Source organism: Saimiri boliviensis, chromosome X (genome assembly GCF_048565385.1).
Source record: "Saimiri boliviensis isolate mSaiBol1 chromosome X, mSaiBol1.pri, whole genome shotgun sequence".
In the NCBI taxonomy this organism is placed as follows: domain Eukaryota; kingdom Metazoa; phylum Chordata; class Mammalia; order Primates; family Cebidae; genus Saimiri; species Saimiri boliviensis.
Genome location: NC_133470.1, coordinates 106,975,299 through 107,033,724, shown reverse-complemented (window position 1 = coordinate 107,033,724; position 58,426 = coordinate 106,975,299). Strand labels below are relative to the sequence as shown.

The following is a 58,426-nucleotide window of genomic DNA, read 5'->3' as shown; positions in this document are numbered from 1 at the left end:
TCTAGTATATATCTCCACCACAATGCCTCACATACAACTAAAACTGAATTTGGACGGGTGCTGTGGCTCACGCATAATCCCAGCACTTTGGAAGGCTTAGTAGGGCAAATCACCTGAGGTCAGGAGTTCAAGGACCAGACTGGCCAACATGGTGAAACCCAGTGCCTACTAAAAATACAAAAATTGAGCCGGGCGTGGTGACAGGTGCCTGTAATCCCAGTTACTCAGGAGGCTGGGGCAGGAGAATTGCTTGAACCTGGGAGGGAGAGGTTGCAGTGAGCCAAGATCGCATCATTACCCTCCAGCCTGAGGGACAAGAGTGAGACTTCATCTCAAAAGAAAAAAAAAAGTTGAATTTATCTTGTGTATTAGTCAAGTTTCTTGAGAGTTCTTCAAGATACATACAATGAGAGAAACAGAGACTTAGTATAAGGAATTGGCTCATCCAGCGATGGAGACTGAGACATCCCATGCTGTGCCATCTACAAGCTGGAGATCCAAGAGAGCTGGTGGTGTCGTTCCAGTCCAAGTCTCCTGAGAACCAGGAGAACCAGGTATATGTTCCAGCTCAACCGCAAGAGAAGACCAATGTCCCAGCTCAGAAACAGTCAGGCAGAGAAAATAAATTCTCCTTTACCCTGTCTTTTGTTCTATAAAGGCCTCCAACCGATTGGAAGAGACACATGCACTGGGGAGGGCGATCAATTTTACTTGGTCTACCAATTTAAGTGTTAATCTCATCTAGAACCACCCTCACAGACACCCCCAGAATAATCTTTAGCCAAATATCTGGACACCCTTTGTTCCACTCAAGTTGATACATAAAATTATCCACCACATCATCTCCCTACTTGAACTACGTAGTACCCCATATTCTTTACTTCAGTCATGATATCACATCCACCCAATCACTCAGTCTGAAACCCTTCAAATCACCTTTGCCTCCTCCTTCTCCCTTATTCACTGTACCAGGTTAATCACCAGTTCTACAATTTTTTTTTTTTTTTTGAGACAGAGTTTTGCTCTGTCACCCAGGCTGGAGTGCAATGACGCGATCTCAGCTCACTGCAACCTCTGCCTCCTGGGTTCAAGAGATTCTCCCGCCTTAGCCTCCAGAGTGGCTGAAATTACAGGCACCCACCATCATGCCTGGCTGATTTTTGTATTTTTGTAGAGACAGGGTTTCACCATGTTGGTCAGGTTGGTCTTGAACTCCTAACCTCAGATGACCCACCTGCCTCAGTGTCCCAAAGTGCTGGGATTACAGGTATCAGCCACCATACCCAGCCAACTCCTGCAAATTTTACCTTCTAAAAAATTCCTAAAATTTGTCACTGCCTGTATATTTCTGTCACCCAGGCTGGAGTGCAGTGCAGCCTCTACCTCCCAGGCTCAAGCTATCCTCCCACCTCAGTTTCCCTGGTAGCTAGGACCACATGTGAACTCCACCACCACCACACCCAACTAATTTTTTTAATTTTCATAGAGATGGGATCTCCCTATGTTGCCCAGGCTGGTCTCAAACTCCTGGGCTTAAGCAGTCCTCCCAGCTTGGCCTCCCAAAGTGCTGGAATTACAGACATAAGCCATTGCACCTGGCTTATATTTCTTTTTTGACATTATCTTTTAATGCTCTGAGAGATGCTATGTTTTTTGAGACAGTCTCACTCTGTCGCCCAGGCTGGAGTGCAGTGGCACCATCACAACTCACTGCCACCTTGACCTCTCCAGATTCAGGTGATCTTCCTGCCTCAATCTCCTAAGTAGCTGGGACCATTGTTGTGCACCATCACACCCGATCAATTTTTGTGTGGTCTTTTTTTTTTTTTTTTTTTTGAGACGGAGTTTTGCTCTTGTTACACAGGCTGGAGTGCAATGGCGCATCTCGGCTCACCGCAACCTCCGCCTCCTGGGTTCAGGAAATTCTCCTGCCTCAGCCTCCTGAGTAGCTGGGATTACAGGCATGTGCCACCATGCCCAGCTAATTTTTTGTATTTTTAGTAGAGACGGGGTTTCACCATGTTAACCAGGATGGTCTCGATCTCTTGACCTCGTGATCCGCCCACCTCGACCTCCCAAAGTGCTGGGATTACAGGCTTGAGCCACCGCGCCCGGCCCTTTTTTTTTTTTTTTTTTAAAGATGGGGTTTCATCATGTTGCCCAGGCTGGTCTCAAACTCCTGGGCTTGAGGGATCTGCGCACTTCAGCCTCCCAAAGTGCTGGGATTATAGGTGTAAGCCACTGGGCCTGGCCAGAGACAATGATTAAGCTCAATTCCACCATTCCTACCTTCCATCTAGCCCTTCCAATAAAGTTGTAGCATTATTTTTATTTCCTCTAATAGGTATTTTTTTCACTTTAAATAATATACATCAACTTGTATTTTCTGTCTAATCAACCATAGAGAGTATTTCCTTGACTGCTTACTTTGTAAGATGAAGCCATATTAGTGTTCTGTATTTCTCTCTACCTCTCCTTACCCTACCTCCCACCTGTATCTATTTCTCCACATCTCTATTTTCACCCTTTAACACGCATCATCCTAATAAGCCAAGTGCTCCAGTGAACCACCCAGGGAATGGTGATGAAGTGAATGAGGATAAAGCGATGGTAAAGCAGCTTCAATGAGAAGAAAACTCACATCTCTAAGAAATGCTGTGCAGAACTTGTTAGCATCTCTGGGTTCTTGGAACATAAGAAAAATCGCACTAAAAATCTACCTGTCCTCACCATGAATGACACCAAGGAGCCAGTGCCTTCAGAAGCCTGTTGTGCAGCTGTACCAAGCCACCAGCCACCCAGTTCAAGCAGAAAGGATAGTCCCATGGAAAATGGTAGCTGCTAAGGGGACATGAAGGTGAAGCTGGGCACAGAGTCTGTCTTGCACATAAAGACAGAGACTGCCCTACCATCCACGCCCAAGAACATAAGTTATTTACCCAAAGGCAAAGTGCCTACATTAATATGATTCTTCTGGCATTACAAGGAGACAAAGGAGTGGTAAATCAGTGGAGCTCATATGCGCTGCTGGACCCTTTACCCAGTGCCAACAGCATCTTCTGGGTCCTTAAGCAGATCTTGTGTCTTACTGAGCAGATCTGCATTCAAGTGAACGCGTGGGCTTCCCACACCCTCCACTCAGGCTAATACCCTGAAGACCTTATAGCCGTATGTCCAAGCAAGTTTCTGCAGCTGTGGCTTTGCTCAGAGAAAGCTGGAAGCCAAGGTCTGTCTCTGGACACGTTAAACAAACCAAGCTATCTCGACAACATCCCTTCTGCTGCCAGCTCTGTGACCCCATGGCTGACATCTTTCACCCTGAAGCTGGATAGGACATCGGTCCTCCTGAATATTGTGTCTCAGCTCCAAAGGGCTTTGCTACCTCAGGCTTGGGTTCTGTGCTCTTCCAGAGTTATTTCTCTACTGTGACATTATACCCATCCAAGAAAAAGAACGATAAGCCACTGAACATCCGAGATGTATGTCGAACCCAATAACGAGGCCATCCTCTACAAGCACAACTGTGAGAACTGTAGCAAGGTTTGGGAGACTGGTAGCTCCTTGCAGATTCATCCCCACATGCATACTGGAGAGAGACCTTTCATGTGCTCTGTGTGTGGCCATGGCTTCACTACCAAGGGTAGCGTCAAGGTATACTTTCATCAACATCCCCAGGTGAAGGCAAACCCCCAGCTGTTTGCCGAGTTCCTGAACAAAATGGTAGTAGGCAATGGCACCCCATGCACTCTCTGGACTTGTCCCGATAGATGAATCCAGCTGCTCTTTAGATGGCAAGCTTGTCCTTGTAACAAGTACCCCCTCCATAGAAGTACCTGAAAACCTTTCTTTGAGGGCTAACCCTAAAGACCACATGGGTGGCTCATTGCTGGGCCTTCTCCAGAAAGTGAGGCTGGACCCACACTCCCTGGAGTGGGGCCAAACCATAATTCCCCAAGGATCCGTGGCTTTCAGGGGAGTGGGACCACCAAGCCAGGGTCAGAGAGCATGAAATTGCACCAGCTGGTAGAGAACAGAAACAAGGCCACTTCAGACCCCAGTGAATGTGAATGTCTCATTTGTCACCGAGTCTTAAGCTGCCAAAGTTCCTTCACAATGTGTTACCTTCCTTGGGAAAACTGGCCTCATACCTTGTCTACACAGTTCCTGTACAGGGTTCCTGACTGATAGGTAAAGAATGTCACTTTCTAACTGGTCCAGGAGCCCCAAGTTATCTTGGGACCTCAATAGAAGAGGAAATTTCCCCAACTCATGGTATTTGATGGTATTTGAGCCCATGGCTGGGCTCAGCTTTATAAAATAAAAGTCTTATCTGAAATTCCTTATGGAAGAGAGATCCGTCAAAGACAATTTTTAAAGCCTATGTTAAAAATAATTACTCTTGAGGCCAAGGCAAGTGGACCACTTGAAGTCAGGAGTTTGAGACCAGCCTGGCCAATATGGTGAGACCCCATCTCTACTAAAAATACAAAAATCAGCTGGGCATGGTGGCATGTGCCTGTAATCCCAGCTACTTAGGAGGCTGAGGCATAAGAATCACTTGAACCCAGGAGGCAGAGGTTGCAGTGAGCCAAGATCATGCCGCTGCACTCCAGCCTGGGTGACAGAGTGAGACTCTGTCTCAAAATAATAATAATCATTATTATTATTATTATTGCTGCACTTTGTACAAATAATCAGGCCAAGTATAGTAAAGCAAATCATTGTTACCATGATTTGTCTTTAGTAAAAACGAGACTGGAGAGAGAAAAATTGTCTCAAGAATGAAGGTACATCCAAGTCACGGCACCAAGAAAAAAAAAAAAAACAACAACGATGGTACAACTGTTATTAAATTCTAGTCTCATTTGTTGTTTTTAAGGTTTTTTGTTTTTGTTTGTTTTGCAATTTACACTAACCATACTTATTCCTGTGAACCAACCACTTATCTCTGGCTACTGTTCAGAAGAAACAAGAGGGATGGGTAATGTAATAATCTGGGTCAGTATTCTAATTCTGGGCATGTATTGGAATTAGCTAGCAACACCATATCAGCTTGGTTTCAACAATGGCCCAGTTCATGGAAAGCCTTCTTAGTTTACTTTGAATAATTTCACTTATTTTGTTCTACCGTTATGGAATATACTGCTGTTGTACTCTTTGTGTAGAAATGCAGAATAAGCTTACTCAATGTTTTCTTAAATTGAATACTTATTAATCTTCCAGATATCACCTTCTGTCAGAACTGAAGAATTATGGATGGCCCTCACCATACCTATACTTCCTGACTGAGCTCCTCTCTAGCCTGAATGCAAGAGACCCTATTAGTTAGGCAGGAATATTATCGCCCCACTTAGCCTGAAAAAGTTACAGAAGATGGATTTTCATCCCTCTACAACCCTTAAGATTAAGGGTTCCCTTGTAAAAGGCAGGGGGGAAATATGTCAGAGGTGTTCAAACCAGAGTGCCTCCATCTTGAATAGGGGCTGGGTAAAATGAGGCCGAGACCTACGGGGGCTGCATTCCCAGGAGGTTAAGCATTCTAAGTCACAGGATGAGATAGGAGGTTGGCAAAAGATACAGGTCACAAAGACCTTGCTGATAAAACAACATGTGGTAAAGAAGTAGGCCAAATCTCACCCAAACCAAGGTGGTGAGGAAAGTAACCTCTGGTGGTCCTCGCTGCTCGTTATATGCTAATTATCATATATTAGCATGCTAAAAGACACTCCCACCAGCACCATGACAGTTTACAAATGCCAAGGCAACGTTAGGAAGTTATCATGTATGGTCTAAAAGCGGGAGGAACCCTCAGTTCCAGGAATTGCCCACCCTTTTCCCGGAAAACTCATGAATAATCCACCCCTTGTTTACCATATAATCAAGAAATAACCACAAAAGCAGACAAGCAGCTGCCCTCAGGGCTGCTCTGCTTATGGAGTAGCCATTCTTTTATTCCTTCAATAAATTTGCTCTCACTTTTTTAAAAAAATGCATTACCACACCCACGCTGGGAAGCAGCTCGTCCAGTGTGAAATCTGTGGCCAAGCTTTTCCTACTAAAGGTGATATACAGACACTTCTCAGGGTTCACCGAACCAACTCATCCGTAAGTACATACCCCATTAGTCAAAAGAAATTTACCAACATGGTAATGTTGCAACAACATATCTGGATGCACATGGGCAGTCAGATTCCCAGCATGCCCCTGCCAGAGAATCCCTGTGACTTTCGGGGTCCTGAGCCAATGATGGTTAGTGCCATGATGTCGAAAGAAGGCATCACTGTGGACAAAATCAGCTCCCAGGATGCCCCCAGTAGCTTCGCAAAGGTCCTCACGCCTCTTCTTAGCATCCACTTAATATCAACCACCCTAGGTGGTGATACTGCCATGAAGGCTTCCCTAGCAGTCACCAGGAAAGTTGGTCCTGTTCCTTCTGGCCTACAGTGGCAGAGCAGCTGAAAAAATGATTCAGTGGAGAGCAACATTTTAACTAATTACTCATTCTCACTGATGGGAGACCAGGAGTATTAGCCAAAGTCCAGATGCTGTGGAAACCACATCCTTCCAGGCACACTCCCTGGCCAATAGCCAAGCAGAAAGCATCAAGTCAAAGTCTCCAGATGCTGGGGGCAAAGCTAAGCACTCCAAGAACAGCTATACTGAGATAGGCAGTCTCCCATCAACGTCTTTCTGAGCCCAGTCAACCTATGTTAAGGTTCAAGTTTTGACTGGCTTGGTGGCTTGTGCTTGTAATCCCAGCTACTAATGAGGCTGGGGTAAAAGAATCAGTTGAGCCCAGGAGTTCAAGGTTGTGCTAAGCTATGATTGTGCCACTGTACCCCAGCCTGGGCAAAAAGAAAAGACCCTGTCTCTAAAAAATAAAAATAAAAAGTTGAAGTTCCTGGTGATACAGACAGGAGACAGGAAAATACTGGGTAGAAGAGGGCAATTCCCTGGCAAAGGCCTCACCCCCAAGCCTGAATACCCATAGTCCTAAGTGAGAACATGCATTCCTGTTTTTGTGCCTAAAATGTTGCCTTTTGGCTCATTACGCCCCCTATCCTATACCCATATAAACCCCAAACCTGAGGCTCCAGAAACAGGAGATGAGATGAGCAGACAAATGGCAAAATGGCACAGCAGAGGAAAGAAGAAACATCAGGAGGAGTTTGGCTGGGAACGGTTGGAGAATGAGCAGAGGAGAGAAGAAACAGGAGGAGTTTGGCTGGGGACGGTTGGAGAATCAGCCACTGAGTGGCCAAACTCCAGGGGAAGTTCATCTTCCCACTCCATCCCCTGTCCAGCTCCTCATCCATCCTGCTGACAGCCACCTCCACCACCCAATAAGACCCTGCATTCACCATCCTTCAAGTCCATTTGTGACCTGATTCTTCCGGGACCCTGGACAGCTCAGGATATGGAAAGCTACCACACTTGTCCTGTCTTTGCAGAAAGGCAGAGTCCACTGAGCTGATTAACACTTAAGCCATCTGCAGATGGCAAGGTTAAAAGAGTGCACTGTAACACACGCCCACTTGGGCTCCTGCACGTCGGTCTGTGTCCTCCCAGTCCTGTAAGAGGTTTGAGCAGCAGTGGTGACCAGACAAGCCACACTCCTGTCACACGTCCTATGAGGGGGATCAGGAAACTCTCCTGTTTCACTGGCACATTTGGTGGACCCTCCATCATGTCCCTGGTGTTAGCAGCCCAGCCACACTGACAGGCCAAGCAACACAGCTGCACAGTGTGAGAACTTCTTGTCCACTACTGCTCTTCAGATTCACAAGTGGACTCACACTAAAGAGAAGCCTTTTGTGTGCAGCATACATGGGCAAGCTTTTACCACCAAAGGCAACTTGAAGGTCCACTGTATGACTCATGGAGCAAACAGTAACTCAGCACAGCAGAGAAGGAAGCTAGCCATTGAGAACACCATGGCTCCATTAGGTAAGGATGGAAAGAATCTCAGAAATGTTTCCCAGAAATCCTGGCCCCTTCGGCGAAGGTGGAGGAACCAACACACCAACATGTTCAACAGTGGTCTTGTCATGAAGACTAACGAGATCTCTATGATCCAGAGTGGTGGTGTTCCCACCTGCCCAGTTTCCTTGGGGGCCAAGTCTGCTGTGAATAACACTACTGAGTCCAAGATGGATGTCTCCCAATCAGGTATCAGTGCCGATGTGGAAAAACCAGGTGCTACTGAGAGTATTCCCACACACTGGTTCCCTCACTTCCTGGAAAAAAACGAGGTTGTGGTCAGCTAAGCTAAAGAGGAACTTGCCAGGAAGAAGTGCAGAGTGAAATGTTTAGACCAAGCAAGCCTGTCCAACCCTCCGCCCGCAGGCCACATGCAGCACAGGACAGCTTTGAATATGACCCAAAACAAATTCGAAAATTTCTTAAAACTTGCTGAAATTTTTTGTGTGTGAGGTTTTTTTTTTTGTTTTTTTTTGGGGGGGGGTTGTTTGTTTGTTTGTTTTTGTTTGTTTTTAGTTCATTGGCTATTGTTAGTGTTCATGCATTTTATGTGTGGCCCAAGACAATTCTTTTTTTTTTTTTTGAGACGGAGTTTCGCTCTTGTTACCCAGGCTGGAGTGCAATGGCGCGATCTCGGCTCACCGCAACCTCCACCTCCTGGGTTCAGGCAATTCTCCTGCCTCAGCCTCCTGAGTAGCTGGGATTACAGGCATGTGCCACCACGCCCAGCTAATTTTTTGTATTTTTAGTAGAGACGGGGTTTCACTATGTTGACCAGGATGGTCTCGATCTCTCGACCTCGTGATCCACCCGCCTCGACCTCCCAAAGTGCTGGGATTAAAGGCTTGAGCCACCGCGCCCGGCCTCCAAGACAATTCTTCTTCTTCCAGTGTGGCCCAGGGAAGCTAAAAGATTGGATACTCCTGGTCTAGACTATGCTTTTTATTCTCTTATTCTTTTTTATTTGTATAAATGTATGGGGTACAAGTGTAATTTGGTTACCTGCATAGACTGTGGAGTCGTAAAGTCAGGGCTTTTTGGATACTGATCACCCAAATAACCTACATTGTACCCCTTAAGTAATCACTCATTATCCACCCCCTCCCATTGCCTTACCCTTCCAAGTCTCTGTTGTCTATCATTCCACACACTACCTCTGCGTGTACACTTTATTTGGCTCCACTTATAAGTGAGGATATGAGATATTTGCCTTTCTGTGCCTGGCTTGTTTCACTAAAGTTAATGGCCTCCAGTTCCATCCATGTTGCTGCAAAAGACATGATTGCATTCTTTCTATGGCTGCAGAGTATTCCATGATGCATACGTACCATAGTTTCTTTATCTAACCCTCCACTGATGGACACTTAGGTTGATTCCTTATCTTTGCTATTGTGAATAATGCTGTGATAAACACACTAGTGCAGGAGTCTTTTTGATATAATGATTTATTTTCTTTTTGGTACATGCCCGGTAGTGGGATTACTGGATGAAAAGTAGTTGCATTCTTAGTTCCTTGAGAAATCTCCATACTGTTTTCCATACAGGTTGCACTAATTTACATCCCCACCAACAGGGTATAAGAGTTCATTCCCTTTTCTCCGCATCCCTGCTAACGTCTGTTAGTTTTTCTCTTTTTAATAATAGCTATTCTGACTAGTGTTAAGATGGTTTCTCATTGTGGTTCTAATTTGCACATCTCTGATGATTATCGATGTTGAGTATTTTTTCATATGTCGGATGGCCATTTATCTCCTTTTGAGAAATGCCTATTCATGCCCTTTGCCCCATTTTTTAATACGATTAATTTTTTTTTTTTTTTTTTTTGGAGACGGAGTTTCGCTCTTGTTACCCAGGCTGGAGTGCAATGGCGCGATCTCGGCTCACCGCAACCTCCGCCTCCTGGGTTCAACCAATTCTCCTGCCTCAGCCTCCCGAGTAGCTGGGATTACAGGCACACACCACCATGCCCAGCTAATTTTTTGTATTTTTAGTAGAGACAGGGTTTCACCTTGTTGACCAGGATGGTCTCGATCTCTCGACCTCGTGATCCACCCGCCTCGGCCTCCCAAAGTGCTGGGATTACAGACTTGAGCCACCGCGCCCGGCACGATTAATTTTTTAAACCCATCTCCTCCTCCTCTTTTCCTTACTCTGACTGATATGCAAATGATGTTTACAGATGGCAACTTCAGGCGGTTCTACAATCACAATTGTTGTCATGCTGCTTTGCAAAACATAAGAACAAAAAAATCAAAATCAAAAAAAGAAAAATATCTATACCAAAATAAATACAAACTAATAATTTTTTAATTTTGGAAAGAAGCAAGTCTTGAAAGTAGCTTTGTTACTTCCAACAAACTATATACATAGAAATTCTGTACAATCCATAGACTGTTACCTATTTCAAGGTGGAACAATTTGAACTTATCAAACCACAGTGGAAAAGACAACTACTTAGCTTAATGTGGCGGGAAGGAGTACTGTATACTTCCATGATAACTGTCTGTAAGTAAAGGGACAAGGCTGTCATTTAGTTAGGGACCTGTTTTGTATGCCTCCCAACCCTGTACCCATCTTTTGTTTTGTTTCGTTTTTTGAATGCACTTTCAAAAACAGAGCAAAAAAAAAAAAAAGATTGTAGAATAACAAATTATTCCAAATTTTTTTTTTACATGGAGTCTCATTTTGAATGTACTTTCAAAAACAAAGCAAAAAAAAAAAAAAAAGATTGTAGAATAACAAATTACTCCAAAAAAAATTTTTTTTTTACATGGAGTCTCTCTGTCACCCAGGAGGCTGGAGTACAATGGTGCAATCTCGGCTCACTGCAACCTCCACCTCCGGGTTTCAAGGGATTCTCCTGCCTCAGCCTCCGAAGTAGCTGGGATTACAGGTGCCCCCCACCACACCCAGCTAATTTTTGTATTTTTAGTAGAGACAGGGTTTCAGTTTCACCATGTTGGCCAGGCTGGTCTCAAACTCCTGGACTCAAGTGACCAGAAGTGGTGGCGTTCCCACTCTCCCAGTTTCTGTGGGGGCCAACTCTGCCATGAATAACACAGTATACTGAGTCCAAGATGGATGGCTCCCAGTCAGGTATCAGTGCTGACGTGGAATGACCCAGTGCCAATGTGGAAAGATCCACCCACCTCGGCTTCCCAAAGTGTTGGATTACAGGCGTGAGCCACCGCACCCAGCCTCCTTCAACTTTAGAACCTTAAGTAGGATGCCCTCAAATGAACTTACTTTAGTTGTTAGGGAGTCAATGTCTGCTTATTTAAATACAGTTTGGTTGGAGCCACAAGCGTGCGAATGTATTCCCCACACTTTCCTTTGCCTTCCTGAACACCAGAAGAGGTGGGCCAGATAGCAGGGAATCTCAAGTGACTTAATTTAGTTCACCAGTGCCTACTCAGTTGAAGAACTGAATTTTGATTCCAGGGAAGAAACTCCTTTCCAGAGGAAAGGAGCGTTTCCTTTCACGGGTTCAAATACTAATTTTTTTAAAATGCAGTTGGTGCAACTTATGCCAAGTGATCATGCAGATTTTTTGCCCTGAGTATTGCATGAAGGGTACAAAGTTGAAACAGGCAAGTCCTGGGTATGAAAGCTTTAATTTAAATACCTCACTTTTTTTTTGTAGCCATAGTCTCTATTTTCCTATTTTATGACCACTGAAGCATTCCTAGGCCCTGTCTTTTTGTTTGTTTTTGAGACAAAGTCTCATTCTGTCCCCCAGGCTGGAGTGCAGTGGAAATCTTGGCTAACTGCAACCTCTGCCTCCCAGGTTCAAGGGATTCTCCTGCCTCAGCCTCCTGAGTAGCTGGGATTACAGGCGTGGCGTGCTACCACGCCTGGCTAATTTTTGTATTTTCAGAAGAGATGGGGTTTCACTATATTCGCCAGGCTGGTCTCAAACCCCTGAGCTGAGGTGATCCATCTGCCTCAGTCTCCCAAAGTGCTGGGATTATAGGTGTAAACCACCGCACCTGGCCTCTGTTTTGTTTTGTTTTGTTTTGTTTCGTTTTTTTAATAGATGGAGTCTCGTTCTGTCACCAGGCTGGAGTGCAGTGGTGCAATCTTGGCTCACTGCAACCTCTGCCTTCCAGGTTCAAGTGATTCTCCTGCCTCTGCCTCCCGAGTAGCTGGGACTACAGGTACCTATCACCATGCCCAGCTAATTTTTGTATTTTTATTAAAGAAAGGGTTTCACCATGTTGGCCAGGATGGTCTCGATCTCTTGACCTCATGATCCACCCACCTCAGCCTCCCAAAGTGCTGGGATTACAAGCATGAGCCACTGCCCCAACCGCCTCTGTCTTAAACCTAAGTGTTACTGGTGGAGGGTGTCTAGGTTCTTGGTGTATTGGACAAAACACACAAAGCACAGAAAGAATGAAGCAACAAAAGCAGATTTATTGAAAACAAAAGCACACTCCACAGTGCGGGAGCCGGCCTGAGCAGCAGTTTAAGGCCCCAGATACAGACTCTTCTCAGTACCAAATACCCCTTAGAGGTTTCCCATTGGCCACTTGGTGTTCACCTCATGTCATTGAAGTGGTGGCCTACAATCACTTTGATTGGTTGTGGACAGCAACCAATCAGAGGCTGAAGTGAAGTCACAAAATTACAGTCTTAAGCAAACCTCTGATTTGCAACCAATCAGAGGTTTGCATAAGAGTGTAATTTTGTAATTTTGTACTTTCAATTTGCCATCTGCTGGGCAGAAAAGGTGGGGGTTTGCAAAAGGAGTAGTCTCTGGTCCTTTTGTTATTTAGGTGTGGAAAGTTGGGGTTTTCCTTTCAATTTAGTTCTAGGAAGTCAGTGTGAAACAGCCTTAGGTTCCCTGCCTCCAGACCCTATTCTCCTGCCTCATAAGAGTTGATGTATTGGTGGGGACAGCTGGACATATAAGATGTTTTCGTGATTCCTTTCTTAAGATCCCCTTTTGTATATGTAATAATACCGAGCAAACAATGAAATGTTGCTCTAATAATTAAACAAGGAAGGAGAAAGACCCTAACTTGTGGGTGGAGAAATCTTTCCTCTCTAAGTAGAAAGCCCTTATTGAAATGTGCATCAAGACTGTTCCCCAAAGTTTTGTCTCTTAGTTACTGCACCAGACTTGAGGATACAAAATTTTTTTTTGTCCGGTTGTGCCTTTCCTTCTGGAATTGTAAGTGAACACAATAATAGTACCTCTTTACACTGTTAAGTGGATATGTTACAGAGAACACACCAGTGGTTTTTCCACTATTGAACTAACGATGCTTTGTGAATGTACAATCTATGTAGAATCCCCTGTAGTTGTACCTGCTGATGTTGTCTTGTCTGTTGAGAAAACAATTTTGCATGTTTTGTCTCCAAAATAATAATTATATTATTTATATTACAATCGGTATTATAGTAAATGTAAATGAAATAAGTACTACACTCAAAAGTAAGGTATAGACTGCGCATGGTGGGATGGTGGGTCATGCCTGTAATCCCAGTACTTCGGGAAACTGAGGCAGATCACTTGAGCTCAGGAGTTTGAGATCAAGCTGGACAACATAGCAAAACCCTGTCTCTACAAAAAATACAAAAAAAAAAAAAAATTAGCCAGGCATGGTGACGCACACCTGTAGTTCCAGCTACTTGTGTGGCTGAGGCAAAAGGATTGCTTGAGCCTGGGAGGTCGAGGCTGCACTGAGCCATGTTCATGCCACTGCACTCCAGCCTGGGTGACAAAGTGAGATCCTGTCTTAAAAAAAAAAAGTAAGGGATTATCAGACTGGATTTAAAAACATGATCTAACTATATGCTGTCTAGAGCAGACACTTTAGATTCAATGTATAATACAATTAGGTTGAAAGGATGGAAAATGATATACCATGTAATAAACATGAGTGAGCCAGCTATAACAATGTATTAGTTTTCTATTGCTGTGTAACAAATTATCACAAATGTAGTAACTTAAAACAATAACCATTTATTATCTCGCTTTCTCTAGGTCATAAGACTAGTCAGGTTCTCTACTTAAGGTTTCAAAAAGTCAAAATCAAGATGTTGGTCATGTTGGGCTCTTATATGGAAGTTGTAGGGAAGAATTTACCTGCAAATAAAAAACAGAATCTGCCTCCATGTTCATTCACGTTATTGACAGAAATGCAGTTCCAAGAAGCTGTAAAACCGAACACTCCATTTCCTTAATACAGAGGTCCCCACTACCATCAAATAAACAATAGAGCATCCAATGCTTTTTGTGCTTTGAATCGCTGATGACCTCTTCTGGTACTAGCTAGAGAAAACTCTCCGTATTTAAAGGGTTTCCCTGACTAGGTCAGTTCTATAATTTCCATATACTAAAGTTAACTAACTCAGGACTTTTAATAATATCTGGAAAATTAATTCATTCAGAGCAGCACTCAGATTAACATTTTAATTAATTTAAAATTGATTGCACTATAATTGACAAATAAAATGGCTCATATTCATGGTATACAACATGATGCTTTGATATATGTATACATTGTGAAATTATTAAATCAGCATACCTAACATATCTGTCACCTCACATACTTATCACTTATTTGTGGTGAGAATGCAGTTATTATCCTCGAAGCATTTGTTGAAAAGACTGTCATTTGCACATTGAATTATCTTGGCACCTTTGTCAGCCATCAGCTGACCATAATATTAGGATTAATTCATGGACTCTCCATTATATTTCTATCTTCATGTCAGTATCTCATGGTCTTGATTACTGTGACATATATATATATATATATATATATATATATATATATATACACACACACTAAGTTTTGAAAGATGGAAATGAAAATTCTCCTATTGGCTCTTTTTCAAAATTGTTTGGTTATTCTGGGTCCTTTGCAAGTCCATATCCTGTATATATTTTAGGAACAGATTTCCTATTTCTACAAAAATAAAGGAACGCTTGCTAGAATTTTTATAGGGATTTTGCTTCATTTTTGTTATTTTTGGTTTTAGAGATGGATTCTCATCCTGTCACCTAGGCTGGAGTGCAGTGGCATGATCATGGCTCACCGTAGCCTCAAACTCCTGGGCTCAAGTGATCCTCCCACCTCAGCCTCTGGAGTAGCTGGGACTACAGGCGTGCACCACCATGCCCAGCTGGGATTTCATTTAATTTATAGATCAATTTGGTGAAAACTGTCATCTTGGCAATATTGTCTTTCAATTCATGAAGATGGAATTTCTCTCCAATTTTACTTTAATTTAAAGATCTTTAATTTCTCTGAGCAATGTTTTTTAGTTTTTGTGTATGTCTGCATTTGCCTTGCTAAATTTATTTCTAAGTATTTTATTCCTTCTGATTTTGCTGCGAATAAAACTGTCTCCCTAATTTCATTTTCACATTTTCACTGCTAGTATACAGATATATAATTTATTACATTTAACTTTTATCTCACATGCTTGCTAAACTCACTTATTAGCCTAGATGCCTTTTTGTAGAGTCCATCTGACTTTTACATTAAAGACCATCACCTGAAAAGAATGCTGATTTTACTTCTTTCTTTCCAACTTGAATGGCTTTTATTCCTTTTTCTTTTCTGATTGCACTGGCTTCAAATGTCCAGGACAGTGTTTAACACAAGTGGCAAGAGTAGACATCCGTGACTTGTTTCCAATCTTGGGAGGACAGTGTTCACTTTCACCAGCGATGTTATGATGATGTTATGATGTGAGCTGTAGACTTTTCTCATGCCCTTTATTAGTTTGAGAAATTTACCTTCTATTCTGATTTTGTTGAGGATTTTTAAAAATTGTGGTAAAATATTTATAACATAAAATCTACCATGTTAACTATTTATAAGTATATCATTCAGGGGCATTAGGAACATTTACATTGCTACGCAAGCATCACCACCATCCATCTCCAGAGTTTTTCATCTTCCCAAACTGAAACTCTGTACCCATCAAACAGTAAGTCTCCATTCCTTCTTCCTTTCTCTTTCTCTTTCTTTCTTTTTTTTTTTTTTTTTTTTTTTTGACAGAGTCTTGCCCTGTCACCCAGGCTGGAGTGCAGTGGCGTGATCTCGACTCACTGCAAATTCCACCTCTGGAGTTCAAGCAATTCTCTGCCTCAGTCTCCCGAGTAGCTGAGATTACAGGCACCCGCCACCACACTGGCTCATTTTTATATTTTTAGTAGAGATGGGGTTTCACCGTCTTGGCCAGGCTGGCCTACTTTCTGTCTCTAAATTCGGTTACTCTAATTACCGCATGTAAGTGGAATCCTTTTGTGTTTTTTCTGATTCTATCTTATCTCCACTAAAAATTATTTTTTTTTAGAGACAGGGTCTCACTATGTTTCCCAGGCTGGAGTGCAGTTCACAGGCACAAACTTAGTGTATGATAGCCTCGAAATCCTGGGGTCAAGCTATCCTCCTGCCTTGACCTCACAGGCATGCACCACTGTGTCAGGCAAACTCTATTTTATCTCCATCAAAAATGGAGATAGGCTGGGCACAGTGGTTCATGCCTGTAATTTCAGTACTTTCTAAGGCCCAGGTGGGTGGATCATTTGAGGTCAGGAGTTTGAGACCAACCTGGCCAACATGGCACAACCCTGTCTCTGCTAAAAATACCAAAATTACCTGGGCATGGTGGCGTGCACCTGTAGTCCCAGCTACTCAGGAGGCTGAGGCACGAGAATCACTTGAACCCAGGGGTCGGGGGAGTAAGTTGCATTGAGCAGAGATTATGCCACTGCACTCCAGACTGGGTGACAGAGCAAGACTCTGTTTAAAAAAAAAAAAAGGAGATGAAATAGAATAATAAAAAAAATAAGCAATCCAAAATAAGACAGGAAAAGAGAAAATAGAAGGAACAGAATAGGTGGGGAAAATAGAAAATAATTATAAAAAATAATGAATTTAAACTTAATCATAGACTGGGCAAGGTGGCTCACACCTATAATCCCAGCACTTTGGCAGGCCGATGTGGAGAACTGCTTGAGCCCAGGAGTTCAAGACCAGCCTGGGCAACACAGCCAGACTCCATCCCTACAAAAAATTTAAAACTTAGCTGAGCGTGGTGACATCTACCTATAGTCCTAGGTACTTGGGAAGGTGAGGCGAGAGGTTCACAGGGGCCCAGGAGTTTGAGGCTGCAGTGAGCTACGATTGCGACACTGCCTTCCAGCCTGAGCAACAGCAAGACTCTGCCTCAAAAAATAAATAAACTTAATCATATAAATAATCACATTAAATTAAAATGGCCTAAATACTCCAATCAAAAGCAATGATTATCAGATTGGATAAAAAAGTAAAAACCAACTATATAATATCTATAAAAAACACACAGCCAGGTGCAATGGGTCACACCTGTAATCCCAGCAATTTGGGAAGCCAAGGTAGGCGGATCACTTGAGCTCAGGAGTTTGAGACCAGCCTTGCCAACATGGTGAAACTCTGTATCTAAAAAAATAAATAAATAAATAAATAATAAATAAGATAAAATAAAAAAAAATTAGCCAAGATGGTGGGGTTCGCCTATAGTCTCAGCTACTTGAGGGACAGAGGCAGGAGAATGACTTGAGCCCTGGAGTTCAAGTTTATAGTGAGCTATGATCGTGCCACTGCACTCAAGAACGGTGGTGATAAAAGTGAGACCCTGTCTCAAAAAAAAAAAAAAAAGAAAGAAAGAAACACATTTTAACATGAAGCCACAAATAGGGTAAAAAGTAAAAAGGATAAATTTTTTAAAAGACATGTTAACACCAATGAAAAGAAAGCTCTAGGAGCTATATTAATATCAAAGTGGATTTCCGAGGAAAGACTATTCCCAGAAATAACAATGGTTATTTTATAATGATAACATGATCAATTCATCAAGAGGATTTAATAATCTTAAATGTTAGACCAGGCTTGGTGGTTCACGCCTGTAATCCCAGCAGTTTGGGAGGCTGAGGTGGGCAGATCATGAGGTCAGGAGTTTGAGAACAGCATGGCCAACATGGCAAAACCCCATGTCTACTAAAAATACAAAAAATTATCTGGGCATGGTGGGGCATGCCTGTAATCCCAGCTACTTGGGAGGCTGAGGCAGGAGAATTGCTTGAACTTGAGAGGTGGAGGTTGCAGTGAGCCAAGATCATGCCATTGCACTCCAGCCTGTGCTACAGAGCAAGACGGTCTCAAATAGTAATAATAATCTTAAGTGTTTATGCATCTGTATTAGTCTTCTATTACTTCGTAACAAATTCTCACAAGCTTAGCAATTTAAAACAACATACATTTATTACCTCTCAGTTTACATGGATCAGAAGTCTGAGAACAGCTTAGCTAAGTCCTCTGCCCAGAATCTAAGGAGGCTGTAATCAGCGTATTAGCTGATAGCTTTATTCTCCTGGGGAAACTCAACTAGGAAAGAATATATTTCCAGGCTCATGGTTGGCAGATTTTCCTTCCTTGTGAGTATATGGCTGAGGGCCATACCAACTTGACCTATTCACCAACTTCACCTAATTGACATTTATAGAACACTCCAACCAACCAGAGTAGAACATACATATTTTTCAAAAGTAGAATATACATAGACCATTTACCAATATATACCACATTTTGAGCCATAAAACAAGTCTCAATAGATTGTAAAGGATTCCAGTCATAAAAAGCATTTTCTCTAACCACAACTGAATTAAATTGAAACTCAATAACAAAAAGACTTGTGGAAAATCTTGAAATATTTATAAATTAAATAACGTATTGCTAAACAACTCTTGGGTCAAGGAAGATATCAAATAGAAAATGAAAAAGAATTCTGAGGCTAGGCACGGTGACTCACACCTGTAATCCTAGCACTTTGGGAGGTTGAGGCAGGTGGATCACTTGAGGCCAGGAGTCCAAGGGCAGCCTGATCTACATAGTGAAAACCCGTCTCTACCAAAAATACAAAAATTAGCCAAGTGTGGTAGCATGCACCTGTAATCCCAGCTACTCAGGAGGCTGAGGCAGGAGAATCGCTTGAGCTCGGAAGGCAGAGGTAGCAGTGAGCTGAGATCATGCCATTGCACTCCAGCCTGGGTGACAGAGCAAGACTCCATCTCAAAAAAAAAAAAAAAAAAAGGAAGTATTATTCTAAAATAAAAAAATATAAAGTTCTGGTTGATACATGCTTCAACACAGATAAACTTTTACATTATGCTAACTGAAAGAAACCAGTCACAAAATACTACTTACTATGATTCCATTCATATGAAATACCTACAATAAGAGGCAAATCTATAGAGAGGAAAAGCAGATTAGTGGTTGTTTATGGCTGGAGGTGGGGAAATGGGGAGGGACAGCTAATTGGTACAGAGCTGCTTTTAGTGGGGACAAAATGTTCTAAAATTGATTGTAGTGATGGTTACACAACAATGTGACTATATTCAAAAACACTGTACACCTTAAATGAATGAACTGTATGGTATGTGAATTATATTTCAACAAAACTGTTAAAAAATTCTAAATAAAAAGAAATTCTAAACAAAAGTTGAGCAAATCAAATTCAACAACATATAAAAAGGATAATATATCACAACCAAGTGGAGTTTATCCCAGGAATGGAAACTTGGTTTAACATTGGAAACCCAATCAATGCAGCTGGGCAGGGTGGCTCACACCTGTAATTTCTGCACTTTGGGAGGCCAAGGCAGGTGGATCATCTGAAGGAATTTGAGACAAGCCTGGCCAACATGATGAAACCACATCTCTACTAAAAATACAAAAAAATTAGTTGGGCGTGGTAGTGCACACCTGTAATCCCAGCTACTCAGGAGGCTGAGGCAGGAGAATCACTTGAACCTGGGAGGTGGAGGTTTCAGTGAGCCAAGATCAAACCACTGCACTCCAGCCTGGGCAACAAGAGCAGAAACTCCATCAAAAAAAAAAAAAAAAGAAAGAAAGAAAGAAAGAAAGAAAGAAAGAAAGAAAGAAAGAAAACCAATCAATGCAATTCGCATAATAAACTAAAGAAGAAAAACCATGTAATATCTCCATAGATATAATAAAAAGCATTTGACAATCCAAATGTATTCATAATAATAACTCAGCAAGCTAAGAAAAGAAAGAAAATTTCCTCAATCTGATATAGGACATTTACCAAAATAAAAAATCTATGGCTAAATCATACTTCATAGTGAAAGGCTGAATGCTTCTCCTAAGATGGGGAGCAAGACAAAGATGGCCACTCCAACCTCTCTATTTAAAACATTGTATGGTAAGTCCTAGGCAATGAAATCAGATAAAGGGGAAAAAATGAATGCCATGAAGGTTGGAAAGGAAGAAGTAAAACTTTTTATTTTATTTTTTTTTGCAGACGACATGATTGTTTATGTAGAAAATTAGATGGAAATTACAAAAAAAGCTACTAGAATAAGTGACTTCGGAAAGATTACAGGGTAAGAGATCAATATACAAACATTAATTTCATTTCTACATAATAACGGTGAACAACTGGAAATTGAAATCTCAAAAGCAATGAGTTTTGGGGTTTCTTGGAGACACGGTCTCACTCTGTCCTGCAGGCTAAAACAAAATAAAACAAAACCACATTGATGAGAGGATTCCAAAGAGACACAGGATTCTGAATGGCATTTCTGTCAGGGGAAAAAAAAGGGAGAGAGAGACAGGAACCAACAGAAAGAGCTCTCAATAATTTCAGCAACAAAATTAAATAGTGTTGGATTACAGCAAAAATTATAAAATAAATGCCCATGAGTGCATATTGGTATAAAGAAATTACTGAATAAATTAATAGATATGAGAGAAGAAATAAGTTCCATGGGCAGAAAGATTCCTCATAATTTATGTAGGCATTCAGCCCTCAAGGAGAGAGTGCATAACTCTCCACTCCTTGAGTGTGGGCTGTACATACTGACTTCCTTCCGAAGAGCAGAGCAAGGAAAACAAAGGGGAAATGAGTCACTTTCCTATGAGAAACCTAACAAACACTGCCTCAGCCAGGTGATCAGGACTCTGATATGGTTTGGCTCTGTGTCGCCACCCAAATCTCATCCCCACATATCAAGGGAGGGACCTGTAACCCCCACGTGTTGCAGGAGGGAGTTAATTGGATCACGGGGGCGGTTTCCCCCCTGCTGTTCTCATGATAGTGGGTGAGTTTTCACAAGATCTGAGTTTTTTTCTTTTTTCTTTTTTTTTTGAGACCGAGTCTCTCCCTGTTGCCCAGGCTAGAGTGCAATGGCACGGTTTCAGCTCACTGCAACCGCCGCCTCCCAGGTTCAAGGGATTCTCCTGCCTCAGCCTCCCGAGTAGCTGGGATTACAGGCACCCACCATCATGCCTGGCTAATTTTTGTATTTTTAGTAGAGACAGGGTTTCACCATGTTGGCCAGGCTGGCCTCCAACTCCTGACCTCGTGATCCACCGACCTCAGCCTCCCAAAGTGCTGGGAATACAGGCATGAGCCACTGGACCCAGCCAATCTGATGATTTTATAAGTGTCTGACAGTTCCTCCTTCACAAGCACATCTCTCTCCTGCCTCCTTGTGAAGAAGGTTCTTGCTTCACCTTCACCTTCCACCATGATTCTATGTTTCCTGACTCCTCCCCAGCCAAGCAGAACTGTGAGTCAATTAAATCTTTTTCCTTTATAAATTGCCCAGTCTCAGGGAAGTCCTTTACAGCAGTGTGAAAATAGACTAATATAGACCCCATCAGCAGTGAGATGTCATGTCAACAATATGAGCCTTTTCTTTTTTTACAATATGTGCCTTTGATCTGATGTGATAAAATGGCACTTCCTCCCATAACCCATAACCAAGTTTACTCATGAGAAGACAACAGGCAAATCCCAATGAATGGGGCATCCTACAAAATACCTGACCAGTACTCTTCAAAACCGTCAACGTTACTGAAGACAAGGAAAGTCTGAGAAACTATCACAACCACGAGGAGCCTAAGGAGACTAAATGTAACATGATATCCTGAATAGAATTCTGGAATAGAAAAAGGTCACTAGGTAAAAACTAGGAAAATCTGACTGACTTTGGTTAATAACAATGTGTCAATGCATTATTATAATTTTGGGAAATTTGATCCAGAAATATATAAAAACGATATCATGACCAAGTAAGGTTTATCCCAGGAATGCAAAGTTGGTTTAACATTTAAAGAAATCAATCAATGTAACTAACTGACCACCTTAACAGAATAAAGTTTTAAAAGGTATAGATTTGTTTTAATAAATGCAGAAAAAGCACTTGAAAAATCCACACCCATTTATGATATTTTTTAAAAATTTGACAAACCAGAAATAAAAAATAACTTCTTCAATCTGATAAAAAGAATCTATGAAAATCTTATAACTAACATGATACTCAGTGGTAAACTATTGAGGCTTTCCCCCAAAGAATGAGAGCAAGGTAAAGATGTCTGCTTATACCATTTCAATTCAGCATTGTCCTAGATGTCCTAACCAGTGCAATAAGGTAATAAAAAGAAATGAAAGCCATCCATATCAAAAAGGAAGAAATAAAACTGTTTTTATTCGTAGATGACATGGATTTCCATGCATGGAAAATCCTCAGAATCCTACAAAACTCAAATAAAAGAACTAACTAGTGAATATAGTGATATCACAGGATGCAAAATCAATATACAAAAATTAATTGTATTTCTATATGCTAGCAAAAAAACCAGAAATTAAATTTTACAAAATATCATTTACATTAGCATCAAAAATATGAAATGCTTAGGGACAAATTAAAGAAATATGTGAATAATTTCTACATTGCAATCTACAAAATGTATAGAGAGAAATTAAAGAAGTTTTAAGTAAACAGAGAACTAGCCGGGCGCGGTAGCTCAAGCCTGTAATCCCAGCACTTTAGGAGGCCGAGGCGGGTGGATCACGAGGTCGAGAGATCGAGACCATCCTGGTCAACATGGTGAAACCCCGTCTCTACTAAAAATACAAAAAATTAGCTGGGCATGGTGGCACGTGCCTGTAATCTCAGCTACTCAGGAGGCTGAGGCAGGAGAATTGCCTGAACCCAGGAGGCGGAGGTTGCGGTGAGCCGAGATCGCGCCATTGCACTCCAGCCTGGGTAACAAGAGCGAAACTCCGTCTCAAAAAAAAAAAAAAAAAAAAAAAAAAAAAAAAAAAAACAGAGAACTATACTGTGTTCATGAATTGGAAGGCTCAATATTAAGATGTCAATTAAGGCCAGGTGCAGTGGCTCATGCCTGTAATCCCAGCACTTTGGGAGGCCAACGCAGGTGGATCACTTGAGGCCAGGAGTACAAGACTAGCCTGGCCAACATATGGTGAAACCCTGCCTCTACTAAAAACACAAAAATTAGCTGGGTGCAGTGGTGCACGCCAGCTAATTGTGAGGCTGAGGCATGAGAATCGCTACTTGTGAGGCTGAGGCATGAGAATCGCTTCAACCCAGGAGGCAGAGGTTGCAGTGAGCTGAGATTGGGCCACCGCACTCCAGCCTGTGACAGAGCAAGACTCTGTCTTATCAATAATAATAAAAAAAGATGTCAATTCTCCTCAAATTTATCTATAGATTCAATTAATTTCAATCAAAATCCCAGTAGGTTGTTTTTATAAAAATTGACAACCTGGTTTCTACAATTTATGTGGAATAGAAAAATATTACCAGGCATGGTGGCACACACCTATAATCCCAACTACTTAAGAGGCAGAGGTGAGAGGATCGCTTGAAGCCAGGAGACCCATCATCTCGAAAGAAAAGAAAGAAATGAAGAAAGAAAGAAAGAAAATGAAAGAAAAGGAAGGAAGGAAAGAAGGGAGGGAGGGAGGGAGGGAGGGAAGGACACTTGTAATAGCCAGAAAAATTTTTGAAAAACAAAAATGAAGCTGAAGAACATAAACTACCTGAATTCAAGACCTATTATGAAGCTACAAATATGCAAATATCTTAACAGCATAGTTGTGTAAAGCTGCACCAAAACAAAACAAAAAAACACCCTTGCACAGTTATTGTGTAATAATAGACAAATAGATCAATGAAAGTAAATAGAGAGACAGTAAATAGACCCACATATTTATGGTGAATTTATATTCAGCAAAGATGCCAAGATAATTCAATGGGGAAGGATAGAGCAAATAGAATTTGAAGAAATAGTGGCAATGATTTCCCAAATTTGGTGAAAAACATTTATATTTAGGGTCAAGAAGTAACTGAACTCAAGCAGGATAAAAACAATGTCTTGGTACATTATAGTCAAACTTCAGAATGCCAAAAATTAAGAGAAAATCTTTAAAATATCCAGAAAAAAATGATATACTACATACTAGGAAATGGTAATTTGAGTAACTGTTGAGTCCTCATAAGAAACTATAGAGGCCATTCAGCTGGGGATGATGAAATAAATTGAAGATGAATGGTGAGGAGAGTTGCACACCAATGTGAACATTCTATTTTTTAAAAAAAATAGAGATGGTGTCTTGCTATGTTGCCCAAGTTGGTCCCAAACTCCTGGCCTCAAGTGATCCTCCCACCTTGGTCTCCCAAAGTGCTAGGATTACAGGTGTGAGCCACCATGCCCAGCCCTGAATGTTCTTAATGACACAAAACTGTACACTTAAAAATAATTAATTCTGAGAACATGCATTAGAATAAAAAATGGTAAAATGGTAAATTTTGTTCTGTATGTTTTACCACAATTTAAAAAAAAGAAACTATAGAGTTCAAAAGACCATGGAACAGCATCTTTAAAATGCTGGGGGGAAAAAAAAAAAAAAAGGACAACAATCAGGCCAGAATTTTTTTTTTTTTTTTTTTTTTTTGAGACAGTCTTATTCTGTCTCCCAGGCTGGAGGGCATTGGCACAATCTTGGCTCACTGCAACCTCCGCTTCCCGGGTTCAAGTGATTCTTGTGTCTCAGCCTCCCAAATAGCAGGGATTGTAGGCACCCGCCACCACACTGGGCTAATTTTTGTATTTTTAGTAGAGACATGGTTTCATCATGTTGGCCAGGCTGGTCTTGAACTCCTGGCTTCAAGTGATCCGCCCATCTCAGCCTCTCCAAGTGCTGGGATTATAGGCGTGAGCAACCACACCTGGCCCAGAATTCTATATCTGGAGATAATATCCAGCAAGAATGAAGGTACTCATAACCCTCTTACACTGCTGGTGAAAATGTAAAATAGTATAGCCACTTCAGAAAACAATCTGGCAGTTTCTCAAATGATTAAACATAGAATTACCATATGACCCAGCAATACTCAAAAGAATTGAAAACAGAGAGTCGGGTGCTTGTACATGAAGGTTCAAGAGCCGAGATCATGCCACTGCACTTCAGCCTGGGTGACAGAGCAAGACTCCATCTCAAAAAATAAATAAATTAATAAATAAATAAAAATAAAAATTTACTGTGGTCTTGGTTGCACCACTCTAGATGTACAAAAAGTCATAGAATTGTACAAGTAAAAGGTTTAAAAAAAAAAAAAAGGCTGGGTGCAGTGGTTCATGCTTGGAATCCCAACACTTTGGGAGGTCAAAGTGGGAGGATCATTTGAGCCCAGGAGTTTGAGATCAGGCTGGGCAACAAAGTGAGACCTCCATGTCTACACATTTTTTTAAAACAAATTAGCCAGGCATGGTGGCACTTGCCTGTGGTTCCAGCTACTTGGGAGGCTGAGGTGGGAGGATGGCTTGAGCCTGGGAGGTCAACGCTATAGTGAGCTGTGATCTTGCTACTTTCACTTCAGCCTGGGCAACAGAGCAAGATTCTGTCTCAAAATGAAATAAAATCAAAGAATAAACCATTGATTGGCCAGGTGTGGTGGCTCACGCCTGTCATCCTAACACTCTAGGAGGCCAAGGTGGGTGGATGGCTTGAGTACAAGAGTTTGAGACTAGCCTGGGCAATATGGTGAAACCATGTCTCTATTCAAAAGTAAAAATAAAAAATATATATACTATTGATACAGACAATAATCTGAATAAATCTAGAGTGAAAATACCCAATCCCGAGAATTTGCATCCTGTATGATTCTATTTATATAACGTTCTTGAAATAACAAAATTATAGAAATGAGGGAAAGATGAGTGATTGCCAGGAGTGAAAGAGGAGGCAGGGGTGGGAGAGAAGTGGCTGCGCTACAATAGGGCAACATGACTGATGCTCCTGGTGATGGAGTTTTTCTGTACCTTGACTGGATCAATATCAATATGCTGGTTGTAATATTGTATTAGAGGTAGGCTTTTTGTTTTTTTGAGACAGAGTTTCATTCTGTCATCCAGGCTGCAGTGCAGTGGGGTGATCTCAGCTCACTGCAACCTCCACCTCCTGGATTCAAGTGATTCTCCTGCCTCAGTCTCCTGAGTAGCTGGGCTACAGGTGCTCACCACCAGGCCTGGCTAACTTTTTGTATTTTTAGTAGAGAGGGGGTTTCACCATGTTGGCCAGGCTGGTCTCGAACTCCTGACCTCAAGTGATCTGCCCACCTCAGCCTCCGAAAGTGCTGGGATTACAGGCATGAGCCACTATACCCAGCCACTTAGAGTTGTACGTGAATCTACAAATATCTCAAAATTAAAAGTTTAACTAAAAAAGAATCAAATAACATACTGGATGTAAAAGCACTCTAAATTCTGTAATTGTGAGCAATTTACTATTATGTATACTATGAGAACCATAGCATGGAACTATTATGACTTTATTCACTTATTAACTTAAAAAGTATTTATTAAGTCCCTACTATGTTCAAGGACTAGGTTAGATGTTGCATGGCACACAAAATTATAAACTTATGGCAAAATCATTAACTGTTGTCACGTTGCAAGTTTTGGCTGAGCCTGCATCCTTTTTGTGAAATATAAGTTGGATGAAATACAAACATACTTGTGATGGGGGATGTACATTTTTATTTATTGATAATCACTGATAGCTATAACCAAGATCAAATGCTGTTAACTAATTATCTTTCATAATTCCTATACCCAACTTTATAACTTGACCAAAAAAACCTCAAAAGTTTAACAGTGAACATTTGGTCTCACTCCCCAAATCTGTTCCCTCCATCACTAGTCTTCTTCGTCTCAGTAAACAGTCTACCACCTATTCACTCTTTCAAGGCAGTAACTCAGGCATAATCTTTCTTTTTCTCTTATCTCTCATATTCCTCTGGTGGGCCCATCAATAACACTGTCTCCACAACCACCACCGTATTCTAAGCCATCACCATCTTCTGCTGTGCTTCCATTCTTGCCCCCATCCAATCCATTCTCCACACAACAACCAAAGCGATTTTCTTAAAACTGAGCTCGTCACCCTGACATAACCCTTTATTGGTGGTCTATTTGACTTAAAGCAAAATTCAAACTATACCATGGCCTACAAGGCCCTACATGGTCTGAACCCTGCCATCTCTCCATCCTTCTCTGTCATTTACCTTCTTATTCACCACGATCCAGCTGCACTAGCCTTTTGGTTGCTAAAGTATACCAAGCTTTTCCAAACCCTAAGGGTCTGTGTACACATACCTTTTTTCTTTTTTCAGACAGGGTTCTCCCGGTGAGTCTGCAGTGGTGTGATCATGAATATAGCAACCTCAACCTCCCAGGCTCAGGTGTTTTTTCTTTGAGACGGAGTCAGGCTGGAGTGCAGTGGCACAATCTCAGCTCATTGCCACCTCCACCTCCAAGGTTAAAGCAATTCTCCTACCTCAGCCACCCGAGTAGCTGGGATTACAGGCACGTGCCACCATGCCCGGCTACTTTTTGTATTGCTAGTAGAGATGGGGTTTTGCCATGTTGGCCAGGATGGTCTCAACCTCCTGACCTCAGGTGATCCACCTGCTTCGGCCTCTCAAAGTGCTGGGATTATAGGTGTGAGCCACCGCACGAGGCCTCAAGTGATCTTCTTACCTCAGCCTCCAAGTAGCTGGGACTACAGGTGTGAGCCACCATACCCAGCTAATATTTTTGTAGAGATAGGGGTCTCCCTATGTCGCCCAGACTGGTCTTGAACTTCTAGACTCAAGTGATCCTCCTGCCTTAGCCTCCCAAAGAGCTGGGATTACAGGCATGAGCCACTGTGTTGTGCCCACATTATTTTCTTTTATTTTTTTGAGACAGTCTCGCTCTGTCGCCCAGGCTGGAGTGCAGTGCTGCAATCTCAGCTCACTGCAACCTCGACCTCCCAGGTTCAAGCAATTTTCCTGCCTCAGCTTCCCTAGTAGCTGGGATCACAGGTGCACCATTATGCCCAGCTAATTGTTGTATTTTTAGTAGAGACAGTATTTTCGCTATGTTGGCCAGGCTGGTCTTGAACTCCTGACCTCAGGTGATCCGCACGCCTCAGTCTCCCAAAGTGTTAGGATTACAAACATGAGCCACTGCGCCTGGCCAACCCACATTGTTTTGTCTTGAATAATCTTCCCTAGTTCTTCGCAAAACTGGCTCCTTCTTATTCTTTAGATCTCAGCTAAAATACTGCACTGGCTGTTCCATAATTCTACAAAAGAGGGAAAAGGGGCAGCAATCTGGTTAAAACCGTGAAGGGGGAATTCTTAGGGGATCTGTCTCAAAGCTGCATTTGCATAGCAAACACACTGTCTTTACTTAGATTAAGTATAGATCAATAAAAATGTCAATGTTTTCTAAAATGCTTTTATTCATACTTTATATAAGATTAAAAAAAAACATCATCTATCCATAAAAATATAATTTGGAGTACCCTGAGGAAAGTGGGAAGTGTTTCAAACAGGATGGAGAGACTGACAAGGACTAGAGAGTTTTTTTGAATCTTGGTGATAAGGGTCTATTTGCATTTTTTAAGTAGGGGCATGCTGTGGTCCAATTTAAATGATTGGATGAAGTGAGACTAAAGACTAAAAGGTCAGTGAAATAATAATTATTATTAATATTATGACATTTATTGAGCATTTAATATGTGACAAATACGTTGTCCCTCAGTATCTGGGAAGGGTTGGTTCCAGGACCTGCATGGATACCAAAATCCAAAGATGCTCGAGTCTGATATAAAATGGCATAGTATTTGCATATAACCTATGCAAATATTCTTACATACTTTAAATCATCTCTAATAACTTATAATACCCAATTCAGCCGGGTGCAGTGGCTCACGCCTGTAATCCCAGCACTTTGGGAGGCCGAGGCAGGCAGATCAGCTGAGGTCGGAAGTTCCAGACCAGCCTGACCAACATGGAGATACCCGTCTCTATTAAAAAATACAAAATTTGCCAGACATGGTAGCGCATGCCTGTAATCCCAGCTACTCGGGAGGCTGAGGCAGCAAAACTGCTTGAATCTGAGAGGCGGAAGTTGTGGTGAGCCGAGATCATGCCATTGTACTCCACCCTGGGCAACAAAAGCAAAACTCCATCTCAAAAATATATATATATATATACCCAATACAATGTAAATGCTATTGTAAATACTGTATATTGTTTTATTGTATTTTTTGTATTGCTTTGGGGTGTTGTTTCCCAAATATTTTATTTATTTTTAAAAATAGAGATGGAGTCTCACTCTGTTGCTAAGGCTAGTCTTGAGCTCCTGGGCTCAAGTGATCCTCCTGCTTTGGCCTCCCAAAGTGCTGGGATTATAGGCGTGAAACACTACTCTACTAAAAATTAAAAAATTTAAAAAAAAATTAGCCAGGCATGGTGGCTTGAGCCTGTAATCCCAGCTACTCCAGAGGCTGAGGCAGAATTGCTTAAACCCAGGAGTCAGGGGTTGCAGTGAGCTGAGATCAGACCACTGCACTCCAGTGTGGGCAACAGAGCAAGACTCCGTCTCTAAATAAATAAATAAAATAAAGATGAGAAAACAAAGACACAGAGTTAAGACACTTACTCAAAAATTATAAAACTAGGCTGGGCGCAGTGGCTCACACCTGCAATCCTAGCACTTTGAGAGGCCGAGGTGGGCAGATTGCCTGAGCTCAGGAGTTCGAGACCAGCCTGGGCAACATGATGAAACCCCATCTCTACTAAAACACAAAAAATTAGCCGAGCATGGTGACATGTGCCTGTAGTTCCAGCTACTCGGGAGGCTGAGGCAGGAGAATTGCTTGAACCTGGGAGGTGGAGGTTGCAGTGAGCTGAGATCACACCACTGCACTCCAGCCTGGGAAACAGAGCGAGACTCTTTCTACCCCCCTGCCAATAAAACTATAAAACTAGTAAGTGACAGAGCTAAGATTCAAACCCAGATAGAGTCCAGCTTCAAAACTAGGGCTCTTCATCACGAAATGAATTTTTTATTCATTAATTCTTCATATTTCATGAATATGAAAATGCTATAATGCTTCCCTTTTTTCTAAGATTACTGCAATGCCACAGGCTTGAAATTGCAAAGGTTTGAACTAATACAATGGCAAACATGATGGAGAAAGGTAAGGAAATATTTGAAAGAGACCCAGGAAAGTAAAATTGACAATGTGGGCAAACAGCTGCAGAGCATAAGGGAGAGGGGAATCTAAAACGACTCTCAGACTTCAGTTCATGGGTCAATCATAGAAATGGGAAATTGAAGGGCCAGGTGCGGTGGCTCACGCCTGTAATCCCAGCATTTTGGGAGGCCGAGGTGGGTGGATCACGAGGTCAAGAGATCAAGACCATCTTGGTCAACATGGTGAAACCCTGTCTCTACTAAAAATACAAAAAAAATTAGCTGGACATGGTGGCGCGTGCCTGTAATCCCAGCTACTCAGGAGAATTACTCCTGAGGCAGGAGAATTGCCTGAACCCAGGAGGCGGAGGTTGCGGTGAGCCGAGATCACGCCACTGCGCTCCAGCCTGGGTAACAAGAGCGAAACTCTGTCTCAAATAAAAAATAAAAAATAAAAAAAGAAATAGGAAATTGAGGAAAGGAACTCTTGTAGAAAAGATAGAAATTACTGGTCATTTTATGTTTGACGTGTGTGTGGGACAAAACGAAGAGCCAGGAGGCAATCAGAGATACTAGTCTGGAGCTCAAGAAAGATTAGGGCTAGAGGCCGGGCGTGGTGGCTCAAGCCTGTAATCCCAGCACTTTGGGAGGCCGAGGCGGGTGGATCACAAGGTCAAGAGATCGAGACCATCCTGGTCAACATGGTGAAACCCCGTCTCTACTAAAAATACAAAAAATTAGCTGGGCATGGTGGTGTGTGCCTGTAACCCCAGCTACTCAGGAGGCTGAGGCAGGAGAATTGCCTGAACCCAGGAGGCGGAGGTTGCAGTGAGCCGAGATCGCGCCATTGCACTCCAGCCTGGGTAACAAGAGCGAAACTCCATCTCAAAAAAAAAAAAAAAGATTAGGGCTAGAGATGTAAATTTTGTTCTCATGCAGGTGTTAAAGGCAATTTCACTTAGGAAGAGTATCTGTAAGAAACAAAGAGGGATTAAAGCAGAATTCTCGGAAACATCATCATTTAGGGAGTAAGTATATTAAAACTATCCGGCAGAGAAGACTGAGGAAGATGGTCACAGGGCTAAGAAAGCAGGGGAAAGTGGTGGCCTGAAATCTCAGGATGGAGTTTCAACAATGACAACATTGCCTTTAATCCCACTAGAAAGTAAGGTCTAGAAAGGCATGGGACATATTTGCTTTGTTCACCAATGCATCCCCAATTCCTAGAGGCCTGGCACATATTAGATGGCTAAAAACATTTCCTAAATAAGAAAACAAATCGGGCCGGGCGCGGTGGCTTAAGCTTGTAATCCCAGCACTTTGGGAGGCCGAGGCGGGTGGATCACGAGGTCGAGAGATCGAGACCATCCTGGTCAACATGGTGAAACCCCGTCTCTACTAAAAATACAAAAAAATTAGCTGGGCATGGTGGCACGTGCCTGTAATCCCAGCTACCTCAGGAGGCTGAGGCAGGAGAATTGCCTGAACCCGGGAGGCGGAGGTTGCAGTGAGCCGAGATCGCGCCATTGCACTCCAGCCTGGGTAACAAGAGTGAAACTCCGTCTCAAAAAAAAAAAGAAAACAAATCAGCTGGGCTCGGTGGCTCATGCCTGTAATCCCAACACTTTGGGAGGCCAAGGCAGGTTTATCAACTGAGGTCAGGAGTTCCAGACCAGCCTGGCCAACATGGCAGAATCCCATTTTTAGTCTCTACTAAAAATAAAAAATTAGCTGGGTGTGGTGGTGGGCATCTGTAATCCCAACTACTCCGGAGGCTGAGGCAGGAGAATCGCTTGAACCCGGGAGGCAGAGGTTGCAGTGAGTGGAGATCGTGGCACTGCACTGCAGCATGGGCAACAACATTGAAATTCCATCTCACAAAGAAAAGAAAAGAAAAGAGAAAACAAATCAACAACATTAAATGCCACACAAAGTTCTGGGAAGCCAAAGACTGAGAAGTATCCATTTTATTTAGCCACTTTGGGTGTCCCTGATCTTGTCCGGAGCAATTTCTGTGGAATAATAGGGGAAAGGCAAAATGGGATGGCTTAAAAGAATGAAAAGAATGTTCTTGTCTATTATTTGTCTACAAACTCTAATTTTAAAAAAGATTATGAGGCCGGATGCCGTGGTTCACGCCTGTAATTCCAACACTTTGGGAGGCCAAGGTGGGCAGATCACCTTAGGTCAGGAGTTCAAGACCAGCCTGGCCAAGGTGGCAAAACCCCTTCTCTACTAAAAATACAAATATTAGCCGGATATGGCGGGCGCCTGTAATTCTAGCTACTCAGGAGGCTGAGGCAGGTGAATCGCTTGAACTCTGGAGTAGCAGTGGGGGGCGGGGGGAGGCGGTGAGCCGAGATCACGCCATTGCACTCCAGCCTGAGCGACACAGCGAGACTCTGCCTCAAAAATAAATTTAAAAAATCATTAAAAGTTGATGGGAGAAAAAAAAAGTTGCTTAAAAGAAAACTTAAGTTGATGGGCGGTTAGGAAGCGTAGCTACCGACGGCCCATTCTTGGATAAAATCTTTCGAGTCTGGAATGAAGAACAGAGTTGCAATTACAAGAGATCAAAAGAGATTTTTCTTTAAATGGAAGGACACTTGTTTTGTTCACTATCGGATCGCCGGGTCCCAGCACAATCTGGCCCCTTAATGCGCATTCAATAAACCCCCGAGCTGACTGGTGGCAGGCTTGCAGGACGCCGTCGCACAAGGACGGGCGCTGGAGTCTTTCCTTCTGGATTAGGTAGGGACAAATGAAGGCGCGGTTTCAGCCCCTGACAGCGCAGTACCCTCGCCCTAAACTCACCCACCTTGGGCTGCGTGGAAACCAGGGGCGTGAAGCACCGAGAGCGGCGCACCAGGGAAATACGGGGTAGGTGGAGAAAGGAAAACCCCACCCGCTGGCAGCCGTTTCATCTCCAGCCTCCCAGTTTTCCGCAGGCCCCTCCCGACACGGCTCCCTCTTCTACACGCCTAGCTCTTCTACACGCCTCGCACGGAACGGATGTGACGTCTCCGTCGCGAGCAATTGACGGAAGCAGAAATTGCTTTGCGGCCGGCACGGAAATTACTTTCCTTCGGCTTCCGTTCTTGGTCCATGTGAGAGAAGCGGGTTGCTGAGATGACTGCGAACCGGCTTACGGAGAGGTGAGGGGCAGACGGGAAGGGGGATTCTGGTACTCGTTGGGGGCCGGGTTCCCCAGCTTTTGGGAAATGGGAGCCCCCTTTTAACAGATGGCAATGGTTCCCCTTAAGAACTGGCCACTCGTTCCTATTTTCCGCGATCCAGCCTTTAAAGCCCTTTTAATTTAATTTCATTCGCTTACTGCGCTCCTCACCGGTATAACCGCATCCCTGTTGGTCCTGATGCTGCTTCTGCCTCCCCAGCTCATTTACTGCTTCACTTTCTTCATCACGTGACCCTTTTTCTGCCTTTGCCGCGGCCCGATTTAATCCTCTGCTCAGGCAGTGCAGGAGTTATAAACTCCTCAAATCTTGGAAACCTTTGCTAGTTGGAGTCATCCACCACGTTGTCGCTCCTGTGATGTTTCGTGTCCCCACCCCTGGAACTAATTGTAGTCCCTTTACTAATGTTGGCTTTGCAAATACTAATAATATATGCTGTTAGCTAACAGTAAGTTTTATTTGTTTGTGGGTACAAATCTCCTTAGTTAAGCACCTACTTTGCTAAGCACGCCCCAGGGAAAATGGCTTACTCAGCTGCTTTTGACCTGTTTCTCCATTCCTGGAAACAAGTGATCAAGATGACACTTTTGATTAGGCTGCCTATCAAGGAGTCAAACATGTGGAAGATGCTTAGAAATATTAATCGTGAGTCCGGGCACGGTGGTTCACGCCTGAAATCCTTGCACTTTGGGAGGCCGAGGCGGGAGGATTGCCTGAGCTCAGGAGTTCGATACCAGCCTGGGCAACACGGTGAAACCCTGTCTCGGCCAAAATACAAGAAATTAGCTGGGCAAAGCGGCCTGCGCCTGTAATCTCAGCTACTCGGGAGGCTGAGACAGGAGAATCGCTTGAACCTCGGAAGCACAGGTTGCAGTGAGCCATGATCATGCCACTGCACTCCAGCCTGGTTGACAGAGAGAGACTCCATCTCAAAACATATATATATATATATATATATATATATATATATATATTTCATGAAACTGCCTTGCCTCCAGGGCCAGCAGCAGCATCTTTGGCCATATTATTCCAGGGTTTGACATTTTTATAGCTTCCTGTAGGTCATAGGAAATGTCGTACCAATCACTGAAAAGTATTAGTTTTTTTGCCTGCACTCTTGGAGGTGATGCCTGACTTCAGTCTAAATTTCATGTCATGACAAAGTTTCCAGAGGCGTTCACACTGCTTTCTATATCTTCCAAGGAATAGGGCTATTCTGTGCTGAAGTTACAGTGTTTCTGAGATTGTTTTAATAGATTAGACATTATTTCAAATGATAATATTTCTTTAACTTCAACTTTTATTATAATTAAGGGATACATATGCAGGTTTGTTAGATGGGTATATGCATGAACATTTCTTTGTTGCCTCTTTTAACAGCCTTCTGGCTTTGAGCCAACAGGAAGAACTAGTGGATTTGCCAAAAGACTACCTCTTGAGTGAGAGTGAAGATGAGGTGGGTGACAATTGCTAAACTGCTTTCAAAATTAGGGTGGAGAGCACATTCCTGGAAAGGAAAGGTGTGGCAATGTAAGATACTGTATAATATTAAGTGCTAAATTAGCCAGGCGTGGTGATGGTGGCATACGTCTATAATCCCAGCTACTATTGAGCCCAGGAGGTGGAGGTTGCAGTGAGCCAAGATCGTGCCACTGCACTCCAGCCTGGGTAACAGAGCAAGACTCCATCTCAAAACACACACACACACACACACACACACACACACACAGGGTCCTCATGATATGTTTCCCCATTTCCCAAGTTTGCAATTCTGTAGAGAGTTATTTAATTATCTGACTGAAATATGCATATGTATTTTAAGCTGGATCTCCAACAGATGCTATAGGAATTCCAATTCTTTATTCTCCTGACAAAAAAAACCCAGGTTTTTTTCCCTGGGGTGGGGGACACACAATATATCTCTTAAAAACAAGGAGGGTTTTTTTTTCTTTTTTTCTGGTTGTTGTGTTCTTCCTAGGAAAAGGCAACTTAACTTGGAGGCCAGGTGCAGTGGCTCACGCCTGTAATCCCAGCACTTTGAGAGGCCAAGGTGGGCAGATCACTGGAGGTCAGGAGTTCAAGACCAGCCTGGCCAACATGGTGAAACCTCATCTTTACTGAAAATACAAAAATTAGCCAGGCATGGTGGTTTGCACCTGTAATCCTAGCTATTCCAGTGGCTGAGGCAAGACAATCACTTGAACCCAGGAGGTGGAGGTTGCAGTGAGCTGAGATCGCATCACTGTACTCCCTCCTAGGCAAGACAGAGTGAGATTCTGTCTCAAAGAAAAAAAGCCAACTTAGTAACTGGCTATGACTTACACTGTATGTCAGGGTTTCTGTGTTAGATGATACTATATATTTTATACAGAAACACCATTCTAAGCCCTTTTTGTCCCAAAGCAAGTTAGGACAGACGCATGACATTACCTCCTTTTTAGTTTGAGCTGGAATGCTTGCACACCAGACCTCTTCCAGTTCGCCAGTTCTCCACTGACCAAAAGTACAGGAGATTTTATGTGGGCCTCGGTTTCCATGTTGTCTTTTCCCTCCCACTCATCCTGATAGTTTTTCTTTTTCTATGTCTTAGGGGGACGGTGATGGAGAGAGAAAGCATCAGAAGCTTCTGGAAGCAATCAGTTCCCTTGATGGAAAGAATAGGTAACATGCCCATCAGTTAGGGCAGGTTATAACTAGCTGATTCCATGTGATTTCCTTGCAGCTAATATTTATTGAGTGCTTCACGTAAAGATCTTAATACTGGTGCCTAGCATATAGTAAGCATTATATAATTGACTGTTAGCTATTAGTCTTAGTGCTATTATTGTAAGCATTCGAAGTCTTATTCCACATGAAAATCTTTTAAAGCATTGAGTAAACATTACTTAACCCCATTAGAGAAGTAAATTGACTTACCCCCAAGATCACCTGGCTCATAAGTTGCAGTTCAGGTGTGTTTGAATCTAAGTTCAGTATGTTTTACACTATGCTTACCTTGTAATAGAAGAGATGAGGGTTAGACAACCAAGTCCAAGTTAGGAACAGATTTCCTTGCTGCATCATGACAAAACCTGACCCTAGAAGAAATACAAGAAACCAAAGCGTTGTTTGAAGACAGAAGTGTTTGTCTCTCTCACCCCCAACCCCTGTAAAATGTATCCATTCCTATTATATTGTTTGGCCTAATTTCAGGCGGAAATTGGCTGAGAGGTCGGAGGCTAGTCTGAAGGTATCAGAGTTCAATGTCAGTTCTGAAGGTAAGTTGAACAAAGGAAGATACCCATGCATGAAGCATGTGGGGTTTCAAAGGCAAAGTGTTCACCTCACCCCCCAGGAACTGTTTTTGATGTGGTTAATGATGCACACCATAAATATCTGGGACAGTGGGTGAGGAAGGGTAGTCAGATGCCCTTCAATTTCTTTCCGTCTCTCAAAGCCTAGAAGGCTGTGGTCAAGGTCTCCTACAGAGTTTGATGAGATACTTCTAGGATAGAGGGACATGAATGAAGACAGCTGCCTCTTACTAACTTAGTCATAATTCATAGCTGTACAATTTCATTTTTATTTCAGTTCTCTTACAATGCTTCTAGTTAGGAGACAGCCAAATATTCTCTTCAGCCAGAGCTCAGAGAGGTCACGTCACTTATTCAAGGGCCTTCACCTAGTACAGTGTCAGTAGCAATATCAGGAACTGTTGTAGTACCAAGGCTACAGCAGCAAATAAGATGTGAGCTCATGGGGCTTACATTCTAATGAAGGGAGACAATAAGAGGATGATGCAGTAACATGACTAAGTGGCTACTTTAGACGGGTTGGTCATGAAAGGCCCCGGAAGAGGCAAAATTGAAGCTGAGATATGAACGACAAGTAAAGTCAGCCATGCAAAGATGGGAGAAAGCATTTCAGGCCAGGGAACAGCTAGTGCAAAGGCTCTAAGGTAGAAACATGCACAGTATGTTGAAGAGTACGAAAGCGGCCCCTGTGTCAAAAGGTGGAGGGTAGAGGGTGACATGAGGTTAGAGAGGCAGATGGGGACTAGATCTCATAGGGCTGTGTCCTATAGGTAGATGAGATTCAAAATATAATGGGGAGTCATTGGAGGATTTTCAGCAGGGTCATGACATGCTGTGGATTATATTTTCTTCTTCTTCTTTCTTTTTTTTTTTGAGATGGAGTCTTGCTCTTTTCACCCAGACGGGAGCACAGTGGCACGATCTCGGCTCACAGCAGCCTCCACCTTCCAGGTTCAAGTGATTCTCCTGCCTCAGCCTCCCAAGTAGCTGGGATTACAGGCGCCTGCCACCATGCCTGGCTAATTTTTGTATTTTTCATAGATACGGGGTTTCACCATGTTGGCCAGGCTGGTCTCAAACTCCTGACCTCATGATCCACTCGCCTCAGCCTCCCAAAGTGCTGGGATTACAGGTGTGAGCCACTGCGCCTGGCCTGGTTTATAGTTTAAATGATCATTTTGGGCTGGACGCAGTGGCTCATGCCTATAATCCCTACTTTGGGAAGCCAAGGTGGGCAGATTGCTTTAGCCCAGGAGTTTGGGACTGGCCTGGGCAACATGGCAAAACCCCATCTCTACAAAAAATTAGCCAGGCGTGGTGACACGCGCCTATAGTGCCAGCTACTTGGCAAGGTGAAGTGAGAGAATTGCCTGAGTCTGGGAAGCAGAGATGGCATCACTGCTCTCCAGCCTAAGTGAGAGAGTGAGACCCTGTCTCAAAAAAAAAAAAAAAAAAAAGATCACTTTTTCTGTTTTTATTTTTGGCTGTTATGTGAAGAATGAATTGCAAGAGTGGAAGCCCCAGGAGAAAAGCAACTGAGTTCTGAATAAATATTTTTCTGCTCTCTTCCATCCCCTAATACGTTTGGGGTGAAGGCAGAAGAGTGATAGTGTTGGCATGGGTAGAAACAGGGAATTGAAGTAAGAGGATACTTCCTGCTTCTGCATATTTGCCATCTACTAGCATTTTCTACTGAGGCTTTTCCCTACACTTTACTGAGATCTTGCCTCACTTCTTGATCTGACCAGAAAGTTTGACCTTTCTACAGGATCAGGAGAAAAGCTGGTCCTTGCAGATCTGCTTGAGCCTGTTAAAACTTCATCTTCTTTGGCTTCTGTGAAAAAGCAACTGAATAGAGTCAAATCAAAGAAGACCGTGGAGTTACCTCTTAACAAAGAAGAGATTGAACGGGTAAGCTACAGAGAAGGTGGTCTATTAAGGGAAAGAAATTGAATTGACAAGGAAAAACAGGATAATATAAGAGAAAGAAGGGAAAGACCTGAAAAACGGGAGGAGGGGGTGTTGTGATTTCCCTACTATGGATAAGATTAAAAATAATCTAGGCGTGCTGGGCACGGTGGCTCATGCCTCTAATCCCAGCACTTTGGGAGGCCAAGGTAGGCAGATCACCTGAGGTCAGGAGTTGGAGACCAGCCTGGCCAACATGGTGAAACCCCCTCTCTACTAAAAATACAGAATTAGCTGGGTGTGGTGGCACATGCCTGTAATCCCAGCTACTTGGGAGGCTGAGGCAGGAGAATAGCTTGAACCAGGAGGTAGAGGTTGCAGTGAGCTGAGATCACACCATTGCTCTCCAACCTGGGTAACACGAGTGAAACTCCATCTAAAAATAATAATCATCATTATCTAGGAGAAACTGCAGTCCTGAGAAGCAAGAGGTAACCTCTGGCATCCTGATTCTTGGGCTAAGAAACGTTGCCTCCTAATTTTTTGTTAGTCCTTTGGGTGTGATACTTAATCTTGTGGCTCTTTCTTTTTATATACCTTGCCTGCTTCAGATCCACAGAGAAGTAGCATTCAATAAAACCTCACAAGTCCTCTCCAAATGGGACCCTATTGTCCTAAAGAACCGACAGGCAGAGCAGCTGGTTTTTCCCCTGGAGAAGGAGGAGCCAATCATTGCTCCCATTGAACATGTGCTCAGTAGCTGGAAGGTGAGTACAACAAAATGAAACTGCACTTCACTGAAAGGTGAGATTTTGTAAGTTGGAGATTTCAGAGCCTGCAATTGATTTGTTTGGATATGTTAAGGTAAACCCCAGCTTAAAGTCATTTTAGCTTTGTGCTTAGAAAGGAGGAGTTGTCCATCATTATTGTCAGTCATGCAGTAACCAGTCACAATGGCCCTGTGATCACTTTTTTTTTTTTTTTTTTTTTTTTTTTGAGACAGAGTCTTGCTCCATCGCCCAGGCTGGAGTGCAGTGGCAAGATCTCGGCTCACTGCAGCCTCCACCTCCTGGGTTCAAGCAATTCTGCCTCAGCCTGCCAAGTAGCTGGGATTACCAGCGTGTGCCAACACCCCGAGCTAATGTTTTTTGGATTTTTATAGTGACGGGGTTTCACCATGTTGGCCAGGCTGGTCTCAAACTCCTGACCTCAAGTGATCCACCTACCTCAATCTCCCAAAAGTTCTGGAATTACAGACATGAGCCAATGCACCTGACCTCTGAGGTCACTTGTCATTTGCTTGTAGTATACAGTACTTGGCTATTCCCATGTTTTTGTGTTAAACCATGTGATTGCCAGTATAGCAGGAACATAATAATGTTTTCTTTTACCCCAGTTTTTAAAAAGCATTTATAGCCACATTCTGATCCTAGAGAAATCAGGAACTCGATAGCATTAATGATACCTTAGTGAGGATATGTGAGCAACAGAACCCTAAGTTTGCTTGTACAGGAATACTGCATTAAAATATAATGTGTTGCTGGCAATGTCTAGAACTTCAGCAGGTAACTTACGACTCTGAGCTGCAGGGCAGGGGTCGATGTTTTAGAGCTGGGTTTCCCAAACACTGACCTCTGAAAAAGTTTCTGTTTGAACCAAAAGGATAGTTGTAAGTATGATTGTTTGGTGATTGTAATGTTGCCAGTTCTTTTTTGGTATGAGGTTATTCTTTCTACTTTAATGGTGTTAAAATATCTTTTCTTCTAAGAAATTATGGTAGTAAATGATGGGATTGGGAGTGGAATGGTAGTTATGCTCTTAGCAGAATTAGAAGTTGGTAATCTTATGTTGGTCCCCAGAGTCTCGATGTTTAGTCTGAATAACTGCTTTAGAACAGCTAGCCTACTTTTCCAATACGCCATGGGCATAGGGTCCATAATGGGCTGATTAGTCTTGAATAGATACCTTCTTTGTGCTTCTCTTCTTTACTTTCCAAAAACCCAAAAATGGTAGTTTCTTAGGTGTTGGGAATTTGAGCTAATTGAGCTAATTAAAGCTAATCAAAGTAAACACTGCTTGCCACAATAGCTAGAAATTGAGCGAGTAGTTGCTTATTACAGGGATAAGCTGTTTCTGATGTTTTTGCTGAAGTCACTACCATTCTTTTTCTAAGAGGCTTCCTTTTCTACATGAAAGAGAGATCAGGTTTAAAGTGTGGCTGCAGGATGAAGGGAGACTAGAAAAAAAAATCAGAGGTAATACAATTTGTAGGATTCAAAAATAAAAAAGCATAGAAGATATGTAGTGAAAAATTTGACTCCACCCATTTGTCCCATCTGATCATTTTTACCCCTATACTCACTCAGAAGTAACCACTTGCATAAGTTTGTTGTTGTTGAGTTTTCTTTCTTTCTTTCTTTCTTTCTTTCTTTCTTTCTTTCTTTCTTTCTTTCTTTCTTTCTTTTTTTTTTTTGAGACAGAGTCTTGCTCGGTCACCAGGCTGGAGTGCAGTGGCGAGATCTCAGCTCACTACAACCTCCGCCTCCCAGGTTCAACTGATTCCCCTGCCTCAGCCTCCTTGAGCAGCTGGGATTACAGGTGTATGCCACCACGCCTGGCTAATTTTTTGTATTTTAGTGGAGACGGGGTTTCACCATGTTGGCCAGGATGGTCTCAATCTGACCTTATGATCCGCCCACCCCAGCCTCCCAAAGTTCTGGGATTACAGGTGTTAACTACCACGCCTGGCCTAGAGTTTTATTTCTATATTCATGTTTACCTCCTTTTTAAATCAAAAGAATGGTAGTATGCTACTACACACTGTACTGCACCTCGCTTTTTCCAAATGACAGTGTAATCTTGGAGACAGCAGGAAAATGCCAAGTGTATTATTAAAAAGGAGATGGGGCTGCGTGCAGTGGCTCACGCCTGTAATCCTAGCACTTTGGGAGGCCGAAGTGGATGGATCACTTGAGGTCAGAAGTTCGAGACCAGCCTGGCCACCGTGGCAAAACCCTGTCTTTACTAAAAATAAAAAAATTAGCCAGGCACGGTGGCACGTGCCTGTAATCCCAGCTACTGGAAGGCTGAGGCAGAAGAATCGCTTGAACCCGTGAGGCAGACGTTAGTGAGCCAAGATCATACCACTGCACTCCAGCCTGGGCAGCAGAGCAAGACGCCGTCTCAAAAAATACATATCAGTAAATAAATAATTAAAACGAGATGATAGTGGAGGAAGTTACACTAAGAATAGCACAACTTCTTCAAGATAGAGTGAGGCTCAGATGCTGTACATTGACTATGCTGTGCCATTCATTCATTCTAAGACTGACTTTTTGAGAAATTATGCTACTGGGGCACAGAGGAATAAGGAAGTGCTTAGTTCACAAGGTGCTTTGTGGCTAGCAACTCCTAGGTCTCTCCTCACAACTTAGAGTGCAAAGTACCAATGACTAGTATGTGTCATATTAGGGTTTCTGGAGATTGAAAATCAAGGCTCAGGCGAGGCAAGTGGATCACCTGAGGTAAGGAGTTCAAGACCAGCCTGGCCAACATGGTGAAACTTCATCTGTACCAAAAATGCATAAATTAGCTGGGCGTGGTGGCACACGCCTGTAGTCTCAGCTACTCAGGAGGCTGAGGCAGGGGAATCACTTGAATCCAGGAGGCGGAGGTTGCAGTGAGCCAAGATTGTGCCACTGCACTCCAGCCTTGGGGGACAGAGTGAAACTCTGTCTCAAAAAAAAAAAAAAAAAAAAATCAGAAGTCTTTACTATAGTTTTGGTCCAGCTTCCTAAAATTTTGTTTAGCTGCAAAGAACGAAATGAGATAATGTAAGAGAAAGCCTTGGTAAACTGCAAAGTGCTAGAAATGCTGTAAGGTAACTTCTTTCACCCCTCTCTCCTCACTATTCTTTGTCTACACTGGTATTTCCCAAGGCATTATCCTTGAAACCTTAGTCTCTCAGTATGCCCTCACAAGAGGAAGCACTGCTAGGAAATGCTGCATGCCCCTACTGGAGATTGGAGAGTCACAATATGCTTTATCATTTTAAAGGCTATGAAACAGGACAAACATATGTGGCAGCTCACGCCTGTAATCCAGCACTTTGGGAGGCCGAGGCAGACAGATTGCCTGAGTTCAGGAATTCGAGACCAGCCTGGCCAACATGGCGAAACCCCGTCTCTACTAAAAAACACAGAAATTAGCCAGACATGGTGGCTTATGCCTGTATTCCCTGTTACTTGGGAGCCTGAAGCATGAGAATCACTTGAACCCAGGAAGTGGAGGTTGCAGTGAGCCAAGATCACGCCACTGCACTCCAGCCTGGGCAACAGAGTAAGACACTGTCTTAAAAATAAAAATAAAGGCTATGAAAGAATGGTGAAGACACCTGTTGGATCTAATTTAACTTTATACAAGCTGACTTTATTAAAATTTCAATCAAATTTTCAGCTTTTAACGGGGGAAGCAAATCCTGTTATCTGACGAGGAGTGTGTTTGGGGCAGAGCTGGTCTGTCTCCACTGCTGCCACCTCTTTCTCACCTTCTTCCTCACTGCCCTACTAAAACTTCTCTCAAAAAGCATTAGTGAGGGGCCTCCAAACTGCCAAATCCCAGGTCTTCTTAGTGTTTAGTGTATTTGACACCTTTGGCACATTTCATTCTAAAAACCTCTCCCCTCTGACTTCTGTCATACTCTGGGTATCTTCTCTCTCTGGCTTTCCTTAGTCCTTTTTATTCTTGCTCTGTAAATTCCATAACTTGACCATCACTCTCAACCCCTTCTTTGAAGCTCCAGTCTCATATTCTATGTGACTGGCAGGGATCACCTGGGTCTCCCATACGCGCCGTAAACTTAGTCCAGTCCAAAGTAAGCTTCGCATTTCCTTTCCCCAGACTTCCAAAACCTATACCACCGCCTTCAGTCTGCAACTCAGTTAACAGCAGAGCTCCCTACCCCAGGCACTTAGGTTGGAAACCTCAGTCATTTGATTCCTACTTTTCCCCTTCACTCTCCCCTCTCCCCCAGCTTATAGGGGGCTAGGCCTGCAAATTCTGTCTCTGTAATAAACCTTAGGCCCCTATTTTCTCTTCAATTTCATTTTCACTGCCCTAATCGAGGCCCTCATCAAACCTTTCCTTTGGAACTTTACATATGTCCTCTACACAGTCACCAGGATTTTCTTGCTGCGATACGAAACTAATCGTTGATCTCCTGCTTAAAATCCTTCTAAGGCTGTTCACTTACAGAATAAAATAAAATTACCTAGCATTGTAGCTATGCTGGACAGCACGTTGTTCTGTTACATGCCATTCCTTTCCCTGTGTCTGTGTTTTTTGCTTATGCTCATCTGGATTTTTTTTTCCCACCTGACAGAATTGTACATAGGCCTAAAAGCCTAATTCAGAAAGTCACTTCCAAGGCCAGACGTGGTGGCTCACACCTGTAATCCCAACACTTTGGGAGGCTGAGGCAGGCGGATCACCTGAGGTCAAGAGTTCGAGACCAGCCTGGCCAACATTGTGGGAAGTCCCAGCTACTCAGGAGTCTGAGGCAGGAGAATTGCTCGAACCCTGGAGACAGAGGTTGCAGTGAGCCAAAATTGCACCAGTGCACTCCAGCCTGGGCATCAGAGCAATACTCCGTCTCCAAAAAAAAAAAAAAAAAGTCACTTCCTTCCCCAAGCCTAACCTACCTCCTAATAATATTTAATGGTGATTTCCTCTGTGATTACCCCTATAGAATAATATAGCAGTATGTTACTTAAGAGTAACATAAAGGGTATTTAACCCATTATGTTATGCTGTTTGTACTGTATGTGTCTCCGCTCTGAAAGGCTGTGAGCTCTATGAGGACAGGAACTATCTTAATTGTGTATTCCTAGCACCCCACACAAGCGCCTGGAATATAGCTATAATCAATAAAGATTTGTAAATTGAATTGAATTGTAGGGACATTACAACATTGTAGTATAAATCACTTTGTAGCCTGTGATTGATCACTACTGCAAATATTAAAAATGGAGAACACATATCTTTGCTATTCAATAGAATAGCTTTATGGTTAAATCAATAGCATCATGTAACATGTGATAATGTGCGTTTATGCATTTGTCCAAATATTTGTAAGTTTAAGACTGACCATGATGTATGTGGCTATTGAAGAAAAGCACACATAATATGCATGTGAGGTCTGAAACCGGCTCTGTTGCCTAGGGCTGTCCTTGTGCTTTGCCAGAATGTGGACCATGGCATGATTGGCCGGATTATTTAGCCATCCTCATGGTAGCATGTGGCATAACTGGTTTACAGTTCATTTGTTTCATATGTAAAGACTGTCTAGCATGCAAAATTAACTGGAAATTGAGGAATTAGAGGCAAAGTTAGAAAATTAGGAAAGGTTAGATTTTTTTCTATTTTTTTATTTTTTTCAATTTGAACCATCAGGAAACAGGCTAATTACATGAAGGTCTTTTTATTTTTTCACCATAATAAATAGAGTCAGGGTTTCACCATGTTGCCCAGGCTGGTCTCGAACTGGTGGGCTCAAGTGATCCTCCTGTCTCGGCGTCCCGAAGTGCTGGGATTACAGGCCTGAGCTACTGTGCCTGGCCTGTATTTTTTTAAAGGCAATATCCTTTTGTGCTCAAGAAATTAAAACACACACCGCACCACAAACTACATTTGAAGACTGTGCCAAAAAATGCCATGTTTTTTCTCATTTTCTTTCATCAGTAATTAATGATACCAACAACACTTATATGCATGGTTTATAGCAGTTGGCTATGGTCCAAAAAAGTTGGGCTTCCCCTATGAGACATTTGCAGATCTATTTTCTAGGTACACCATCAGTGGCAAATACTGCTTATCTTAAGACAGGCATCCCCAAACTTTTTACAAAGGTGGCCAGTTCACTGTCCCTCAGACCGTTGGAGGGTCACCACATACTGTGCTCCTCTCATTGACCACCAATGAAGGAGGTGCCCCTTCCTGAAGTCTGGCGGGGGGCCGGATAAATGGCCTCAGGGGGCCGCATGCGACCCGCGGGCCGTAGTTTGGGGATGCCTGTCTTAAGATCTAACCTCACAGGGTGCAGTGGGTTCACGCCTGTAATCCCAGCACGTTGGGAGGCTAAGGCAGGAGGATTGCTTGAGGCCAGGAGTTTAAGACCAACCTGGGCAACATGGCAGGATCCTGTCTCTACAAAAAATTTAAAAAAAAAATAGCCAGGCATGGTGACTTCCAGTTGTGGTCCCAGCTGCTCTGGAGGCTGAGGCAGGAGGATTACTTGAGCCCCAGAGGTAGAGATTAGAGTGAGCTGAAATTGTGCCACTGTACTCCAGCCTGGGTGACCGACTAAGACCCTGTCTCAAAAATATAAATCTAACCTCCTCTTACCTCTAGAAATATTCTAAAAGAAGGCTTATGATACAAATTTGAGATTCACAACTATAAAGTAATAGTTATGTGCTTCAAATGATACATAACAATACAGGGACTCTAGAGCAACCTGCCTAGATTCTTAAGAGAATGGAAATCTTCAACATACATTGGTAACCTGAACACAGTGATCCCCTCAGCAGTACTAGAGAGTAGCCTGAGTGTCTCCCTGCTGAAGTTGTAGTTTGTTTTTTGTTTTTTGTTTTTTTGAGACAGAGTCTCACTCTGTCGCCCAGGCTAGAGTGCAGTGGCGCAATCTCAGCTCACCGCAAGCTCCACCTTCCGGGTTCAGGCAATTCTCCTGCCTCAGCCTCCCAAGTAGCTGAGACTACAGGCGTGTGCGACAACACCAGGCTAATTTTTTTTTGTATTTTTTAGTAGAGACGGGGTTTCACCATTTTAGCCAGGATGGTCTCAATCTCCTGACCTTGTGATCCACTCACCTTGACCTCCCAAAGTGCTGGGATTACAGGCGTGAGCCACCGCACCCGGCCGAAATTGTCTTATATAAGAATCAAATATGGCTGGATGCAGGGGCTCATACCTGTAATCCCAGCACTTTGGGAGGCCGAGGCGGGTGGATCGCCTGAGGTCAGGAGTTCGACACCAGCCTGACCAACATGGAAAAACCCCGTCTCTACTAAAAGTACAAAATTTGCCAGCAGTGGTGGCACATGCCTGTAATCCCAGCTACTCAGGAGGCTGAGGCAGGATAATTGCTTGAACCCGGGAGGCGGAGATTGTGGTGAGCCGAGATTGCACCATTGCACTCCAGCCTGGGCAAAAAGAGCAAAACTCTATCTCCAAAAATAAAGAAGAATCAAATAAGGCTTTATTTACGCTGCTGACAGGACGACTGGAACCCCCTTTTCTTGCTGTAACAGCCAATCCTGTCCACTTATGATTCCAGTTGTAGTGTCATAAGTTAGAGAGTCATAGGAATGTAAAGACAAAGAGCTATAAGAGCAAGGCTTAAGACTCAGAATGTTTTGTTACTTCTTTAAGGCAAGAACTCCCCTGGAGCAAGAAATTTTCAACCTCCTCCGTAAGAACAAGCAGCCAGTGACAGACCCTTTACTAACTCCCGTAGAAAAGGCCTCTCTCCAAGCCATGAGCCTGGAAGAGGTAAGTGTATCATACGCCCTTGAACGTACCCAGGCATGTCACACCTCTCCTAGCATTTGTCCTCTGGCCCAGGTCTCACTGTCAATGTCATTTGTTGTAGGCAAAGGTGCGCCGAGCAGAGCTTCAGAGGGCCCGGGCTCTGCAGTCCTACTATGAGGCCAAAGCTCGAAGAGAGAAGAAAATTAAAAGTAAAAAGTAAGGAGGCCCCTGTGAACTGGACTTGGGTTCCACAGAAGAAAGTCATGTGGCTCATCATGAATTCTTTGGAGAGAAACTTTGATGCGGCAACTAGAGTCACGTAGATGAGGTCCCAAACAGGAGTGACTAGCCTCGTTTTTCCCCCCAAAACAACCTCCTACAGTTTTGCCAAAAGGAGGAGTATTCAGTTACTTTCTCTCCCTTCCAAGGCATCAGAGTGGTTCTGCAGAATGAATTCCAGAGCTGTTGAGGCCAGTAAGGCTTCCTTCCTGCCTTTTTGCCTCTTTGAAACTGAAACTTGTTCAGCTCGGTGTGGTGCCTCACGCTTGTAATCCTAGCACTTTGGGAGGCTGAGGTGAATGGATCACTTGAGCTCAGGAGGTCAAGACCAGCCTGGGCAGCATGGCAAAACTGGCCAGGCATGGTGGCTCACGTGTGTAATCCCAACACTTTGGGAGGCCGAGATGGGTGGATCACTTGAGGTAAGGAATTCAAGACCAGCCTGGCCAACATGGCAAAACCCCGTCTCTACTAAAAATACAGAAATTAGCTGGGCATTGTGGCAGGTGCCTGTAATCCCAGCTACTTGGGAGGCTAAGGCAGGAGAATTGCTTGAACTCAGGAGGTGGAGGTTGCAGTGAGCTGAAATCACACCATTGCACTCCAGCCTGGGTGTCAAGAGTGAAGCTCCATCTCAAAAAAAAAAAAAAAAGAAGAAGAAGAAATTGCAAAACCCCATCCATCTCTACAAAAAATACAAAAATTAGCCAGGTGTGGTGATGTGTACCTGTAGTCCCAGCTAGTTGGGAAGCTGAGGCAGGAGGATCGCTTGAACCCAGGAGGTGGAGGTTGCAGTGAGCCAAGATCACGTCACTGCGCTCCGGCCTGGGTGACAGAGTGAGACACTGTCTAAACAGAAAAAAATGAAACTTGTTCTACTCCTCCCTTGAGCTATAGAGGCAGACTCTTTGAGCCGCAGAGGTCTACCTGAGGACTGTGGGTACCAAGAGTCTTGCCAGTCCTCTCAGGTCCCAAACTGACTCCCTACAGCCAGCTAGCTCTGTGATGCCCATTCCAGCCCCCTGCTTTGGGAAACCCATCGGGTGATATGGGTACTTGTGCCTACGACATCACTGCTTCGGCTAAATTGCTAAACTCTTCCCTCCTACCCTCTTACCTTACAGGTATCACAAAGTCGTGAAGAAAGGAAAGGCCAAGAAAGCCCTAAAAGAGTTTGAGCAGCTGCGGAAGGTTAATCCAGCTGCAGCATTGGAAGAACTGGAAAAAATTGAAAAGGCCAGAATGATGGTGAGACTGCCTCTTGCCCCACCCCCACCCCTTTCAATCAGCTTTCCTTGGAAGGCAGTAAAGGTCGAAATCTCACTCTTCTTTCTTTCTAGGAAAGAATGAGCCTTAAGCACCAAAACAGTGGGAAATGGGCCAAATCAAAGGCAATTATGGCCAAATATGACCTGGAGGTAAGAGACCCTTGGGGTGAGAGCAGATCTGGAATTGGAGGATGCTAGCAGAAGCAGAGTTGGGAAAGAGCCATGAGGATGGATGGAAAACCAGGAATCTAAAAAAGGCATCAGAGAAATCTCTAAGGCAGAAAGGAAAATGACCAAGAACAAGGTGGAAAAGGAGAGATGAAAGGGAAACAGCATTGAAGGCAAGTCCAAAAGGGGAGAGGAGCTTTTTAAAATCTTATTTCACCTGTTGATTCCTTAAGGACAAAGATTTTGCCTTCCATTTTATACCATAGCTATTAACACAGCGTTGTATGTGCAGTTTGAACAGTGGGTACCAGTAAGAAATATCAAGTCAAATGGAGAGGAGGCAGCTTTATGAAATGGACCAGGAAAGGTGTTATTGTGGTCACTAATGACAAGGCTTTCATCCTGTGACTTTCCTCCAGGCTCGCCAAGCTATGCAGGAACAGTTGGCCAAGAACAAAGAACTGACACAGAAACTCAAGGTAGCCTCTGAGAGTGAGGAGGAGGAGGGAGGCGCAGAAGTGGAAGAACTCTTTGTCCCTGATGCAGTGAATGAAGTGCAGATGAATGTGGACGGACCAAATCCCTGGATGCTCAGGAGCTGCACCAGTGACACCAAAGAGGCTGCAACCGAGGAGGAGGACCCTGAGCAGCTGCCAGAGCCTGTGGCGCACGAAGTTTCTGAAAGTGAGGGAGAAGAAAGACCAGTGGCAGAAGAAGACATTTTGTTGAGAGAATTTGAGGAAAGGCGATCCCTTAGACAAAGATCTGAGCTCAACCAGGATGCTGAGCCAGCAGACAGTCAAGAAACAAAAGGTGAGCTGTGATCAAATGGAAAGGCGAACTTCCTAGTGCTATGGATGGACTATGGGAGAAAAAAACGTCCACCCACACACACACTGCATAGTGATTAGGCTCTGGGGACTTGCAAGAGTGCGTGCACTAGATCCCTCAGAAGAATTAGATTCATAACTATTTTTCTTCAAAGGCGTTTAATAAGCAGTCATCTGCATGGCCATGCAATGTGTTCAGGCAAGTTTTCTGTTCTTGGGGGCTTACAGCCTTTAGAAAGCCATAATAACTAAATCATCCTCGAAGGCAGGGTATGAGTTAGTGTTCCTGGTACCCACACACCAGGGAGAAGTATGTGTGGTAGAACGGCGAATCTGGACGTCTGTTCACACCTATACAAACAGGTAGGTAGATTTTGAGACACTGTGAAACATTCTAATTGCTGGAGTTTTTTGTCTGTTAAGTGGGAGTAGCGTTTTTAGCACTTCTTGATGCTAGTTTACGTGTGTCTATATGGGGTGAGACTTTACAGAATGAATGACTCCACGGGGCTACATGGCAAATTAGAATTGTGACTCCATGCTCAGGCTTTATTTGTACATTGTATTTTCTATGTGTTATCTTGAAGAGATCTTATTAACAGTGTTAGCACCCGTGAGATTGGTCAGAGAGTTCCCATTCTGGCAATAAACCAGGACACTAAAAAGCCTGCCTAGGAAACTACCTACGTTGAGAAGTCATTTGGCTATCTGGACAAATTACCAGGTCTGGTTCAGTTCCACATAGGAATGCATTTAGATGATGGCAAAAATCTGGTTTTCAATGGCAAAAAATTATCTTTTCTACTTTTTTTTGTTTAAGAGACGGGGTTTTGCTCTGTCATCCAGGCTGGAGTACGGTGATGCAATCATACCTCACTGCAGCCTACGACCTCCCCGTCTCAAGCGATCCTCTTGGCTCAGCCTCCCAGCTAGCTGGGACTACATGCCTATGCCACCATGCTGAGCTACGTTTTCGTAGAGACTGAGGTTTTGCTCTGTTGCCCAGGCTGGTCTTGAACTCCTGGCCTCAAGCTGTCCTGTCACCTCAGCCTCCCAAAGTGTGAGGATTACAAGTGCGAGCCACTGCACGCAGCCTCCTTTTTTTTCTCCTTTTTTTTTTTTCCTAGGGTTCCACATACAAAAATTTATTTTAAAAGAGCTATCATTTAGAAGGTATTGTAGGGACCTTTACTGAATGGTTTTGGCTAGATGTTTCTGGGATTAATAGTTGCAAGTAGTCGCTTCTGAGGGAATTTTGGGAAGCAGCACAGCCGGCTGAGATTGTGGGGGTGTCTGTATATGACCACAGGACCCTAGTGGCTTCCTCATGAGCCCCCTCAACAACTGGCCATCTAGCTAAATGTGCAGAGCACATTTCATACTGTGATATGAAAATATGAAAGATAGATTTGGGCCGGGCACGGTGGCTCACACCTATAATCCCAGCACTTTAGGAGGCCAAGGCAGGCAGATCACAAGATTAGGAGATCAAGACCATCCTGGCTAACATGGTGAAACCCCATCTCTACTGAAAATACAAAAAGCCGGGTATGGTGGCACGTACCTGTAGTACCAGCTATTTGGGAGGCTGAGATATGTGAATCACTTGAACCCGGGAGGCGGAGGTTGCAGTGAGCTGAGATCGAGCCACTGCACTCCAGCCTGGGCGACAGAGCAAGACTCTATCTCAAAAAAAAAAAAAAAAGAAAAGGTAGATTTGGATTTCCTTGGACAATAAGTAAATTGAATTTTCTCAAACCTTCCAAGATTGTCCTACAATACTGGAAAGTCACGGACTCCAATGAAAATGAGCAAGGAAACTTGATTCTTGAGAAATAAACATGCTTGTGTCCAAAGGCCAGATCTAAGGAGCTACAATGGCTTCATGGCAAAGCTAGAGAGCAGGATCAACTTGGGAATGGGGCAATCTGAATCAAGGCAAAGGACAGTTTAGAAGCATGACACCGCCGTGCTTCCCTCCAGACTCTTTTTTTTTTTTTTTTTTTTTGGAAACAGGTCTCTGTCAGCCAGGCTGGAGTACAGTGGTGTAGCCTCTGCTCACTGCAAGCTCTGCCTCCCAGATTCAAGCAGTCGTCCTGCCTCAACCCCCAAGTAGCTGGGATTACAGGCACGCGCCACCATGCCCAGCTAATTTTTGTATTTTTAGTAGAGACGGGATTTTGCCATGTTGGTCAGGCTGGTCTCAAACTCCTGGCCTCAAGTGATTCACCCACCTCGGCCTTCCACAGTGCTTTGATTACAGGTGTGAGCCACTGCACCCAGGCAGTCCCTTCAGACTCTTGAGACTAGTGTTACTTGCTTAGATGTTGACAGTAGAAGTGTGAGCTACATCCACTAGGTAAAGCAGCTGCTTTACCCCTTGGCTCAGCCACAGCAGATTATGAAATACTGCTTTAAGATATGAAGTAGAAATTCTTGAGTCAAGATAAAATCCTGGATAAGGTTTTTACAAGCAGTAAAGCATGAAATTACATTTGGAAGCCACCTATTAAAGTGGCTTCCTTTTTTAAATTTTGAAACTTAGGGCAGTCTTCCCAAGCAGGGTTTACTGCACAGGGAACTTAAGCCACAGTCCCAGTTATACAGTGAGTCATTGGCAAAACTGGGAATAGGAACTAGGATATCTTCTTTCCAACATGCTACTGGTTTTTTTTTTTTTTTTTTTTTTTTTGGTTTTCTTTTTTGAGGTTTTTTTTTTTGTTTTTCGTTTTTTTCTCTGTTTCAGACAGGACTTGCCCTGTGGCCCAGCCTAGTATCCAGTGACACCATCACAGCTCCCTACAGCCTTGACCTTCCGGCTCCAGTGATCCTCCCAGCTTAGCCTCCCAAGTAGCTGGGACTACAGATGCACACTGCCATGCCTGGCAATTTTTGGGGGGCAGGGTGGTGCTGGTAGAGATGAGTTGATGATTTCTTATGCGTTGCTCAGGCTGGTCTCGAACTCCTGGGCTCAAGCAATCCTCCCCACTCAGCTTCCCAGAGTGCCGGCATTACAGGTGTGACACACCGTATCCGACATCTCACATGCTACTTTTAATTACCAAACTCCATTGCCTGCTATAATTAGTGTACTCTCTAGGAGATCCACTACACAGAATCTTATTTTCCCCATTTGTCCTTGTTAGAATGCATTATGTGGTACCTAGCACTCACTGGGTGCTCAACAAATGCTTACTGACCAGGCAACATACAAACCTCCTTTTCTGACAGCTTTCATTCTTTTTCCCCCAGATTCTAGTAGCCAGGAGGTGCTGTCCGAATTGAGGGCACTGTCGCAGAAATTGAAGGAAGACCATCAATCCAGGAAGCAAAAAGCAAGTTCAGAGGCGACTGTTCCCCAGGTCCAGAGAGAGGAACCTGCCCCAGAAGAAGAGGAGCCCCTGTTGCTACAGAGGCCGGAAAGAGTACAGATGCTGGAAGAGCTAGAAAAAGAAGAATGTTTTCAAAATAAGGAGCTTTCCAGACCTGTGTTAGAAGGGCATTGGTCAGAGAAGACCCCAAATAATCACCCTGATGCCCCTAAGGAGAAGAAAAAGAAGGAGCAAATGATTGACCTACAGAACCTCCTAACCACACAGTCTCTCTCGGTGAAGTCTTTGGCAGTGCCCACAATAGAGATGCTGGTGAGCAGAGCCAGGGTTGTGGGCCATTGTGGGGGATCAGAGCTGGTTCAGAAAGTATCCTTGCACAAGGAGTAATGAAGCTTTGTTTTGCTAGGGGCACATTTCAGTAGTTGAGAAGTCCAGCGTAGTACAGGGTCAGGCTAGTGCCAGTGATGTTTTAATAGATGCAGATATGTGGGTGCTGCCAAGATCCCCATTTCCTAAATCCTGATCCACCAAAACTTCTCTGGGGTAACTCTAAAACTTCTCTCAGAGGAAAGAGGGAGTAACTCAGAGCTCTGACCAGATCCCAGGCAGGACAACTCGAAGGTGAGTCATTGAGCTGTTGCCGAAGTTGTACTCAGTGGGATCTCAAATGATCTAAGACTCCCCAGTTAATTTGAAACTGAAAGGGAGGCATCCTGGTACCTGTCTTTTCAGGGATATAAGCTAGAGGAAGCCCACAGTCTAGCCACTTAGAGCTCCTGCTGCTAACACAGGCCATTCCTTCCTCCACCCTGCAGCTTCCTTACTGAAAAGTTTAAAATTGTGTCATATGATAATGAGCTAGGGATATTTACCCTAGAGAGAAAAAAATTGGAGCATGATTGCCTACGATTGGTTTGCATCGCAAGCCCATCATTGTTCAGCACTTCCCCCTAGGGGGCGCTAAAATTCAAGCGTTCTAGCCATGAACCACCGCTCCTCGGCCAAGCTGTAGCTCTCGCTTGTTTCTTCCCAGGAAGATGAAGTGGAGAGAAACCAAAGGCAGATGATAAAGGAAGCTTTCGCTGGGGATGATGTCATCAGAGATTTCTTGAAAGAGAAGAGGGAAGCTGTGGAGGCCAGTAAGCCAAAGGACGTAGACCTGACACTACCTGGCTGGGGCGAGTGGGGTGGTGTGGGCCTAAAGCCCAGTGCCAAGAAAAGACGCCGGTAAGAACACGGAAGAAAGCCTGTCAAAAGGGCACCAGGTTCTCCCCCCTCGCCCTTCGGTGTCCTCCCTGCCCTTTTGACTGAGTCCTTAATGCTCCTAGTCAGATGTCCTGTGGTTTTGCCTTCCAGGTTTCTCATTAAAGCCCCTGAGGGTCCTCCAAGAAAAGATAAGAATTTGCCAAATGTGATTATCAATGAGAAGCGCAACATCCACGCAGCGGCTCATCAGGTGAGAGCTTAGAGCTCTTTAGCTGCCTGCTCGTTACTGCCTGGCTCTCTTGCTTGAAAAGATTATTCTAGTGATCATGGTCAAGAGGAACGTGTGATCTTGACCGCAAAATCAGCTCTCTTGTTTTCACTGAATGGCTATTAGATGTACCATTTCAGATAGACTATGCTGTTTTAATTACTGGCCAGTAAAAAAGTTTAGAGTCAAGGTAATACTCCAACAGAGGCTATGAGGTTTGAGCTGTATCTTTAAGAAAAATGAAGACAAACCGGTACTTGTTCCGGAGAATGAGAAGATTGTAAGTTGTGTCACATGATAATGAGCTAGGGATGTTTACAAGAGAAAAGAAAAGTTGAATGTGATTACAGTGTTCGAGTATATTGAAGGTTATTGTATGAAGTCACATAAAGTAGAAGTTAAAGGAGATAAAGAATTCAAGGCTGCTCTGGGAGCATGAGTATGAGTAAAGGGGACTCAAGAATGAGATTGGACTAGATGATCTTTATGTTCCTTTCAATTCTGAGATCTGTCCCAAGCCAGCATAATATTGAAATGAGTTACGTTTTTCCCCCTGAAGAAATAAAGAACTAATGGGTACAGAACAGAGGTAAGAAGATGTACATTTCAATAACATTCTATTCGATCTTATTTTCTGAACCAATCACTGCAAAAACTGGATTGTAACCACTGCAGTCCCAATTAAGGATCTATAACTAGAAAATAGGCAGTTACGGGATAAGGGAAGGTGGCAAGGGTGCTTCAGTGGGCCAGGATTACAGGTGATGGGCAGAGTATGGCGCTCAATAAAGACCACCCTTTCCTTCCAGGGGTCTTACCTGTTTGTTTTTTAATACAGTCATGGCAAACTGACAAATAGTTTTCCAGGAATCTCCCCCAGTTTTCGTCTTTTTAATAAGTGGCTGCAGGTTCCAACATGCAGTAGACTAAAGTGCTTCAAGGTGCCTAGGGGGATCTTTTGAGACTAAATACTTGGTCCAGGTGTTCTCTTTCTGTTGCCCTGGTTGACAAGCACAGATGTAGCCATCAACCCAAATAACACATTCCCTTAACTTAAAGAAAATCTGTTTCCTTCGCTACTACCAGGACCATGTAAGTACAAGTAAGAGAGTACTTAGTTCTCTTGAGTATTCCACTGAATATTTCCAAAGGCTACTGATGTGGGTTTTTTCATTTGTTTTTTCAGACAGAGTCTCACTGCAACCTCTGCCACCCAGGTTCAAGCAATTCTCATGCCTCAGCCACCTGAGTAGCTGGGATTACAGGCATGCACCACCACACCCGGCTAATTTTTGTATTGTTAGTAGAGACGGGGTTTTCACCATGTTGGCCAGGCTGGTCTTGAACTCCTGACCTCAAGTGATCCGCCTGCCTTGGCCTCCCAAGGTACTGGGATTACAGGTGTGAGCCGCCGCGCCCTGCCAGAGACTACTGATTTTTACATCCCCATTTTCTGCTTATGTGTTTTTCCTCCTTTCACCATTGGGGAAGTGTTGAAAGATTTTTTTTTTTTTTTTTTTAGATGGAGTCTGGCTCTATCAGCAGGCTGGAATGTAGTGGCACGATCTCAGCTCACTGCAGCCTCTACCTCCCAGGTTCAAGCAAGTCTCCTGCCTCAGCCTTCGGAGAAGCTGGCAGGCACCTACCACCACGTCCAGCTAAATTTTTGTATTTTTAGTAGAGACTGGGTTTCACCATGTTGGCCAGGATGGTCTCCATCTTGACCTCGTGATCTGCCTGCCTCGGACTCCCAAAGTGCTGGGATTATAGGCACGAGCCGCCACACCTGCCTGAAAGATTATTTAAATATCTGAAGGTAGTAATGTGGTGGAGGAGTGCCAGGCAAGGAAACAGGAGCTGTGGGTTCTGTTCACAAATGCTGCTCCTCATTTACTTATGTCCATCACTTCCCCGCTCTAAGCCTAATCTTCAGGCCAAGGGAGATGACCATTGCCAATATCTAGGGCTTTCCAGCTCTACACTTCTGTGATGCCAAAAGAAGACGAAGCTAAGTGTAACAGCCTGGTAGAGTTCAGGATTCCGGTTCCTTAAAACATCAATCCTAAGAGAGGGAAGGAGGAGACTGAGAGCATAAAGAGGGTAGAAAAGACAGGAAATCCACAGGGATACACGAAGGTGTAGGTTCTTGCAGTCACAGTGTTATATAGGAAAACTCACTGTGGGACAACAGCCCTGGAGCTCCTACAGCTAGACAGGGACAGTGGTGTCGCTTGTAATTCCAGCTACTTGGGAGGTGGAGGCTGCAGTGAGTGGAGATCACCCCACTGCACTCCAGCCTGGGCAACAGAGTGAGACTCTGTCTCAGAAAAAAAAAAACCAAAAAGACAGGGGCAGTGTCGGGGTGGTTTTTCAGACCCTGAATTGCTGAATAGGGCATCCAGAGCCAACTTAGTTCCCCCCCACTCCCAGTGTCATCAAGCAGATTGGACTCCTAAGGGCAGATGGGAGCCCTGGGATGCCTTGATCTCTCAGTCTCTTCACTTGCAGTCATCGTGGGGAACCGTGGCCTGTACCAAAACAGTACCTGATGAGAGCTGCCATTCCAGTATACAACTGCACCCCAGGCCTGCCTCATACCAAATCATTCTCCTTCCTTCCCAGGTACGAGTGCTTCCATATCCATTTACCCACCATCGGCAATTTGAAAGGACCATCCAGACCCCTATAGGATCCACGTGGAACACCCAGAGAGCTTTCCAAAAGCTGACTACTCCTAAGGTCATCACCAAGCCAGGCCATATCATTAAGCCCATAAAAGCAGAGGATGTGGGCTACCGGTCTTCCTCAAGGTCGGACCTCTCTGTCATACAGAGGAATCCAAAACGGGTCACCACGCGTCACAAAAAACAGCTGAAGAAAAACTCTGTAGATTGAGTTGCTGGAGGAGTGACAGCCAGGAGCCCTGACTCCACTCACTTTGGTCCAGTTTTACTCTGCTACAAGGTGGGTTCCAAAACTGGCTCAGCACCTTGCAAGTAGTTGAGCCACATTTTAAAAATAAAGGCTTTTTTAATCTGTTTATCTGGAGTATATGTTGTGTTGTCCCCCAGTGAAATCATTTGGTCAAGCCGGACACCTATGGACGCTCCAATATTGCATTTCTCGAGTTGCACTTGTCAGGGGCACCTCTTTTTCTTACCAAAGATTATGTCGTTGGTCCTAAATCGAAATGGAGAAAATTCACTGTAGTCTGTGATCTTAAATACATCACATCAGATATGATCCACCATTAATTACTGCCAACTTGAAGAGACAGGGTTAATTATGATGAAATATTCTATATTTTGACCTCTGAGCCTGGGAAGAAGACATACAAACTCTGCAATTGGATTCTGTCCTAGACTGATCCTAAGACCAGCATGGTGCTGAAGCTGGGTTCTTTCCCCACAAGTCTAGCAACTGACATTTTTTTCATATGTGTGAGCTTTCCCAGCTTGTACAGGCTGCTGTCTACAATATCATGTATATAACCCTCTTTTCTCAGAAGACCAGGAGGTTTTACCCTTATTTTGTAGATAAAGGTAGATGTGATTTCAGAAGTAAACCTCTATTGCTTTTCCTTCCTAACTCAGGGCCCGCTCCTCACCATTGATTGAAAGTATAGTTTGTTCAAGCATTGCTTTGCTGTATGACAGTTCACATGGGCTTCTCAGCTCTGAGGAACTTGGTCTGCCTTTGGATGATAAGAAATATATGGAAAGATTCCCTGCAGCCGAGCTTCCTAACAAGGAATTTGGGAAACACCTCTGATCTCAAAAT

At 43.5% G+C, this 58,426-nt stretch overlaps 1 protein-coding gene across 1 annotated transcript; it reads left to right on the top strand.

Annotated features, from left to right (window-relative positions):
• The first annotated feature begins 33,405 nt into the window (after nucleotides 1–33,405).
• UTP14A (UTP14A small subunit processome component) lies at nucleotides 33,406–57,688 on the top strand. The gene is made up of 15 exons (XM_003931118.4): nucleotides 33,406–33,508; nucleotides 34,928–35,003; nucleotides 36,138–36,208; nucleotides 36,740–36,804; nucleotides 38,609–38,751; nucleotides 39,360–39,515; nucleotides 47,197–47,316; nucleotides 47,417–47,511; nucleotides 48,699–48,822; nucleotides 48,915–48,992; nucleotides 49,430–49,823; nucleotides 53,093–53,484; nucleotides 54,206–54,399; nucleotides 54,529–54,628; nucleotides 57,269–57,688. Exons 1-15 carry the CDS (start codon nucleotides 33,483–33,485, stop codon nucleotides 57,539–57,541), a joined length of 2,307 nt encoding a protein of 768 aa, XP_003931167.2. The 5' UTR covers nucleotides 33,406–33,482; the 3' UTR covers nucleotides 57,542–57,688.
• The last annotated feature ends 738 nt before the right edge of the window (nucleotides 57,689–58,426 follow it).

Excerpts from the sequence above, each read along its gene's own strand:
- UTP14A (XM_003931118.4), top strand. The coding sequence starts at position 33,483 with ATGACTGCGAACCGGCTTACGGAGAG. Across the intron at positions 36,805-38,608 it reads GTTCAATGTCAGTTCTGAAG|GATCAGGAGAAAAGCTGGTC; the intron begins GTAAGTTGAACA and ends ACCTTTCTACAG. Across the intron at positions 48,823-48,914 it reads TTGAAAAGGCCAGAATGATG|GAAAGAATGAGCCTTAAGCA; the intron begins GTGAGACTGCCT and ends CTTTCTTTCTAG.